The 60,948-nt window shown below is 43.4% G+C and overlaps 4 non-coding genes across 4 annotated transcripts; all 4 read right to left on the bottom strand.

Annotated features, from left to right (window-relative positions):
- Positions 1-10,383: 10,383 nt before the first annotated feature.
- Positions 10,384-10,456, bottom strand: trnav-cac (transfer RNA valine (anticodon CAC)). The gene has a single exon. It is a non-coding gene; the product is annotated as a tRNA-Val (tRNA).
- A 32,400-nt stretch (positions 10,457-42,856) lies between these two features.
- On the bottom strand, positions 42,857-42,929 carry trnav-cac (transfer RNA valine (anticodon CAC)). Its single transcript has one exon. It is a non-coding gene; the product is annotated as a tRNA-Val (tRNA).
- A 1,181-nt stretch (positions 42,930-44,110) lies between these two features.
- Positions 44,111-44,183, bottom strand: trnav-cac (transfer RNA valine (anticodon CAC)). The gene has a single exon. It is a non-coding gene; the product is annotated as a tRNA-Val (tRNA).
- A 2,192-nt stretch (positions 44,184-46,375) lies between these two features.
- Positions 46,376-46,448, bottom strand: trnav-aac (transfer RNA valine (anticodon AAC)). The gene has a single exon. It is a non-coding gene; the product is annotated as a tRNA-Val (tRNA).
- Positions 46,449-60,948: the final 14,500 nt, after the last annotated feature.

The raw sequence follows: 60,948 nt of genomic DNA on the forward strand, positions 1-60,948 counted from the left end.
GCCTGCGATCAGCTGCCTAAATTTAAGATCAAGAATTTACCTGCAATGTACATAATCAACACACACCCTAAAAATATGCCCGGAGAACATTGGCTGGCTATTTATCTAAGGGAGGACCACCGTGGAGAATTTTTTGATTCCTATGCAAACCCCCCGGATTTCAGACCTTTCCCTCGGAAGATCAATAACTTTCTGCTCAACAACTGTCAAGAAACCATTTACAGCGGTCGTCAAGTACAAAGTCTTCAGACCTTCACTTGTGGTCAACACTGTGTGTTTTTCTTATATCATAGATCTAAAGGAAGGTCATACCCCGATATTATGGCCTTGTACAGTGAGGATTTAGGCCAAAATGATAAAAAAGTGGCAGAGTTTGTCAGGACACTGTGGACCCCCCCTTATAACACAATGACTTACGACCCTAGCCAGCCATGTATACAGATGGGGTGTTCTTGTGAGGATTTTAAAAGATGTCATGCGTGTTAAGGTGAAAAAATAATGAAAACAGCCTTTGAATCATTAGTTTTGTTTTTATTCAACACAATTCTTATACAAAGCAGGGTTTATGGTATAAATAAATGAACAACATTTGAAAAAAAAAAAAATTGTTTGTCGGGTCATTATTTACAGGGGAGACAAATAAAAACATGAGATTAATAAGCTTCCCAACGATGGATAGATCCTGAGGATGGTCGCTCAGCACGGTCAGAGTAATGAGATATCGGAGTCAGATCAGGCTCCACCTCTTTACACAGACGGATTTTTTGTCGCGTTTCCTGGTTAGGAACTGTTGATTGGGGCATGTTCAGACAGGCCATCGCCTGTAGGAAAGCATTCCAGCCTACAGGTCGGCGACTATCGGGTACCTTATTAGTGCTAGTGACACTCTTCAACAAATCAAACATGTGTGAACCTTTGATCAGTTGTCCTTTAAACAAACAAATTCACCCTGTTCATTCCAAGCCGTTACCCGCGGTTTCTGAACCATTTTGTGCAGGATATATTCTGCATTTCTTTTGCTTCTGGCCGGCATGTTTCTCAAATCATCCGTTACAACATCTCCCTCTGAACTCTCAACAGGTTCGGTCACCGCAACATCTTTATCAACCGTACCCCCCGCATCAGCCCCAGAACCATTTTCTTGAGAGGCCATGGTTAAAGTTAAAATGTTTTGATCTTTTTCACCCTGTCTAACCAGACGGAGGTAGCGCTGTAACGTGTTGGTATACAACTGAGCTTTGGAATACTGATTTAAATCGGCCCTGGCCTGTATAGCTTTCATTTCAGAGTCCAGGTTGTTTTCGGCCGTTTGTCTAATGGGCTCTGGCCCGACAACATTTTTTCTCAGTTTCTCAAGCTGCTCCTGAGGGATCAAAAACATTTTCTGAGCATATTCCATTATTAACCCACTCTGGAAGCTAGAAGACTGGTTAGGAAAGGCACGGCTATGCTCAACAGCGGTCCTATAAAACCCCCGGTTTGATTAATCTTCTTTCTTTTTCTTTTAATAGAATACTTCTTATTAGCGATGATCTTGATAACCGCTTTTTGTTTTTTGAGTTTAGAATGTTGAGAAGTGGTTAGGGGTATATTACCGCGTAAGATGTTAAAAGCTATTTCACACAGGGTCTCGATCAAATCCGAGGGGGCCCCTGCCAGCACAGCTTTCCTATGGCGCGGGCTCCCCTCAAATAACATTTGCAAAAGTGGCAGATTTCTTTTAATCCGAACAGACATTCTTATGTATTTCCTTTACTTTAGCACATACACTGCCGGCCAATCGGGCGGGCACAAACCTGTTCTGAGGCGAAAGTCTTCTGGGGTTTGTGCTTTTAAGTCCGCAATCAAGTCCCCATAGGGTTTTTTGGTGGCATCCTCAAATGCCTCCAAAAAGAACTTGGTCTGGTTAGGGTACATTTGACGAGCCAAGACGGTGACCTGTAGTTTATCTCTGGGGTTTTTAAAAATAATTATATAATTGGCATTTAAATTAATAGTGCGGCTTTTTTTACCTTGAAAAAATAGATTTTGAACTAAATAAATAATACTTAAATTCCTATGATGAGTGTACTTTGTGAAAGCTTTTTCCACTTCACTGTTGTCACCGGCCTGCTCCATCAGGTCATCAAGGATCACTAGATTAGTTTGACCGGGCGGGAACAAGTCATCGTCACACAACGAGGCGGGGAGACCTTGCACAAATTTCAGATTATTTTTTTTCGAAGCCAAATCATCGTAGAGAGGTTGCCAGCAAGAGTAACACCACACTATGTTGTCAAGAGCTTGGGACACGGTTGTGTCCACATCTTCTATGATGTTCTTTATAAGATAGCTCTTCCCCGAATTGGAGGGACAGGCTATAATACAGGAGAAAGGGTGTTATCAAAACCACCGCTAATATCCATAAGGCAGAGTGGTATAATCAGTCTTCAACACTCTTTTATTGTACACCACCCTGAACCGTTTGTTTAGTGATCTATTTTCCAACGTGTACCCCTTTTTATTTCGATAGATCTGATTTCCGGCTGTAATAATCTCACGAGGAGGCGCGTCTTTCTTGTTACAAAACTTTCTACCAGGGTCGTCAGAGACTTGATGTTAATGAGCTTGTTGTTACAATGGTTCAGAGTGAAACCCTTAACTTTCATACAGGTCTTACCCGCAGCCGTTCTGTAGGCAAAAGTCTTAGGACCCCCTGAAACAAACTCCTGAGGATCTAGTTCGCTCGTTAACTCCCCAAGGTAGTCCCCGAGGGGAGGGACCCAATCCCCTGGCCTGGTGACAAAGATTACAGAGTCAGTATCATGATAGAGCGTGCGTTCCTGCAACTGATCCATTAAGTTGTACAGTTCAAGCCGGGCGTAAGCCGTGGTAAAAACCGCTATGAAAACATTAACGTTCCCCTGTTTGGTGGGGAAATCTTTAGGGGCCCTCCACTGGACCTGTGCCACGTGGTCATTTAAGAATTGAAAGTGTGATACTGCATGTTGTTTGGAAAACATAAATTCTATAAACTGTTCAGGGGTTTTAATCAAGGTTGTGTTTAGACGGTAATTTCTTTCCCCAAACTTACCCCACAGACTGTTTAAAATCAGTTTGGACATTTGTCTCTTGGCGGGGTTTACAGTTATGTTCCCCGGCTCTAGACGGATCCCTTCCTTTTCAAAATATTGCTGAATGTATCGCTCTTTGGCCGCGGAGTCAACACACCATGAGGGATAGCCCGATGCCTCCTGTTTCCCTTTCAGATGGGTCATAATGTAATCAGCAAAAAGAGTATCAGATTTTTCAGAAAAATGCCAAACCTCAAACACCTTACCGACTCTGTAACCTTTCTCCACCGCCTTGTCAAGCTCAATGCTACACCAGACACCCGTCATCTTCATCACTGTGCAGACAAGAGGTAGTTTGATTTTCAGTTTCCACACACGTTCTACACAGAGGGAACATCAATTTTCCCGAACACCTGTAAGGCAACACGGGTAAGAACAGCTCGCGAGGAGGGTACATGGTGACTTTGATCAATCCAAAGTAATGTCCGATTTCGAGAAAGTCACGATAAACAATGGTTGGACGCCCCACCGGGTACATTTTGGTCTTGTTGACATAAGGGTACAGACTGGTGAAATCATAGTAATCTACTCTCTCACCCTCCTTTACCTCATAATGTAAACAGAGGGCATTGGTACGACCCCCAAATAACGCATCCCGGGGCTCTAGACATTCAGGAAAGTCCAAGGTTTCCATAAACCGTTGTACCCCCGCATCCTGTTGCTTCAGGGTCGTCCACTCGTGTTCCCAAATCACCAGCACGTTCAAACCATAGGTGTTTTTTAAAGTTTCAATTCGTTCCTGGAAATCATAGTAGATATCACCGCAGAGTTTTTGTGTTTCGGGGTTAAAGGTGTTTGGGTCGAAGCACTGAGGACAGCCATGGTAAATACAACCAGCAAACTCATAAGCGGTACGCCGCCCGAACACGTCGCTAAAACCGTCTAAGTAGTAAGGCCCCATTTTGACTTCCCCTTGATTTAAAGCATGTCTGATGAATATGTTATCCCGGGCACTCAGGTATTCCAGCCACTGTATGGAGACAGTCGAAAAGTTCTTTTGTCTAGCACGATAGTTGTCAGAAGTGGTGACCGCTATAGTGTTTTTCTGCAAGAAATTGGACCGATACATTTTCATGCAGAGAGACACTATGGTCACACTTTGCAATGGGTCGAGACCCGATGTGTTGATAACCTCGGCGCAGAAACGCACACAGGCTTCTTTAAGGATCACCACATCATTTTAACAATAAGCGGCCATCTCTTCTCGGAAATCAAAAACACCTCACTTAACCGTATTGTACCATTTAAAGAATTCCTCCCTCTCATGAGACATCATAGTATCAACCCCATAATAAGAGGCGGGCGGGTAGGACCCTCGATAATTTTGAGTGTCCTTAGTATTAAAAAAATGGCAGAACCAACCTTTCTTCTGAGCCTCAAAACCCAGAGCCTTAGGCAAAGCGCTCAATTTCATGGGGAGGAAATTTAACGAGTCTATGTAACGTTAGTTGAAAGCTTCGTCGGTGAAACACATGATCTTGCTACCCTGAGCTATTATTTTTGGGGTCACCCCATTTTCCACCAGATACTTCATCAAAATGTAAGAATCATAACCCTTAGCATTGTGGGCAATAAATGTGTAATTGAGGTATTTTGGACCGCGATACCGCGTAAAGAAATCCCTGACACAACTCTCACCGCTAGCTGACCACTCACGATCCAACATGTCAATACAGTGTATATAATTAGCAACGTGGACCCCGTTTTCTTGCCGGCATTCAAAAGCAAAAAAGACATACCGGTTGTGCGGCGGCTCCTTTTTAACCGGCTGAATAAAGCACTGGTGTTCGGACCCCGGGGTTAAATCAGCATTACAGATCCTGCATCTCGGCTCCAGACATTTGTGTGGTTTAACCTCATGAAAACGGTACTGGAGGCAACACTGCGGGCAATATTTAGTTTGATCACAATAACTCAGTTTTTTAACCCCCTCAGCAGCGGCCCTCTGTACCTTATGCTCGGAAAAACAGAACGCTGAGAGACAAATCCTTAAGCAATCTTTACATCGGATGGTAGGGGCCAAACCCTTATGACATTGCGGATTGAAACAGACGTTACAGTAACCGTCACAGCGGTGCTTAAGCTTATCATTGAAGGCCTTATAACACCAATGACAAACATACGAACAACCCAAAAAAGCCGTCAAACTCTTTATTCCAAATTAATGTCTATCACCTAGGAAGAGAAACAGTGTCTGTGTATGGGTTTCAGGATGTGTCTGAAATTTAACAAATACTTCCTTTACCTCACAACGGTACCACACAACAATTTTTAAAGACAACAACTCCTCAAACTTGGTAATGTCTGAAAAGGCAACCATCTGTTGAGAGTTTAAGCCGGCCCTCTGATGAAGCATTAAAGCCTCTTGCAGAGCTTGGGGTTCAGGCATGTCGGGGGTGAGTAGTTTTATTAAACTGTAAGCAAAACAGAGCTTATTGTCCCCACTGGAACTCACCACTAATTGCCTGAGCTTGGTCCTAATTATGTCGTTCTTCAAGCATTTCGACAGTCTTCTAAGCGCCCCACCCTCAGGGTTACGAACCACATTCATTACCAGAGACAGGCTTTCATCAGCTAAGATGGCTGCGTTACTTTGCAATAACGCTTCGATTTTAGCCAGACATCTAAATTATCTCCACTCAGCATTGCAGATAGGTTGCTAAACAAAGCATCCCCTCTGAGTTCTAACTGTACAACATCTCGAGGTCTGACCCTTTCAGCAACCTGTTCAAGCATTTTCTGCAAGGCCTCATGTATGTTGACAAATATTTCTGCATAATTGTCACAATTTAAAAGTTCTGCAAAAGTAAAATGCTGAATCATTTCAAAATTGTTATAGGCCGGTCTATCTATAATCACGGGATCACTGGTACTCTTGGACACATCATCATTTTGAACAAAGCCGTCACCCCCTACATTCTCACAGAGCATGTCCACCACAGCCTTATCAGTCTCAGAACCCTCCACATTCCGAACACCCCCACTGCTGACATCTACAAAACCCCCTTTTTGAGGAGGCTCATTTAAAGCCTGTAAAAGTCCTTCAAAGATATCCAACCGGTTAATGTCAAGACCCTCCTCTATAGTGATGGCTGCTTCTGCCGCCATCCTGTGTTCTAATTGTCTCAAATCATTTATAATAGGGGCAGAATTTGGTCGGGGTAGCTCCTCCAAAGCCTCCACCATTTCAAACAAATCGGGGTGAACTAGGGGGTGAACCTCTATAAGCGCTACCGGTGGGAGGTGGTTATTTAGATCATTGACCATCTGTAACAGGTCGGGGTTCACCGGTAAGTCTGTTAATTCACATTCTATCGGTGGTAATTGGGGGTTATTTAAATCATTTATCATTTGTAATAGTTCCAGGTTCATTGGGACATCAGAGGAGTTCACAACAGGGCCGGGGATGTTCTCTCGGGAAGGTCTTTTTAGGGCCCTAGCTTGTTCATAATCCTTTAGTTTGTGAGTTCTTTTACCAAGTCAGGACATTTTTTAATTTATTTTTTATTTTTCCAACAACCCACAATAGTAAGGCGTTTTGTGTCTATTAAAACATTAAATACGGTACAATTCGTTAGTAAGGGTATTAATAAGGGTGTTTTGGCTCTCTATCACCAGGTTTTGCCCCAGTAACACAAGTCTTTGATTTTGTAACAAAGTATGTAGCAACTCATGCCGACCTTCAGGAAGTAGCTCCGGGGGCTGGTGGCCTGGCTCAGCTTCAAAGGATGGTCGCTCCGGTAAATCTCGGTCGAAGGAGGCAGGGAGCGAGCGTATACTCATGGACGGAGACCAAGAAGGCCTTTGCGGTGACACCCTGGCCAAGCGCGGGGTACTGTTCCGCGTTTCTGTAGCCAAGAAACGGGTCTGGGGGGACGATGTTGAAACCAGGCCGTCGTTGGGTGGTGTGTCAGCCCTGACTGACGGCGACCCCTGAGGTTGTTGGATGCCTGTATTTGTTCCGCCCGACAATGCGGCGGGCTAAATCTGGGGTGTTGAATTACCCCCAGAAGGCTGTGGCCTGAGTAGATGTTGGGGGGTCTCCAAGACCACCGTGGGGGATCCTCTCGGTGATCTCACCGGGGAAGATGTTTGATCCCACTTAGACGGGGTAATTGTCCTCAATAGCTCATCCACAGAATGACTATCCCAAGAGTCTTGGGAAGAATAAAAATATACATTACATTTACATCTTTAAACGGCGACAGAAATCAAACTTAAAACAACATGTCCAGGACATTCAAAACCTTTAGCTTTTTTAGACCTTTGAAAATAGCCTTAGACATTCACTACAACGCCTTATTATTTACAGACAATATATTTATTAGGACTTGATAATAAATGTAAAACAGAGAAGCCGCTGTAAATAAACTGTTTCTTAAATGTTTCTTTAAAAACTGTAATATTGTTAATAAAACACACACACACACAACAACATTTCATTTTTAAACGAACCTTCCAAGTGTAAACGCTTCCTGATCCCGGGACTTCCTGTTTCACAAACGTTTTCACGATCTGTTTAAATATTAAATACAATGAACACCTTCAAGCCTTTTCCTACAACCACTTTAAAACAGAAGTATAATAGCGGGAGATAAGCCAAACAACTTACTAAACCCTTTCAGACGGCTTTACTTCCTAACCAGACGGTACGGCAATCGGTCATTTCTAAACACGTTCCCCAGAAACAAGCCTAGACCTGTCCGGACTTCTAAAGATCTTTCCCAGAACCCCCCGCCCTACAGGAAACGGTCACCCATCGCTTAAATATTAGCCCTCAACGGGCAAACAAAGCCCTTTTAAAAACATTAAAGTTTGAAAGATCTTACTTACCTCCACAGAATAATCGTTTCTTATGTTTTTCGGCTGGTTTAGCTTTTTGCACCGCTGTGAAGGTAAGAGACATGTTTAACCTTTAACCACACCGCTTTATAAAAAGCTTTAACCTCTTACAGGCTGCAGATATATACTCACAGCTATCAGATACCGGGGCTGACGGCCTTTCAGATTCTTGAAAGGTTACGGTTCTCGAAGGTAAAACGAATCAAGCCCTCGATGTGGAAGGCCTTTCGTTGTCTCGAACCACGTTTCTTAATACTGTTAGACAGGATAATTTTTTAAAATTAACAAAACTGGACTCAAACATCTTACAGAAACGTTATACAAACAAACAGGGGTTTAGTTCTTACCCGGTCGGCAGACAGCCTGTCTAGGGACAACCACTTCTCTTGGTCGATCCTCGGAGACATTAATCACAGGCCTTTCGATAGTTTCTGTGTAATTAAAGAGACCGGCATTAATATATATTAAAACGTTTTCATAACTCTAATGAGCCGCTTCAAAACCACACACACCCATGCATAAGAACCCATGAGCGCAAACACAAAAATCTTACCGTCGTTGTTCCAGATGATCTCCTCAGCGTTGGGAATTAACTCCTGTTGACTGGCTGAAAAATAATTTTACAGAACTTAAAACAGATGTTATAGCCTTATTTACAATACATGCACACAACACGCTCTGAGTCAATGAAAATAATCTGAAGACTTGCCTAAAAACTCGTTTAAATCGAATCGCTGATGTTGTTTCCGGACATTGTTGATCTTTAGTCTTAAATCGAAAGGTCAGTATGAGTCTGTCGAGCTGAAGACCAGACCTTCATACTTATAATGATGGCCACATGCCGGATCTGCTTGTAAGGCATTGTTCTGGTCTGGCCTTTGTGCCACCCTGTTACCAATTAACATATCAAAACCAACCAATAAAATGACACTGCATCAAATTTCAAATAGAAACCAAGATGGAGACGATCTCTCTCCTCTCTACTCTAAACTTTTATTAGAACCTTTTGGTCTCTCAAAAAAACATTTTTAAGCATCAAGACCTATAGTCAACAACCACTAAGAATATTTCAGGCCTTTATAAGTGCTAAAAAACAACCTGAGCCTAGAAAATAACTATAAAGATCAAAAATAACTAGCGCTTTTACAGTGATTTTTTTTTTTATTTTTTATAGCGATGCTTTGTTTGGTATTAAACAAGTCACAAACTACTCAGAACAGCGTTTATCCCCGCAAAAGAGATATTTGGGTTTATTTTACAAAGCTTATAAATTATATAGGTTAAAAGTATTCTGAATGTTTTGATACCACACGCCATACCTATTGTTGTATGAGCACACCCCCGCCCCCCATGGTGTGAGTGATTTAGCCTTGAGTGTTGTGATCTATTTAGCATTGAGTGATCAGTTGTTTTCATTTTTTAAACGATTCCTTATCATCAGGGATTGAGACTGCTAAAATACCTTAAAAGCATATCCTTATCTTAAGTCTAACTCTTATGAGCTTTAAGACCCTAGGATGTATTTAAGTAAAACGACTGAACACATTATGTGAGAGATAAAATATAACCACAGCTTTTTTTTTTTTTTTTTACAAAAACAATTAACCTATACACACAAACACCCACACACACACCCTCTTTTTTAATTTAATTTTTAATTAAATTTGAGGAGAGAGACAGAGCCAGATACAGTGTGGATAACATAAGTACCCTATGCAAAACAGGCATTGTTAGGACCTGGGATCATAACAGACAACAGAACTTGTTGAATTTTATAAAATGATTGGGCGAGAGAGAGAGAAAGACAGACAGAGACAGTGTGAATATGATAAACGCACAATTCAAAACTGGCATTGTTAAGACCTGGGACCATTACAGACAACAGAACTTGTTGATCTTATAACGGTTTAGATTTACTAAACCATTAAATGTATATTTAAAAAAGACCCCCAACCACTACAGGAAGAGCCGACCCATTCACACTCTACAGTTGACCAACAAGAACAACAAGAACAACAGGTTATGGGCGGCCTTGTTGTTCAGGGTTTTATGGGTGTACACTTTCTGACGGATATGACGTAGGAATAATTAAGGAAATAACTCTACCTAAAATCACGCCCCCCAATTATGACGTAGGAATATTAATAAGCTTAGGGCATACGTCATAACAAAATAGGCCGCGCCCAAAAAACCCAACTATCTACTCATAAGAGTAACAGCAATGTCGCCGATCCTGCTACGGTCGTATTGTAACAGCAACAACATGTATCGATTTTAAAAGTGTCAGTTCCAGCGCCTCGCAAAGCTACCCTTCTGTGATCGTTTGTTCTCTAGGTCAGGCTTTCTTGACACTCCGAGGAAGAGAAAACGATGGCCGGCCGCGTTACAGGGACAGGTAACACGGCACTAGCACACGTGCACCGCGGGTTGTTTCCGCCCGGTTTCGAACCAGGGACCTTTCGCGTGTGAGGCGAACGTGATAGCCACTACACTACGGAAACCAACCTGTCCTGGCGTTTCGAATGGCTCCCATCGAAGCAGGCTGGTAAAACGTGCACAGGCGTTTCCCTTGGGCCAGCCTGTGAGATAAAGGTTTCTAATTTCACTGACCTATTTTGCAATGCTCAAGGGCACATCAGGACACTTTGGAAACTCTTTCAAAGGCAGGACGCCCTGCGCTCTGACAGTGCCTGCACTTAGCCCAACAAGGTGATGCTGAATGGCTTGTTCAAACGGCTGGTGGTCTTCCTTCACCAGCAGACTATCAGAGCTATACTGCGCCTTCAACTACATAAGAGTAACAGCAATGTCGCCGATCCTGCTACGGTCGTATTGTAACAGCAACAACATGTATCGATTTTAAAAGTGTCAGTTCCAGCGCCTCGCAAAGCTACCCTTCTTCGATCATTAGTTCTCAAGGTCAGGATTTCTTGCCACTCCGAGGAAGAGAAAACGCCGGCCGGCCTTGGGGCAGAGAGATGAGGACGGGTAACACGGCACTGGCATACGTGCACCGCGGGTTGTTTCCACCCAGTTTCGAACCGGGGACCTGTCGCGTGTGAGGCGAACGTGATAGCCACTACACTACGGAAACCGACCCGTCCTGGCGTTTCGAATGGCTCCCATCGAAGCAGGCTGGTAAAACGCGCACAGGCGTTTCCCGTGGGCCAGCCTGTGAGACAAAGGTTTCTATTTTCACTGACCTATTTTGCATTGCTCAAGGGCAAGAGGATCCAGAAAAACAGGTTACTGAAATGATGTTTGACGCCGTGGACTGGCCGTTCTTGAAAGAGGTCATAAACTGTATAAATGATGGTTTTGACATCTTGACCAAATGTTCGCAACTGGATTTGGTTAGAAGGAGAATATGCTGGATTATGGATTATATATCCCCCTTGAATGACGACGACGATGATAAAACAGACGACGTGTGGGGTTTTGGAGGGGGGTCTGACGGCTCAGGGGCTACTCTCTTCTAAGAGGGCGGTGTGTCATGACGTAGTGAAGAGATAGGATAAAAGGCGCAACAATTCATTCATGGTTTAAAATTAAAGAGAATGTCTTACCCGAAAGCTGCGGACGTCGACAGGCTCTACAGGCCTCTTCAAACCCGGGATCACCCCTGGTTCTATTCCCCAGATTTTGTATACACTCTGGAACCCTTTGACTGCGGTTACTCTCCAAGACCTCAGACCCCGGTCCCTCAGGACGAAACAACATGCGGTGCGATGGATGTCCAAATGAGTCTCGGGGATCCCCAGCCTCTGGAGCTCATGGAGGGCCTCGATTTTGCCGAACTGTCTACCGTCTGTGCGTCTCAGGAGGGGGTCAGTCCAATGGATGTAGAAACACCCCACAAACCACCAGGCGAACCAATGAGCATCGGACAGTCCCGGGGGCGTGATGAAGACGAAGGATTTATGCCCGGGGTATGTGACCAAGTAAGCAGAGTGGTTAAAAGCACCCTGGTGTATATTCTGAGTGCTCTCATCGACCGAGCTCTGAAAGAAGTCTGTCGGGGGTGTGAAGTGAATCACCCCAGTCAGTTGAGACACAGTTGTTTGTTTGAACCAGACCGTTACTATTTCCTGTTCTATTTCAACGTGTTTTACAGAAGACTGAACAAACCGTGGCTGAAACCGGCATTAATCAAGGCGCTGTCTTACTCCCACATACATGTCACTGCGGGACAAGTCCAGAAAATCATAGATGAGATTTTGCTGGAGCTGAAAAAGGAGCCGTTTATAATAGAGAAACTTGGGCAGCTGCTCAATGACCTGGATGAGCCGAGTAGAAAAACCGCTGGCAAGCTAAAAGCTTATTTCTTCCGTAAAGAAGTTAAAGCTGGGGACAGCGACGAAGAATTCGACATCTACGCCACTGATTCAGACTCTGACCTTAACTAAGGGACTTTGAACATGGGGAATGTTCTGGACTGCTTCTGCAACTGGTTCTGTCATCAACACTCTGCAGCTAACCTGAGAGCGCTATTACACCATGTGCTTGACAGAAAAGTAGCCAACGCGAGCCTTTTCTCTACAGATTTAACCATCGATGAGGATCAACTTTCAAACCTGGAAAAGTTAATGGCTGCTGTAACAAAGATCGGGGGGTACGAACACTGGGATGAAGCGCTCAAGGGGGCCAAGAATGATATTAGGCCATTTCATCAACATCTGTATGACCTTTTACTGAGCATGTTTAATACACCTCTGTTTAATTTTAAAATAGGTCATATTGTTGTTTATTTACATATGTAACTGAGGTGTGTGCCTACAAGATAAAGAAACAGGTATATTTGTTGATATAGATCAAGTAACCAATCATCTGATTTCTTTTTGTCTGGACCGTAGAAAAAATTGTTGTGTATGTTATACTTTTCTCAAATGTCTAAAAAGGGGTATCTGCTCTCCTGAAGTTGAATAAAAAACCTTGTATAAAAACTTTGCGCATAGTGTGGGTCTGTGTGGTTATTTGACAGAATGACTCGGCAAGCTCCCCAAATGCAGGAACTATACTACAACCCAGCCAAGATTGGGGGTTTGGCGGGTAAGAAGGGTTTTCAAAGAGGACTCGCTGAGGCCGGAGTGAAGGTTAATGATGTGGTTGTTTCAGAATGGTTACGGGAACAAGACGCCTATACCTTACATAAACCTCTCAGGATTAACTTTAAAAGAAACCGCGTATATGCAACTGACATAGACTCACAATGGCAAATGGATCTAGTCGATATGTCAAATTTATCAAAACATAACAATGGTCACAAATTGATGTTGATGTGTATCGATGTTTAATCAAAATATGCCTGGGCTCGAATTCTACATAATAAAACAGGTTGAGCGGTGACGAGGGTCTTTGAGGATATATTGTCCCAGGGTCGATGTCCTAAAAAACTGCAGACTGATTAAGGAAAAGAGTTTCTCAACAGAGAATTTCAGAATCTACTGAAGAGACACAAAATACATTATTTCACCACCGGAAATGAGCTTAGGGCATCGGTAGTGGAGAGGTTTAACCGCACCATAAAGACCAAAATGTGGAGATATTTTACAGCGGTCAACACGTTCAAGTATTTTGATAAAGTTCAGGATTTTATTGATGCTTACAACCAAGGGTATCACACCAGTATTAAAATGAAGTCTATAGATGTTGATCAAAGTAGTTCTTTTCAGGTCTATACAAAATTATACGGACCATTTATTAAGAAGGGAAAAACTACTTATAAGTTCAACATCGGTGATGTGGTTCGCGTTTCAAAGCTAAGGAGTACTTTTGCCAAAGGTTATGAACAAACATTTTCTGACGAATATTTTACAGTTACCGAACAGTTGGCTAGAGCCCCCCCCGTGTACCGGTTAAAAGACTATGACGGGGAGGATATAGAAGGAACGTTTTACGAAGCCGAGTTACAAAAAATTATTGTGGGTAAAGACAGTGTATACAGAGTTGAAAAGATATTAGCTGAAAAAACCCAGAACCGGAAAAAATATGTGTTGGTGAAATGGCTTGGATGGCCTGAAAAGTTCAATAGTTGGGTCCCGGAACAACAGGTTTGCGATATTCAATCCTTATAACAACATGCCCGCGGGTGTGTTGGGGGCATTACTCTCGATACTCAAGATGGAATCAGGAGGCTTCTACGTGACTCTACCCAGTAACGCCTCTCTCGATATATACCCTAAAAATGAAATATCCAGTTGCACGGTACAATTTGGAAAATCTATAGATCTAAGAGGGTCGTGGGAAGTGGGGTTGGCGGAAATACAGTATCCTTACACTTGGGCTGTTTTACAAGATAAGGATGCCACCTTCGCCATTTTTGATGATGTTAAAAAGAGTCAATGGACATTCACGATACAAGGAGGTTATTATGACAATGTGGATAAAATATTAGATGAGATGCATAAACAGTTCTCAGAAGGCACCCCCAACATCAAGCTATATTACAACCCTATTAAAAACAGAGTGTACAAGGTGTCAAAACCAGGTATTAGCATTCAAACCAGCGGCCAACTGGGGCGTATATTAGGGTTCTATTCTGACACAGAGAGCAGGTTCTCAGAAGTGGTGGGGCGGCTTTTACACTCTTTATGTGTATACGGATATCATAACCCACCAGAGGGTCGGGGATAGTTATGTCCCCCTTTTGAGAAATGTACTTATTAAAGGTAAAAGCAATGACATGGTCACAATTACTTATGACAAGCCACACTACGTACCAGTCTCAAAGACCCACTTTGACAACATCACGATCGAAGTCAAATCGGATCAGAATATCAACGTACCCTTCCGCTTCGGTAAAGTTAAGTTGTCAAACTACATTTTCGACCCCTGAAACAGTGTGTACATTATTAAAATGGCTACCTCGAGGGGTTATGTAGATCCTAGCGCCAATGTGGATTATTACAAGATGCAAGATGGAACGGCTTGCCCGGTTTTGTAGGAGCCCCCACAATGTATGGCGCCGGTCTAGGAGGACTCTTTCGTGGTCTCTTTAGAATGGCCGTACCCCTGCTTAAGAGAGGCTTTGCTATAGCCAGACCCCACTTGAAATCAGCGGCTAAAAATATTGTTAGTGACGTGTTCACCAATGTTATGAACCGGGCAGCTAGCCATGAGCATCAGGAGGGTTCGGGTCTCATGGTAATGGCGAGGAGGGGGGGTAAAAGAAGAAACAGCATGTGTCCACCAGGGCGACGATGATCCGTGGCTAACAAAAAACGAAGAATCTCTCATTCTCCAACATATCGTGGAAACACTCGGAGAAGGAAGCAGCACAAGAAAAAACCTGCAAAAAGAAAGTCTCAAAGAAAGAAAAATAGAGCCTCAGGATACATCTTTTAAACATGTCTTTTTTCCACAGTCTATCGGAAGTATGCGTCAAATCAGAACTGGATCTGTTTACAGTTCCATACACTCAAACGAGTATAGATAAGATCATATATGTAGAGATTCCCCCTCTATCTGCAATTTCAAACACGGCCCCTCTGGAGTTTTTTATAGCTGGCAATGGCGAGGATTATACTGATTTGAATAACACATTTATTTTAATGAACTGTAAAGTGACTGATTAGGATGGCGATGCAATCGAGAAGACGGCCATCGCTGGGGTCATCAATTACCCGGTGGCCACCATGTTTTCACAGGTGGATGTGACCCTAAGAGATCGGCTCATTAGTCAAAGCAGCAATACTTACCCCTATAGAGCCATGATGGAGTGTAAACTTAATTATAGTGAGGAGACCCTAAGCAAACAGTTCAGCCCCGGCCTTTTCTTCAAAGACATCTCGGAAGCTATGGACGACAAGGATCCAGAGGGACTCAATAAGGGTTTGCAAAAAAGAACTGCCTCTTCAACAGAAGGGAGGACCTTTGAGCTAATGGGGCATATCCATGCAGACATATTTTTCCAAGAAAAACTCATGCTCAACGGGGTAGACATAAAAATTAAAATGATCCGTAGTAAAAGTGCTTTTTGTCTGATGACCCCTGATACGGAAAAATATAAACTGACCATATTATCGGCCTCGCTGTTTGTGAAAAAAGTGTCCGTCTCCCCGGCGGTTAAACTAGGACACGCGCAGGCGTTAATGACGGCAAACGCCGAGTACCCGATCGAAAGAGTCTATATGAAAGTACACAGTATCCCCGCAGGGACACGGGTGATGAACCAGGAAAATCTGTTTCTAGGACAGCTCCCAAAACAGGTTATTATAGGTCTTGTGGATAATGATGCATTTACCGGGGTTTACAACAAGAACCCCTTTAACTTTAAACATTATAACGTGGAATTTATAGTATTGTACGTCGATGGTGTGCAGGTTCCATCCAGACCTTTTCAACCTGACTTTGAAAACGGCAATGCGGTTCGTGAATATTACAGTCTAGTACTGGCTAAGGGTCGCCATCTCAAGGATCAAACTCTGCTGATCGATCGCCGGGAATACTGCAGCGGTTACACCCTGTACGGTTTCAACCTGGCCCCTGACGAAGAGTGTGGACAACATTTTTCACTGATGAAGACGGTCAATATGCGTTTGGAGATGCGTTTCAAGCAGCCTCTACCACGCACTGTAAATATGGTCGTGTATGCTGTGTTTGACAACATTATTGAGGTGCATCAGAGGAGAAACGTTCTGTATGATTATTATTAAAATGAACACCAGAGAGCTCAACCACATCATGAATGCCCTGGCCGGCTCACGGAAACTGTTTCAAGGAGTCTACGCCTGCGATCAGCTGCCTAAATTTAAGATCAAGAATTTACCTGCAATGTACATAATCAACACACACCCTAAAAATATGCCCGGAGAACATTGGCTGGTTATTTATCTAAGGGAGGACCAACGTGGTGAATTTTTTGATTCCTATGGAAACCCCCCAGATTTCAGACCTTTCCCTCGGAAGATCAATAACTTTCTGCTCAACAACTGTCAAGAAACCATTTACAGCTGTCGTCAAGTACAAAGTCTTCAGACCTTCACTTGTGGTCAACACTGTGTGTTTTTCTTATATAATAGATCTAAAGGAAGGTCATACCCCGATATTATGGCCTTGTACAGTGAGGATTTAGGCCAAAATGATAAAAAAGTGGCAGAGTTTGTCAGGACACTGTGGACCCCCCCTTATAACACAATGACTTACGACCCTAGCCAGCCATGTATACAGATGGGGTGTTCTTGTGAGGATTTTAATAGATGTCATGCGTGTTAAGGTGAAAAAATAATGAAAACAGCCTTTTAATCATTAGTTTTGTTTTTATTCAACACAATTCTTATACAAAGCAGGGGTTATGTTATAAATAAATGTACAACATTTGAAAATAAAAAAAATAAAATAAAAAATTGTTTGTCGGGTCATTATTTACAGGGGAGACAAATAAAAACATGAGATTAATAAGCTTCCCAACGATGGATAGATCCTGAGGATGGTCGCTCAGCACGGTCAGAGTAATGAGATATCGGAGTCAGATCAGGCTCCACCTCTTTACACAGACGGATTTTTTGTCGCGTTTCCTGGTTAGGAACTGTGGATTGGGGCATGTTCAGACAGGCCATCGCCTGTAGGAAAGCATTCCAGCCTACAGGTCGGCGACTATCGGGTACCTTATTAGTGCTAGTGACACTCTTCAACAAATCAAACATGTGTGAACCTTTGATCAGTTGTCCTTTAAAAACAAATTCACCCTGTTCATTCCAAGCCGTTACCCGCGGTTTCTGAAGCATTTTGTGCAGGATATATTCTGCATGTCTTTTGCTTCTGGCCGGCATGTTTCTCAAAACATCCGTTACAACATCTCCCTCTGAACTCTCAACAGGTTCGGTCACCGCAACATCTTTATCAACCGTTCCCCCCGCATCAGCCCCAGAACCATTTTCTTGAGAGGCCATGGTTAAAGTTAAAATGTTTTGATCTTTTTCACCCTGTCTAACCAGACGGAGGTAGCGCTGTAACGTGTTGGTATACAACTGGGCTTTGGAATACTGATTTAAATCGGCCCTGGCCTGTATAGCTTTCATTTCAGAGTCCAGGTTGTTTTCGGCCGTTTGTCTAATGGGCTCTGGCCCGACAACATTTTTTCTCAGTTTCTCAAGCTGCTCCTGAGGGATCAAAAACATTTTCTGAGCATATTCCATTATTAACCCACTCTGGAAGCTAGAAGACTGGTTAGGAAAGGCACGGCTATGCTCAACAGCGGTCCTATAAAACCCCCGGTTTGATTAATCTTCTTTCTTTTTCTTTTAATAGAATACTTCTTATTAGCGATGATCTTGATAACCGCTTTTTGTTTTTTGAGTTTAGAATGTTGAGAAGGGGTTAGGGGTATATTACCGCGTAAGATGTTAAAAGCTATTTCACACAGGGTCTCGATCAAATCCGAGGGGGCCCCTGCCAGCACAGCTTTCCTATGGCGCGGGCTCCCCTCAAATAACATTTGCAAAAGCGGCAGATTTCTTTTAATCCGAACAGACATTCTTATTTATTTCCTTTTCTTTAGCACATACACTGCCGGCCAATCGGGCGGGCACAAACCTGTTCTGAGGCGAAAGTCTTCTGGGGTTTGTGCTTTTAAGTCCGCAATCAAGTACCCGTAGGGTTTTTTGGAGGCATCCTCAAATGCCTCCAAAAAGAACTTGGTCTGGTTAGGGTACATTTGACGAGCCAAGACGGTGACCTGTAGTTTATCTCTGGGGTATTTAAAAATAATTATATAATTGGCATTTAAATTAATAGTGCGGCTTTTTTTACCTTGAAAAAATAGATTTTGAACTAAATAAATAATACTTAAATTCCTATGATGAGTGTACTTTGTGAAAGCTTTTTCCACTTCACTGTTGTCACCGGCCTGCTCCATCAGGTCATCAAGGATCACTAGATTAGTTTGACCGGGCGGGAACAAGTCATCGTCACACAACGAGGCGGGGAGACCTTGCACAAATTTCAGATTTTTTTTCGAAGCCAAATCATCGTAGAGAGGTTGCCAGCAAGAGTAACGCCACACTATGTTGTCAAGAGCTTGGGACACGGTTGCGTCCACATCTTCTATGATGTTCTTTATAAGATAGCTCTTCCCCGAATTGGAGGGACCGGCTATAATACAGGAGAAAGGGTGTTGAAGTCTGTTATCAAAACCACCGCTAATATCCATAAGGCAGAGTGGTATAATCAGTCTTCAAGACTCTTTTATTGTACACCACCCTGAACCGTTTGTTTAGTGATCTATTTTCCAACGTGTACCCCTTTTTATTGCGATAGATCTGATTTCCGGCTGTAATAATCTCACGAGGAGGCGCGTCTTTCTCGGTTACAAAACTTTCTACCAGGGTCGTCAGAGACTTGATGTTAATGAGCTTGTTGTTACAATGTTTCAGAGTGAAACCCTTAACTTTCATACAGGTCTTACCCGCAGCCGTTCTGTATGCGTAAGTCTTAGGACCCCCTGAAACAAACTCCACTATGTGGTCCTGAGGATCTAGTTCGCTCGTTAACTCCCCAAGGTAGTCCCCGAGGGGAGGGACCCAATCCCCTGGCCTGGTGACAAAGATTACAGAGTCAGTATCATGATAGAGCGTGCGTTCCTGCAACTGATCCATTAAGTTGTACAGTTCAAGCCGGGCGTAAGCCGTGGTAAAAACCGCTATGAAAACATTAACGTTCCCCTGTTTGGTGGGGAAATCTTTAGGGGCCCTCCACTGGACCTGTGCCACGTGGTCATTTAAGAATTGAAAGTGTGATACTGCATGTTGTTTGGAAAACATAAATTCTATAAACTGTTCAGGGGTTTTAATCAAGGTTGTGTTTAGACGGTAATTTCTTTCCCCAAACTTACCCCACAGACTGTTTAAAATCAGTTTGGACATTTGTCTCTTGGCGGGGTTTACAGTTATGTTCCCCGGCTCTAGACGGATCCCTTCCTTTTCAAAATATTGCTGAACGTATCGCTCTTTGGCCGCGGAGTCAACACACCATGAGGGATAGCCCGATGCCTCCTGTTTCCCTTTCAGATGGGTCATAATGTAATCAGCAAAAAGAGTATCAGGTTTTTCAGAAAAATGCCAAACCTCATACACCTTACCGACTCTGTAACCTTTCTCCACCGCCTTGTCAAGCTCAATGCTACACCAGACACCCGTCAGCGCTCTCTCTTCATCACTGTGCAGACAAGAGGTAGTTTGATTTTCAGTTTCCACACACGTTCTACACAGAGGGAACATCAATTTTCCCGAACACCTGTAAGGCAACACGGGTAAGAACAGCTCGCGAGGAGGGTACATGGTGACTTTGATCAAACCAAAGTAATGTCCGATTTCGAGAAAGTCACGATAAACAATGGTTGGACGCCCCACCGGGTACATTTTGGTCTTGTTGACATAAGGGTACAGACTGGTGAAATCATAGTAATCTACTCTCTCACCCTCCTTTACCTCATAATGTAAACAGAGGGCGTTGGTACGACCCCCAAATAACGCATCCCGGGGCTCTAGACGTTCAGGAAAGTCCAAGGTTTCCATAAACCGTTGTACCCCCGCATCCTGTTGCTTCAGGGTCGTCCACTCGTGTTCCCAAATCACCAGCACGTTCAAACCATAGGTGTTTTTTAAAGTTTCAATTCGTTCCTGGAAATCATAGTACATATCACCGCAGAGTTTTTGTGTTACGGGGTTAAAGGTGTTTGGGTCGAAGCACTGAGGACAGCCATGGTAAATACAACCAGCAAACTCATAAGCGGTACGCCGCCCGGACACGTTGCTAAAACCGTCTAAGTAGTAAGGCCCCATTTTGACTTCCCCTTGATTTAAAGCATGTCTGATGAAGATGTTATCCCGGGCACTCAGGTATTCCAGCCACTGTATGGAGACAGTCGAAAAGTTCTTTTGTCTAGCACGATAGTTGTCAGAAGTGGTGACCGCTATAGTGTTTTTCTGCAAGAAATTGGACCGATACATTTTCATGCAGAGAGACGCTATGGTCACACTTTGCAAAGGGTCGAGACCCGATGTGTTGATAACCTCGGCGCAGAAACGCACACAGGCTTCTTTAAGGATCACCACATCATTTTTACAATAAGCGGCCATCTCTTCTCGGAAATCAAAAACACCTCCCTTAACCGTATTGTACCATTTAAAGAATTCCTCCCTCTCATGAGACATCATAGTATCAACCCCATAATAAGAGGCGGGCGGGTAGGACCCTCGATAATTTTGAGTGTCCTTAGTATTAAAAAAATGGCAGAACCAACCTTTCTTCTGAGCCTCAAAACCCAGAGCCTTAGGCAAAGCGCTCAATTTCATGGGGAGGAAATTTAACGAGTCTATGTAACGTTAGTTGAAAGCTTCGTCGGTGAAACACATGATCTTGCTACCCTGAGCTATTATTTTTGGGGTCACCCCATTTTCCACCAGATACTTCATCAAAATGTAAGAATCATAACCCTTAGCATTGTGGGCAATAAATGTGTAATTGAGGTATTTTGGACCGCGATACCGCGTAATGATTTCCCTGACACAACTCTCACCGCTAGCTGACCACTCACGATCCAACATGTCAATACAGTGTATATAATTAGCAACGTGGACCCCGTTTTCTTGCCGGCATTCAAAAGCAAAAAAGACATACCGGTTGTGCGGCGGCTCCTTTTTAACCGGCTGAATAAAGCACTGGTGTTCGGACCCCGGGGTTAAATCAGCATTACAGATCCTGCATCTCGGCTCCAGACATTTGTGTGGTTTAACCTCATGAAAACGGTACTGGAGGCAACACTGCGGGCAATATTTAGTTTGATCACAATAACTCAGTTTTTTAACCCCCTCAGCAGCGGCCCTCTGTACCTTATGCTCGGAAAAACAGAACGCAGAGAGACAAATCCTTAAGCAATCTTTTCATCGGATGGTAGGGGCCAAACCCTTACAACATTGGGGATTGAATCAGACGTTACAGTAACCGTCACAGCGGTGCTTAAGCTTATCATTGAAGGCCTTATAACAACAATGACAAACATACGAACAACCCAAAAAAGCCGTCAAACTCTTTATTCCAAAGTAATGACTATCACTTAGGAAGAGAAACAGTGTCTGTGTATGGGTTTCAGGATGTGTCTGAAATTTCACAAATACTTCCTTTACCTCACAATGGTACCACACAACAATTTTTAAAGACAACAACTCCTCAAACTTGGTGATGTCTGAAAAGGCAACCATCTGTTGAGAGTTTAAGCCGGCCCTCTGATGAAGCATTAAAGCCTCTTGCAGAGCTTGGGGTTCAGGCATGTCGGGGGTGAGTAATTTTATTAAACTGTAAGCAAAACAGAGCTTATTGTCCCCACTGGAACTCACCACTAATTGCCTGAGCTTGGTCCTAATTATGTCGTTCTTCAAGCATTTCGACAGACTTCTAAGCACCCCACCCTCAGGGTTACGAACCACATTCATTACCAGAGACAGACTTTCATCAGCTATGATGGCTGCGTTACTTTGCAATAATGCTTCGATTTTAGCCAGACGTCTAAATTATCTCCACTCAGCATTACAGATAGGTTGCTAAACAAATCATCCCCTCTGAGTTCTAACTGTACAACATCTCGAGGTCTGACCCTTTCAGCAACCTGTTCAAGCATTTTCTGCAAGGCCTCGTATATGTTGACAAATATTTCTGCATAATTGTCACAATTTAAAAGTTCTGCAAAATTAAAACGCTGAATCATTTCAAAATTGTTATAGGCCGGTCTATCTATAATCACGGGATCACTGGTACTCTTGGACACATCATCATTTTGAACAAAGCCTTCACCCCCTACATTCTCACAGAGCATGTCCTCCACAGCCTTATCAGTCCCAGAACCCTCCAAATTCCGAACACCCCCACTGCTGACATCTACAAAACCCCCTTTTTGAGGAGGCTCATTTAAAGCCTGTAAAAGTCCTTCAAAGATATCCAACCGGTTAATGTCAAGACCCTCCTCTATAGTGATGGCTGCTTCTGCCGCCATCCTGTGTTCTAATTGTCTCAAATCATTTATAATAGGGGCAGAATTTGGTCGGGGTAGCTCCTCCAAAGCCTCCACCATTTCAAACAAATCGGGGTGAACTAGGGGGTGAACCTCTATAAGCGCTACCGGTGGGAGGTGGTTATTTAGATCATTGACCATCTGTAACAGGTCGGGGTTCACCGGTAAGTCTGTTAATTCACATTCTATCGGTGGTAATTGGGGGTTATTTAAATCATTTATCATTTGTAATAGTTCCAGGTTCATTGGGACATCAGAGGAGTTCACAACAGGGCCGGGGATGTTCTCTCGGGAAGGTCTTTTTGGGGCCCTAGCTTGTTCATAATCCTTTAGTTTGTGAGTTCTTTTACCAAGTCAGGACATTTTTTAATTTATTTTTTATTTTTCCAACAACACACAATAGTAAGGCGTTTTGTGTCTATTAAAACATTAAATACGGTACAATTCGTTAGTAAGGGTATTAATAAGGGTGTTTTGGCTCTCTATCAGCAGGTTTTGCCCCACTAACACAAGTCTTTGATTTTGTAACAAAGTATGTAGCAACTCATGCCGACCTTCAGGAAGAAGCTCCGGGGGCTGGTGGCCTGGCTCAGCTTCAAAGGATGGTCGCTCCGGTAAATCTCGGTCGAAGGAGGTAAGGAGCGAGTGTATACTCATTGACGGAGACCAAGAAGGCCTTTGCGGTGACACCCTGGCCAAGCGCGGGGTACTGTTCCGCGTTTCTGTAGCCAAGAAACGGGTCTGGGGGGACGATGTTGAAACCAGGCCGTCGTTGGGTGGTGTGTCAGCCCTGACTGACGGCGACCCCTGAGGTTGTTGGATGCCTGTATTTGTTCCGCCCGACAATGCGGCGGGCTGAATCTGGGGTGTAGAATTACCCCCAGAAGGCTGTGGCCTGAGTAGATGTTGGGGGGTCTCCAAGACCACCGTGGGGGATCCTCTCGGTGATCTCACCGGGAAAGATGTTTGATCCCACTTAGACGGGGTAATTGTCCTCAATAGCTCATCCACAGAATGACTATCCCAAGAGTCTTGGGAAGAATAAAAATATACATTACATTTACATCTTTAAACGGCGACAGAAATCAAACTTAAAACAACATGTCCAGGACATTCAAAACCTTTAGCTTTTTTAGACCTTTGAAAATAGCCTTAGACATTCACTACAACGCCTTATTATTTACAGACAATATATTTATTAGGACTTGATAATAAATGTAAAACAGAGAAGCCGCTGTAAATAAACTGTTTCTTAAATGTTTCTTTAAAAACTGTAATATTGTTAATAAAACACACACACACACAACAACATTTCATTTTTAAACGAACCTTCCAAGTGTAAACGCTTCCTGATCCCGGGACTTCCTGTTTCACAAACGTTTTCACGATCTGTTTAAATATTAAATACAATGAACACCTTCAAGCCTTTTCCTACAACCACTTTAAAACAGAAGTATAATAGCGGGAGATAAGCCAAACAACTTACTAAACCCTTTCGGACGGCTTTACTTCCTAACCAGACGGTACGGCAATCGGTCATTTCTAAACACGTTCCCCAGAAACAAGCCTAGACCTGTCCGGACTTCTAAAGATCTTTCCCAGAACCCCCCGCCCTACAGGAAACGGTCACCCATCGCTTAAATATTAGCCCTCAACGGGCAAACAAAGCCCTTTTAAAAACATTAAAGTTTGAAAGATCTTACTTACCTCCACAGAATAATCGTTTCTTATGTTTTTCGGCTGGTTTAGCTTTTTGCACCGCTGTGAAGGTAAGAGACATGTTTAACCTTTAACCACACCGCTTTATAAAAAGCTTTAACCTCTTACAGGCTGCAGATATATACTCACAGCTATCAGATACCGGGGCTGACGGCCTTTCAGATTCTTGAAAGGTTACGGTTCTCGAAGGTAAAACGAAACAAGCCCTCGATGTGGAAGGCCTTTCGTTGTCTCGAACCACGTTTCTTAATACTGTTAGACAGGATAATTTTTTTAAATTAACAAAACTGGACTCAAACATCTTACAGAAACGTTATACAAACAAACAGGGGTTTAGTTCTTACCCGGTCGGCAGACAGCCTGTCTAGGGACAACCACTTCTCTTGGTCGATCCTCGGAGACATTAATCACAGGCCTTTCGATAGTTTCTGTGTAATTAAAGAGACCGGCATTAATATATATTAAAACGTTTTCATAACTCTAATGAGCCGCTTCAAAACCACACACACCCATGCATAAGAACCCATGAGCGCAAACACAAAAATCTTACCGTCGTTGTTCCAGATGATCTCCTCAGCGTTGGGAATTAACTCCTGTTGACTGGCTGAAAAATAATTTTACAGAACTTAAAACAGATGTTATAGCCTTATTTACAATACATGCACACAACACGCTCTGAGTCAATGAAAATAATCTGAAGACTTGCCTAAAAACTCGTTTAAATCGAATCGCTGATGTTGTTTCCAGACATTGTTGATCTTTAGTCTTAAATCGAAAGGTCAGTATGAGTCTGTCGAGCTGAAGACCAGACCTTCATACTTATAATGATGGCCACATGCCGGATCTGCTTGTAAGGCATTGTTCTGGTCTGGCCTTTGTGCCACCCTGTTACCAATTAACATATCAAAACCAACCAATAAAATGACACTGCATCAAATTTCAAATAGAAACCAAGATGGAGACGATCTCTCTCCTCTCTACTCTAAACTTTTATTAGAACCTTTTGGTCTCTCAAAAAAACATTTTTAAGCATCAAGACCTATAGTCAACAACCACTAAGAATATTTCAGGCCTTTATAAGCGCTAAAAAACAACCTGAGCCTAGAAAATAACTATAAAGATCAAAAATAACTAGCGCTTTTACAGTGATTTTTTTTTTTTTTTTTATAGCGATGCTTTGTTTGGTATTAAACAAGTCACAAACTACTCAGAACAGCGTTTATCCCCGCAAAAGAGATATTTGGGTTTATTTTACAAAGCTTATAAATTATATAGGTTAAAAGTATTCTGAATGTTTTGATACCACACGCCATACCTATTGTTGTCTGAGCACACCCCCGCCCCCCATGGTGTGAGTGATTTAGCCTTGAGTGTTGTGATCTATTTAGCATTGAGTGATCAGTTGTTTTCATTTTTTAAACGATTCCTTATCATCAGGGATTGAGACTGCTAAAATACCTTAAAAGCATATCCTTATCTTAAGTCTAACTCTTATGAGCTTTAAGACCCTAGAATGTATTTAAGTAAAACGACTGAACACATTATGTGAGAGATAAAACATAACCACAGCTTTTTTTTTTTTTTTTTTACAAAAACAATTAACCTATACACACAAACACCCACACACACACCCTCTTTTTTAATTTAATTTTTAATTAAATTTGAGGAGAGAGACAGAGCCAGATACAGTGTGGATAACATAAGTACCCTATGCAAAACAGGCATTGTTAGGACCTGGGATCATAACAGACAACAGAACTTGTTGAATTTTATAAAATGATTGGGCGAGAGAGAGAGAAAGACAGACAGAGACAGTGTGAATATGATAAACGCACAATTCAAAATTGGCATTGTTAAGACCTGGGACCATTACAGACAACAGAACTTGTTGATCTTATAACGGTTTAGATTTACTAAACCATTAAATGTATATTTAAAAAAGACCCCCAACCACTACAGGAAGAGCCGACCCATTCACACTCTACAGTTGACCAACAAGAACAACAAGAACAACAGGTTATGGGCGGCCTTGTTGTTCAGGGTTTTATGGGTGTACACTTTCTGACGGATATGACGTAGGAATAATTAAGGAAATAACTCTACCTAAAATCACGCCCCCCAATTATGACGTAGGAATATTAATAAGCTTAGGGCATACGTCATAACAAAATAGGCCGCGCCCAAAAAACCCAACTATCTACTCATAAGAGTAACAGCAATGTCGCCGATCCTGCTACGGTCGTATTGTAACAGCAACAACATGTATCGATTTTAAAAGTGTCAGTTCCAGCGCCTCGCAAAGCTACCCTTCTGTGATCGTTTGTTCTCTAGGTCAGGCTTTCTTGACACTCCGAGGAAGAGAAAACCCGTGGCCCGTGGGCCAGCCTGTGAGATAAAGGTTTCTATTTTCACTGACCTATTTTGCATTGCTCAAGGGCAAGAGGATCCAGAAAAACAGGTTACTGAAATGATGTTTGACGCCGTGGACTGGCCGTTCTTGAAAGAGGTCATAAACTGTATAAATGATGGATTTGACATCTTGACCAAATGTTCGCAACTGGATTTGGTTAGAAGGAGAATATGCTGGATTATGGATTATATATCCCCCTTGAATGACGACGACGATGATAAAACAGACGACGTGTGGGGTTTTGGAGGGGGGTCTGACGGCTCAGGGGCTACTCTCTTCTAAGAGGGCGGTGTGTCATGACGTAGTGAAGAGATAGGATAAAAGGCGCAACAATTCAATCATGGTTTAAAATTAAAGAGAATGTCTTACCCGAAAGCTGCGGACGTCGACAGGCTCTACAGGCCTCTTCAAACCCGGGATCACCCCTGGTTCTATTCCCCAGATTTTGTATACACTCTGGAACCCTTTGACTGCGGTTACTCTCCAAGACCTCAGACCCCGGTCCCTCAGGACGAAACAACATGCGGTGCGATGGATGTCCAAATGAGTCTCGGGGATCCCCAGCCTCTGGAGCTCATGGAGGGCCTCGATTTTGCCGAACTGTCTACCGTCTGTGCGTCTCAGGAGGGGGTCAGTCCAATGGATGTAGAAACACCCCACAAACCACCAGGCGAACCAATGAGCATCGGACAGTCCCGGGGGCGTGATGAAGATGAAGGATTTATGCCCGGGGTATGTGACCAAGTAAGCAGAGTGGTTAAAAGCACCCTGGTGTATATTCTGAGTGCTCTCATCGACCGAGCTCTGAAAGAAGTCTGTCGGGGGTGTGAAGTGAATCACCCCAGTCAGTTGAGACACAGTTGTTTGTTTGAACCAGACCGTTACTATTTCCTGTTCTATTTCAACGTGTTTTACAGAAGACTGAACAAACCGTGGCTGAAACCGGCACTAATCAAGGCGCTGTCTTACTCCCACATACATGTCACTGCGGGACAAGTCCAGAAAATCATAGATGAGATTTTGCTGGAGCTGAAAAAGGAGCCGTTTATAATAGAGAAACTTGGGCAGCTGCTCAATGACCTGGATGAGCCGAGTAGAAAAACCGCTGGCAAGCTAAAAGCTTATTTCTTCCGTAAAGAAGTTAAAGCTGGGGACAGCGACGAAGAATTCGACATCTACGCCACTGATTCAGACTCTGACCTGAACTAAGGGACTTTGAACATGGGGAATGTTCTGGACTGCTTCTGCAACTGGTTCTGTCATCAACACTCTGCAGCTAACCTGAGAGCGCTATTACACCATGTGCTTGACAGAAAAGTAGCCAACGCGAGCCTTTTCTCTACAGATTTAACCATCGATGAGGATCAACTTTCAAACCTGGAAAAGTTAATGGCTGCTGTAACAAAGATCGGGGGGTACGAACACTGGGATGAAGCGCTCAAGGGGGCCAAGAATGATATTAGGCCATTTCATCAACATCTGTATGACCTTTTACTGAGCAAGTTTAATACACCTCTGTTTAATTTTAAAATAGGTCATATTGTTGTTTTATTTACATATGTAACTGAGGTGTGTGCCTACAAGATAAAGAAACAGGTATATTTGTTGATATAGATCAAGTAACCAATCATCTGATTTCTTTTTGTCTGGACCGTAGAAAAAATTGTTGTGTATGTTATACTTTTCTCAAATGTCTAAAAAGGGGTATCTGCTCTCCTGAAGTTGAATAAAAAACCTTGTATAAAAACTTTGCGCATAGTGTGGGTCTGTGTGGTTATTTGACAGAATGACTCGGCAAGCTCCCCAAATGCAGGAACTATACTACAACCCAGCCAAGATTGGGGGTTTGGCGGGTAAGAAGGGTTTTCAAAGAGGACTCGCTGAGGCCGGAGTGAAGGTTAATGATGTGGTTGTTTCAGAATGGTTACGGGAACAAGACGCCTATACCTTACATAAACCTCTCAGGATTAACTTTAAAAGAAACCGCGTATATGCAACTGACATAGACTCACAATGGCAAATGGATCTAGTCGATATGTCAAATTTATCAAAACATAACAATGGTCACAAATTGATGTTGATGTGTATCGATGTTTAATCAAAATATGCCTGGGCTCGAATTCTACATAATAAAACAGGTTGAGCGGTGACGAGGGTCTTTGAGGATATATTGTCCCAGGGTCGATGTCCTAAAAAACTGCAGACTGATTAAGGAAAAAAGTTTCTCAACAGAGAATTTCAGAATCTACTGAAGAGACACAAAATACATCATTTCACCACCGGAAATGAGCTTAAAGCATCGGTAGTGGAGAGGTTTAACCGCACCATAAAGACCAAAATGTGGAGATATTTTACAGCGGTCAACACGTTCAAGTATATTGATAAAGTTCAGGATTTTATTGATGCTTACAACCAAGGGTATCACACCAGTATTAAAATGAAGTCTATAGATGTTGATCAAAGTAATTCTTTTCAGGTCTATACAAAATTATACGGACCATTTATTAAGAAGGGAAAAACTACTTATAAGTTCAACATCGGTGATGTGGTTCGCGTTTCAAAGCTAAGGAGTACTTTTGCCAAAGGTTATGAACAAACATTTTCTGACGAATATTTTACAGTTACCGAACAGTTGGCTAGAGCCCCCCCCGTGTACCGGTTAAAAGACTATGACGGGGAGGATATAGAAGGAACGTTTTACGAAGCCGAGTTACAAAAAATTATTGTGGGTAAAGACAGTGTATACAGAGTTGAAAAGATATTAGCTGAAAAAACCCAGAACCGGAAAAAATATGTGTTGGTGAAATGGCTTGGATGGCCTGAAAAGTTCAATAGTTGGGTCCCGGAACAACAGGTTTGCGATATTCAATCCTTATAACAACATGCCCGCGGGTGTGTTGGGGGCATTACTCTCGATACTCAAGATGGAATCAGGAGGCTTCTACGTGACTCTACCCAGTAACGCCTCTCTCGATATATACCCTAAAAATGAAATATCCAGTTACACGGTACAATTTGGAAAATCTATAGATCTAAGAGGGTCGTGGGAAGTGGGGTTGGCGGAAATACAGTATCCTTACACTTGGGCTGTTTTACAAGATAAGGATGCCACCTTCGCCATTTTTGATGATGTTAAAAAGAGTCAATGGACATTCACGATACAAGGAGGTTATTATGACAATGTAGATAAAATATTAGATGAGATGCATAAACAGTTCTCAGAAGGCACCCCCAACATCAAGCTATATTACAACCCTATTAACAACAGAGTGTACAAGGTGTCAAAACCAGGTATTAGCATTCAAACCAGCGGCCAACTGGGGCGTATATTAGGGTTCTATTCTGACACAGAGAGCAGGTTCTCAGAAGTGGTGGGGCGGCTTTTACACTCTTTATGTGTATACGGATATCATAACCCACCAGAGGGTCGGGGATAGTTATGTCCCCCTTTTGAGAAATGTACTTATTAAAGGTAAAAGCAATGACATGGTCACAATTACTTATGACAAGCCACACTACGTACCAGTCTCAAAGACCCACTTTGACAACATCACGATCGAAGTCAAATCGGATCAGAATATCAACGTACCCTTCCGCTTCGGTAAAGTTAAGTTGTCAAACTACATTTTCGACCCCTGAAACAGTGTGTACATTATTAAAATGGCTACCTCGAGGGGTTATGTAGATCCTAGCGCCAATGTGGATTATTACAAGATGGAAGATGGAACGGCTTGCCCGGTTTTGTAGGAGCCCCCACAATGTATGGCGCCGGTCTAGGAGGACTCTTTCGTGGTCTCTTTAGAATGGCCGTACCCCTGCTTAAGAGAGGCTTTGCTATAGCCAGACCCCACTTGAAATCAGCGGCTAAAAATATTGTTAGTGACGTGTTCACCAATGTTATGAACCGGGCAGCTAGCCATGAGCATCAGGAGGGTTCGGGTCTCATGGTAATGGCGAGGAGGGGGGGTAAAAGAAGAAACAGCATGTGTCCACCAGGGCGACGAAGATCCGTGGCTAACAAAAAACGAAGAATCTCTCATTCTCCAACATATCGTGGAAACACTCGGAGAAGGAAGCAGCACAAGAAAAAACCTGCAAAAAGAAAGTCTCAAAGAAAGAAAAATAGAGCCTCAGGATATATCTTTTAAACATGTCTTTTGTCCACAGTCTATTGGAAGAATGCGTCAAATCAGAACTGGATCTGTTTACAGTTCCATACACTCAAACGAGTATAGATAAGAGCATATATGTAGAGATTCCCCCTCTTTCTGCAATTTCAGACATGGCCCCTCTGGAGTTTTTTATAGCTGGCAATGGCGAGGATTATAATGATTTGAATAACACATTTATTTTAATGAACTGTAAAGTGACTAATGAGGATGGCGATGCAATCGAGAAGACGGCCAACGCTGGGGTCATCAATTACCCGGTGGCCACCATGTTTTCACAGGTGGATGTGACCCTGGGAGATCGGCTCATTAGTCAAAGCAGCAATACTTACCCCTATAGAGCCATGATGGAGTGTAAACTTAATTATAGTGAGGAGACCCTAAGCAAACAGTTCAGCCCCGGCCTTTTCTTCAAAGACAACCCGGAAGCTATGGACGACAAGGATCCAGAGGGACTCAATAAGGGTTTGCAAAAAAGAACGGCCTCTTCAACAGAAGGGAGGACCTTTGAGCTAATGGGGCATATCAATGCAGACATATTTTTCCAAGAAAAACTCATGCTCAACGGGGTAGACATTAAAATTAAAATGATCCGTAGTAAAAGTGCTTTTTATCTGATGACCCCTGATACTGAAAAATATAAACTGACCATATTATCGGCCTCGCTGTTTGTGAAAAAAGTGTCCGTCTCCCCGGCGGTTAAACTAGGACACGCGCAGGCGTTAAGTACCCGATCGAAAGAGTCTATATGACTGCAGGGACACGGGTGATGAACCAGGAAAATCTGTTTCTAGGACAGCTCCCAAAACAGGTTATTATTGGTCTCGTGGATAATGATGCATTTACCGGGGTTTACAACAAGAACCCCTTTAACTTTAAACATTATAACGCGGAATTTATAGCGTTGTACGTCGATGGTGTGCAGGTTCCATCCAGACCTTTTCAACCTGACTTTGAAAACGGCAATGCGGTTCGTGAATATTACAGTGTAGTACTGGCTACGGGTCGCCATCTCAAGGATCAAACTCTGCTGATCGATCGCCGGGAATACTGCAGCGGTTACACCCTGTACGGTTTCAACCTGACCCCTGACGAAGAGTGTGGACAACATTTTTCACTGATGAAGACGGGCAATATGCGTTTGGAGATGCGTTTCAAGCAGCCTCTACCACGCACTGTAAATATGGTCGTGTATGCTGTGTTTGACAACATTATTGAGGTGAATCAGAGGAGAAACGTTCTGTATGATTATTATTAAAATGAACACCAGAGAGCTCAACCACATCATGAATGCCCTGGCCGGCTCACGGAAACTGTTTCAAGGAGTCTACGCCTGCGATCAGCTACCTAAATTTAAGATCAAGAATTTACCTGCAATGTACATAATCAACACACACCCTAAAAATATGCCCGGAGAACATTGGCTGGCTATTTATCTAAGGTAGGACCACCGTGGTGAATTTTTTGATTCCTATGGAAACCCCCCGGATTTCAGACCTTTCCCTCGGAAGATCAATAACTTTCTGCTCAACAACTGTCAAGAAACCATTTACAGCGGTCGTCAAGTACAAAGTCTTCAGACCTTCACTTGTGGTCAGCACTGTGTGTTTTTCTTATATCATAGATCTAAAGGAAGGTCATACCCCGATATTATGGCCTTGTACAGTGAGGATTTAGGCCAAAATGATAAAAAAGTGGCAGAGTTTGTCAGTACACTGTGGACCCCCCTTATAACACAATGACTTACGACCCTAGCCAGCCATGTATACAGATGGGGTGTTCTTGTGAGGATTTTAAAAGATGTCATGCGTGTTAAGGTGAAAAAATAATGAAAACAGCCTTTGAATCATTAGTTTTGTTTTTATTCAACACAATTCTTATACAAAGCAGGGGTTATGGTATAAATAAATGTACAACATTTGAAAAAAAAAAAAAAAAAAAAAAAAAATTGTTTGTCGGGTCATTATTTACAGGGGAGACAAATAAAAACATGAGATTAATAAGCTTCCCAACGATGGATAGATCCTGAGGATGGTCGCTCAGCACGGTCAGAGTAATGAGATATCGGAGTCAGATCAGGCTCCACCTCTTTACACAGATGGATTTTTTATCGCGTTTCCTGGTTAGGAACTGTTGATTGGGGCATGTTCAGACAGGCCATCGCCTGTAGGAAAGCATTCCAGCCTACAGGTCGGCGACTATCGGGTACCTTATTAGTGCTAGTGACACTCTTCAACAAATCAAACGTGTGAACCTTTGATCAGTTGTCCCTTAAAAACAAATTCACCCTGTTCATTCCAAGCCGTTACCCGCGGTTTCTGAACCATTTTGTGCAGGATATATTGTGCATGTCTTTTGCTTCTGGCCGGCATGTTTCTCAAAACATCCGTTACAACATCTCCCTCTGAACTCTCAACAGGTTCGGTCACCGCAACATCTTTATCAACCGAACCCCCCGCATCAGCCCCAGAACCATTTTCTTGAGAGGCCATGGTTAAAGTTAAAATGTATTGATCTTTTTCACCCTGTCTAACCAGACGGAGGTAGCGCTGTAACATGTTGGTATACAACTGGGCTTTGGAATACTGATTTAAATCGGCCCTGGCCTGTATAGCTTTCATTTCAGAGTCCAGGTTGTTTTCGGCCATTTGTCTAATGGGCTCTGGCCCGACAACATTTTTTCTCAGTTTCTCAAGCTGCTCCTTAGGGATCAAAAACATTTTCTGAGCATATTCCATTATTAACCCACTCTGGAAGCTAGAAGACTGGTTAGGAAAGGCACGGCTATGCTCAACAGCGGTCCTATAAAACCCCCGGTTTGATTAATCTTCTTTCTTTTTCTTTTAATAGAATACTTCTTATTAGCGATGATCTTGATAACCGCTTTTTGTTTTTTGAGTTTAGATTGTTGAGAAGGGGTTAGGGGTATATTACCGCGTAAGATGTTAAAAGCTATTTCACACAGGGTCTCGATCAAATCCGAGGGGGCCCCTGCCAGCACAGCTTTCCTATGGCGCGGGCTCCCCTCAAATAACATTTGCAAAAGTGGCAGATTTCTTTTAATCCGAACAGACATTCTTATTTATTTCCTTTTCTTTAGCACATACACTGCCGGCCAATCGGGCGGGCACAAACCTGTTCTGAGGCGAAAGTCTTCTGGGGTTTGTGCTTTTAAGTCCGCAATCAAGTACCCGTAGGGTTTTTTGGTGGCATCCTCAAATGCCTCCAAAAAGAACTTGGTCTGGTTAGGGTACATTTGACGAGCCAAGACGGTGACCTGTAGTTTATCTCTGGGGTTTTTAAAAAGAGTTATATAATTGGCATATAAATTAATAGTGCGGCTTTTTTTACCTTGAAAAAATAGATTTTGAACTAAATAAATAATACTTAAATTCCTATGATGAGTGTACTTTGTGAAAGCTTTTTCCACTTCACTGTTGTCACCGGCCTGCTCCATCAGGTCATCAAGGATCACTAGATTAGTTTGACCGGGCGGGAACAAGTCATCGTCACACAACGAGGCGGGGAGACCTTGCACAAATTACAGATTATTTTTTTTCGAAGCCAAATCATCGTAGAGAGGTTGCCAGCAAGAGTAACACCACACTATGTTGTCAAGAGCTTGGGACACGGTTGCGTCCACATCTTCTATGATGTTCTTTATAAGATAGCTCTTCCCCGAATTGGAGGGACCGGCTATAATACAGGAGAAAGGGTGTTGAAGTCTGTTATCAAAACCACCACTAATATCCATAAGGCAGAGTGGTATAATCAGTCTTCAAGACTCTTTTATTGTACACCACCCTGAACCGTTTGTTTAGTGATCTATTTTCCAACGTGTACCCCTTTTTATTGCGATAGATATGATTTCCGGCTGTAATAATCTCACGAGGAGGCGCGTCTTTCTCGGTTACAAAACTTTCTACCAGGGTCGTCAGAGACTTGATGTTAATGAGCTTGTTGTTACAATGGTTCAGAGTGAAACCCTTAACTTTCATACAGGTCTTACCCGCAGCCGTTCTGTATGCGTCTTAGGACCCCCTGAAACAAACTCCACTATGTGGTCCTGAGGATCTAGTTCGCTCGTTAACTCCCCAAGGTAGTCCCCGAGGGGAGGGACCCAATCCCCTGGCCTGGTGACAAAGATTACAGAGTCAGTATCATGATAGAGCGTGCGTTCCTGCAACTGATCCATTAAGTTGTACAATTCAAGCCGGGCGTAAGCCGTGGTAAAAACCGCTATGAAAACATTAACGTTCCCCTGTTTGGTGGGGAAATCTTTAGGGGCCCTCCACTGGACCTGTGCCACGTGGTCATTTAAGAATTGAAAGTGTGATACTGCATGTTGTTTGGAAAACGTAAATTCTATAAACTGTTCAGGGGTTTTAATCAAGGTTGTGTTTAGACGGTAATTTCTTTCCCCAAACTTACCCCACAGACTGTTTAAAATCAGTTTGGACATTTGTCTCTTGGCGGGGTTTACAGTTATGTTCCCCGGCTCTAGACGGATCCCTTCCTTTTCAAAATATTGCTGAACGTATCGCTCTTTGGCCGCGGAGTCAACACACCATGAGGGATAGCCCGATGCCTCCTGTTTCCCTTTCAGATGGGTCATAATGTAATCAGCAAAAAGAGTATCAGATTTTTCAGAAAAATGCCAAACCTCATACACCTTACCGACTCTGTAACCTTTCTACACCGCCTTGTCAAGCTCAATGCTACACCAGACACCCGTCAGCGCTCTATCTTCATCACTGTGCAGACAAGAGGTAGTTTGATTTTCAGTTTCCACACACGTTCTACACAGAGGGAACATCAATTTTCCCGAACACCTGTAAGGCAACACGGGTAAGAACAGCTCGCGAGGAGGGTACATGGTGACTTTGATCAAACCAAAGTAATGTCCAATTTCGAGAAAGTCACGATAAACAATGGTTGGACGCCCCACCGGGTACATTTTGGTCTTGTTGACATAAGGGTACAGACTGGTGAAATCATAGTAATCTACTCTCTCACCCTCCTTTACCTCATAATGTAAACAGAGGGCGTTGGTTCGACCCCCAAATAACGCATCCCGGGGCTCTAGACGTTCAGGAAAGTCCAAGGTTTCCATAAACCGTTGTACCCCCGCTTCCTGTTGCTTCAGGGTCGTCCACTCGTGTTTCCAAATCACCAGCACGTTCAAACCATAGGTGTTTTTTAAAGTATCAATTCGTTCCTGGAAATCATAGTACATATCACCGCAGAGTTTTTGTGTTACGGGGTTAAAGGTGTTTGGGTCGAAGCACTGAGGACAGCCATGGTAAATACAACCTGCAAACTCATAAGCGGTACGCCGCCCGAACACGTCGCTAAAACCGTCTAAGTAGTAAGGCCCCATTTTGACTTCCCCTTGATTTAAAGCATGTCTGATGAAGATGTTATCCCGGGCACTCAGGTATTCCAGCCACTGTATGGAGACAGTCGAAAAGTTCTTTTGTCTAGCACGATAGTTGTCAGAAGTGGTGACCGCTATAGTGTTTTTCTGCAAGAAATTGGACCGATACATTTTCATGCAGAGAGACGTTATGGTCACACTTTGCAAAGGGTCGAGACCCGATGTGTTGATAACCTCGGCGCGGAAACGCACACAGGCTTCTTTAAGGATCACCACATCATTTTTACAATAAGCGGCCATCTCTTCTCGGAAATCAAAAACACCTCCCTTAACCGTATTGTACCATTTAAAGAATTCCTCCCTCTCATGAGACATCATAGTATCAACCCCATAATAAGAGGCGGGCGGGTAGGACCCTCGATAATTTTGAGTGTCCTTAGTATTAAAAAAATGGCAGAACCAACCTTTCTTCTGAGCCTCAAAACCCAGAGCCTTAGGCAAAGCGCTCAATTTCATGGGGAGGAAATTTAACGAGTCTATGTAACGTTAGTTGAAAGCTTCGTCGGTGAAACACATGATCTTGCTACCCTGAGCTATTATTTTTGGGGTCACCCCATTTTCCACCAGATACTTCATCAAAATGTAAGAATCATAACCCTTAGCATTGTGGGCAACAAATGTTTAATTGAGGTATTTTGGACCGCGATACCGCGTAAAGAAATCCCTGACACAACTCTCACCGCTAGCTGACCACTCACGATCCAACATGTCAATACAGTGTATATAATTAGCAACGTGGACCCCGTTTTCTTGCCGGCATTCAAAATCAAAAAAGACATACCGGTTGTGCGGCGGCTCCTTTTTAACCGGCTGAATAAAGCACTGGTGTTCGGACCCCGGGGTTAAATCAGCATTACAGATCCTGCATCTCGGCTCCAGACATTTGTGTGGTTTAACCTCATGAAAACGGTACTGGAGGCAACACTGCGGGCAATATTTAGTTTGATGACAATAACTCAGTTTTTTAACCCCCTCAGCAGCGGCCCTCTGTACCTTATGCTCGGAAAAACAGAACGCTGAGAGACAAATCCTTAAGCAATCTTTACATCGGATGGTAGGGGCCAAACCCTTACGACATTGCGGATTGAAACAGACGTTACAGTAACCGTCACAGCGGTGCTTAAGCTTATCATTGAAGGCCTTATAACACCAATGACAAACATACGAACAACCCAAAAAAGCCGTCAAACTCTTTATTCCAAAGTAATGACTATCACTTAGGAAGAGAAACAGTGTCTGTGTATGGGTTTCAGGATGTATCTGAAATTTCACAAATACTTCCTTTACCTCACAACGGTACCACACAACAATTTTTAAAGACAACAACTCCTCAAACTTGGTGATGTCTGAAAAGGCAACCATCTGTTGAGAGTTTAAGCCGGCCCTCTGATGAAGCATTAAAGCCTCTTGCAGAGCTTGGGGTTCAGGCATGTCGGGGGTGAGTAGTTTTATTAAACTGTAAGCAAAACAGAGCTTATTGTCCCCACTGGAACTCACCACTAATTGCCTGAGCTTGGTCCTAATTATGTCGTTCTTCAAGCATTTCGACAGTCTTCTAAGCGCCCCACCCTCAGGGTTACGAACCACATTCATTACCAGAGACAGACTTTCATCAGCTAAGATGGCTGCGTTACTTTGCAATAACGCTTCGATTTTAGCCAGACATCTAAATTATCTCCACTCAGCATTACAGATAGGTTGCTAAACAAATCATCCCCTCTGATTTCTAACTGTACAACATCTCGAGGTCTGACACTTTCAGCAACCTGTTCAAGCATTTTCTGCAAGGCCTCGTGTATGTTGACAAATATTTCTGCATAATTGTCACAATTTAAAAGTTCTGCAAAATTAAAACGCTGAATCATTTCAAAATTGTTATAGGCCGGTCTATCTATAATCACGGGATCACTGGTACTCTTGGACACATCATCATTTTGAACAAAGCCTTCACCCCCTACATTCTCACAGAGCATGTCCTCCACAGCCTTATCAGTCTCAGAACCCTCCACATTCCGAACACCCCCACTGCTGACATCTACAAAACCCCCTTTTTGAGGAGGCTCATTTAAAGCCTGTAAAAGTCCTTCAAAGATATCCAACCGGTTAATGTCAAGACCCTCCTCTATAGTGATGGCTGCTTCTGCCGCCATCCTGTGTTCTAATTGTCTCAAATCATTTATAATAGGGGCAGAATTTGGTCGGGGTAGCTCCTCCAAAGCCTCCACCATTTCAAACAAATCGGGGTGAACTAGGGGGTGAGCCTCTATAAGCGCTACCGGTGGGAGGTGGTTATTTAGATCATTGACCATCTGTAACAGGTCGGGGTTCACCGGTAAGTGTGTTAATTCACATTCTATCGGTGGTAATTGGGGGTTATTTAAATCATTTATCATTTGTAATAGTTCCAGGTTCATTGGGACATCAGAGGAGTTCACAACAGGGCCGGGGATGTTCTCTCGGGAAGGTCTTTTTGGGGCCCTAGCTTGTTCATAATCCTTTAGTTTGTGAGTTCTTTTACCAAGTCAGGACATTTTTTAATTTATTTTTTATTTTTCCAACAACCCACAATAGTAAGGCGTTTTGTGTCTATTAAAACATTAAATACTGTACAATTCGTTAGTAAGGGTATTAATAAGGGTGTTTTGGCTCTCTATCACCAGGTTTTGCCCCACTAACACAAGTCTTTGATTTTGTAACAAAGTATGTAGCAACTCATGCCGACCTTCAGGAAGTAGCTCCGGGGGCTGGTGGCCTGGCTCAGCTTCAAAGGATGGTCGCTCCGGTAAATCTCGGTCGAAGGAGGCAGGGAGCGAGCGTATACTCATGGACGGAGACCAAGAAGGCCTTTGCGGTGACACCCTGGCCAAGCGCGGGGAACTGTTCCGCGTTTCTGTAGCCAAGAAATGGGTCTGGGGGAACGATGTTGAAACCAGGCCGTCGTTGGGTGGTGTGTCAGCCCTGACTGACGGCGACCCATGAGGTTGTTGGATGCCTGTATTTGTTCCGCCCGACAATGCGGCGGGCTGAATCTGGGGTGTTGAATTACCCCCAGAAGGCTGTGGCCTGAGTAGATGTTGGGGGGTCTCCAAGACCACCGTGGGGGATCCTCTCGGTGATCTCACCGGGGAAGATGTTTGATCCCACTTAGACGGGGTAATTGTTCTCAATAGCTCATCCACAGAATGACTATCCCAATAGTCTTGGGAAGAATAAAAATATACATTACATTTACATCTTTAAACGGCGACAGAAATCAAACTTAAAACAACATGTCCAGGACATTCAAAACCTTTAGCTTTTTTAGACCTTTGAAAATAGCCTTAGACATTCACTACAACGCAATATTATTTACAGACAATATATTTATTAGGACTTGATAATAAATGTAAAACAGAGAAGCCGCTGTAAATAAACTGTTTCTTAAATGTTTCTTTAAAAACTGTAATATTGTTAATAAAACACACACACACACAACAACATTTCATTTTTAAACGAACCTTCCAAGTGTAAACGATTCCTGATCCCGGGACTTCCTGTTTCACAAACGTTTTCACGATCTGTTTAAATATTAAATACAATGAACACCTTCAAGCCTTTTCCTACAACCACTTTAAAACAGAAGTATAATAGCGGGAGATAAGTCAAACAACTTACTAAACCCTTTCGGACGGCTTTACTTCCTAACCAGACGGTACGGCAATCGGTCATTTCTAAACACATTCCCCAGAAACAAGCCTAGACCTGTCCGGACTTCTAAAGATCTTTCCCAGAACCCCCCGCCCTACAGGAAACGGTCACCCATCGCTTAAATATTAGCCCTCAACGGGCAAACAAAGCCCTTTTAAAAACATTAAAGTTTGAAAGATCTTACTTACCTCCACAGAATAATCGTTTCTTATTTTTTTCGGCTGGTTTAGCTTTTTGCACCGCTGTGAAGGTAAGAGACATGTTTAACCTTTAACCACACCGCTTTATAAAAAGCTTTATCCTCTTACAGGCTGCAGACATATACTCACAGCTATCAGATACCGGGGCTGACGGCCTTTCAGATTCTTGAAAGGTTACGGTTCTCGAAGGTAAAACGAAACAAGCCCTCGATGTGGAAGGCCTTTCGTTGTCTCGAACCACGTTTCTTAATACTGTTAGACAGGATAATTTTTTAAAATTAACAAAACTGGACTCAAACATCTTACAGAAACGTTATACAAACAAACAGGGGTTTAGTTCTTACCCGGTCGGCAGACAGTCTGTCTAGGGACAACCACTTCTCTTGGTCGATCCTCGGAGACATTAATCACAGGCCTTTCGATAGTTTCTGTGTAATTAAAGAGACCGGCATTAATATATATTAAAACGTTTTCATAACTCTAATGAGCCGCTTCAAAACCACACACACCCATACATAAGAACCCATGAGCGCAAACACAAAAATCTTACCGTCGTTGTTCCAGATGATCTCCTCAGCGTTGGGAATTAACTCCTGTTGACTGGCTGAAAAATAATTTTACAGAACTTAAAACAGATGTTATAGCCTTATTTACAATACATGCACACAACACGCTCTGAGTCAATGAAAATAATCTGAAGACTTGCCTAAAAACTCATTTAAATCGAAGTCGCTGATGTTGTTTCCGGACATTGTTGATCTTTAGTCTTAAATCGAAAGGTCAGTAAGAGTCTGTCGAGCTGAAGACCAGACCTTCATACTTATACTGATGGCCACATGCCGGATCTGCGTGTAAGGCATTGTTCTGGTCTGGCCTTTGTGCATCAAGACCTATAGTCAACAAACCACTAAGAATATTTCAGGCCTTTATAAGCGCTAAAAAACAACCTGAGCCAAGAAAATAACTATAAAGATCTAAAATAACTAGCGCTTTTACAGTGTTTTTTTTTTTTTTTTTTATAGCGATGCTTTGTTTGGTATTAAACAAGTCACAAACTACTCAGAACAGCGTTTATCCCCGCAAAAGAGATATTTGGATTTATTTTACAAAGCTTATAAATTATATAGGTTAAAAGTATTCTGAATGTTTTGATACCACATGCCATACGTACTGTTGTCTGAGCCCACCCCCGCCACCCATGGTGTGAGTGATTTAGCCTTGAGTGTTGTGATCTATTTAGCATTGAGTGATCAGTTGTTTTTATTTTTTAAACGATTCCTTATCATCAGGGATTGAGACTGCTAAAATACCTTAAAAGCATATCCTTATCTTAAGTCTAACTCTTATGAGCTTTAAGACCCTAGAATGTATTTAAGTAAAACGACTGAACACATTATGTGAGAGATAAAATATAACCACAGCTTTTTTTTTTTTTTTTTACAAAAACAATTAACCTATACACACAAACACCCACACACACACCCTCTTTTTTAATTTTATTTTTAATTAAATTTGAGGGGAGAGACAGAGCCAGATACAGTGTGGATAACATAAGTACCCTATGCAAAACAGGCATTGTTAGGACCTGGGATCATAACAGACAATAGAACTTGTTGATCTTATAAAATGATTGGGCGAGAGAGAGAGAGAGACAGACAGAGACAGTGTGAATATGATAAACGCACTATTCAAAACTGGCATTGTTAAGACCTGGGACCATTACAGACAACAGAACTTGTTGATCTTATAACGGTTTAGATTTACTAAACCATTACATGTATATTTAAAAAAGACCCCCAAACACTACAGGAAGAGCCGACCCATTCACACTCTACAGTTGACCAACAAGAACAACAAGAACAACAGGTTATGGGCGGCCTTGTTGTTCAGGGTTTTATGGGTGTACACTTTCTGACGGATATGACGTAGGAATAATTAAGGAAATAACTCTACCTAAAATCACGCCCCCCAATTATGACGTAGGAATATTAATAAGCTTAGGGCATACGTCATAAGAAAATAGGCCGCGCCCATAAAACCCTACTATCTACTCATAAGAGTAACAGCAATGTCGCCGATCCTGCTACGGTCGTATTGTAACAGCAACAACATGTATCGATTTTAAAAGTGTCAGTTCCAGCGCCTCGCAAAGCTACCCTTCTGTGATCGTTTGTTCTCAAGGTCAGGATTTCTTGACACTCCGAGGAAGAGAAAACGATGGCCGGCCGCGTTACAGGGACAGATAACAAAGCACTAGCACGCGTGCACCGCGGGTTGTTTCCGCCCGGTTTCGAACCAGGGACCTTTCGCGTGTGAGGCGAACGTGATAGCCACTACACTACGGAAACCGACCTGTCGTGGTGTTTCGAATGGCTCCCATCGAAGCCGGCTGGTAAAACGCGCACAGGCGTTTCCCGTGGGCCAGCCTGTGAGATAAAGGCTTCTATTTTCACTGACCTATTTTGCATTGCTCAAGGACACATCAGGACACTTTGGAAACTCTTTCAAAGGAAGAACGCCCTGAGCTATGACAAGACTTACACTTACCCCAACAAGGTGATGCTCACTGGCTTGTTCAAACAGCTGCTGCTCGTCTTGTGCCACCATCAGACAATCACAGAGCTATTGTGCCTTCTACACCTTACGGTAGCTTTACTTTAACAATAATAATGACGGCGACCTCGACGACAAAAAGAAAAACAAGAACAACAACAACAACAAGAACAATAACATCATCATCAGATTTTTATTAAAAGTGGCTACACCAGCGTTTACAATTTCAACCTGTCGACGGACGGACGCTCTGAGTGCACCGATTTCGGGATACTTCGGAAACTCTTTCAAAGGCAGGACGCCCTGCGATCAGACAGTGCGTGCACTTAGCCCAACAAGGTGATGCTGAATGGCTTGTTCAAACGGCTGGTGGTCTTCCTTCACCACCAGACTATCAGAGCTATTGTGCCTTCTACACCTTACGGTAGCAACAAATCTAACTACTGCTTTACTTTAACAATGATAATGACGGCGACCACGACGACAACAAGAACAACAACAACAACAACAACAACAACAACATCATCATCATCATCATCATCAGATTTTAATTAAAAGTGGCTACACCAGCGTTTACAATTTCATCCTGTCGACGGACGGACGCTCTGAGTGCACCGATTTCGGGATACTTCGGAAACTCTTTCAAAGGCAGGACGCCCTGCGATCAGACAGTGCCTGCACTTAGCCCAACAAGGTGATGCTGAATGGCTTGTTCAAACGGCTGGTGGTCTTCCGTCACCACCAGACTATCAGAGCTATTTTGCGCCTTCAACTACATAAGAGTAACAGCAATGTCGCCGATCCTGCTACGGTCGTATTGTAACAGCAACAACATGTATCGATTTTAAAAGTGTCAGTTCCAGCGCCTCGCAAAGCTACCCTTCTTACATCGTTTGTTCTCAAGGTCAGGATTTCTTGCCACTCCGAGGAAGAGAAAACGACAGCCACCCTTGGGGCAGAGAGATGGGGGACGGGTTGTTTCCGCCCGGTTTCGAACCGGGGACCTTTCGCGTGTGAGGCAAACGTGATAGCCACTACACTACGGAAACCGACCCGTCCTGGTGTTTCGAATAACTCCTATCGAAGCCGGCTGGTAAAACGCACACAGGCGTTTCCCGTGGGCCAGCCTGTGAGATAAAGGTTTCTATTTTCACTGACCTATTTTGCATTGCTCAAGGGCACATCAGGACACTTTGGAAACTCTTTCAAAGGAAGAACGCCCTGAGCTATGACAAGACTTACACTTACCCCAACAAGGTGATGCTCAATGGCTTGTTCAAACAGCTGCTGCTTGTCTTGTGCCACCATCAGACAATCACAGAGCTATTGTGCCTTCTACACCTTACGGTAGCTTTACTTTAACAATAATAATGACGGCGACCACGACGACAACAAGAACAACAACAACAACAACAATAACATCATCATCAGATTTTAATTAAAAGTGACTACACCAGCATTTACAATTTCAACCTGTCGATTGACGGACGCTCTGAGTGCACCAATTTCGGGCACTCCAATGAAGAAAAGCCACCTACCGCCTCCGGGGAACCACGAGGGCAAGCAGGACGAAAAGGGCCGGCCCACAGCAGGCTGTTTCCGCCCGGTTTCAAACCGGGGACCTTTCGTGCGTTAGGCGAACATGATAACCGCTACACTTCGGAAACTGACACCGTCACCTCTTGCTTAGAACGGTTACCGTTGGAGACTGCTGGTAAAACCGACCCGTCCTGGCGTTTCGAATGGCTCCCATCGAAGCCGGCTGGTAAAACGCGCACAGGGGTTTCCCGTGGGCCAGCCTGTGAGATAAAGGTTTCTATTTTCACTGACCTATTTTGCATTGCTCAAGGGCACATCAGGACACTTTGGAAACTCTTTCAAAGGAAGAACGCCCTGAGCTATGACAAGACTTACACTTACCCCAACAAGGTGATGCTCAATGGCTTGTTCAAACAGCTGCTGCTCGTCTTGTGCCACCATCAGACAATCACTGAGCTATTGTACCTTCTACACCTGACGGTAGCAACAAATCTAACTACTGCTTTACTTTAACAATAATAATGACGGCGACCACGACGACAACAAGAAAAACAAGAACAACAACAACAACAAGAACAAGAACAACAACATCATCATCATATTTTAATTAAAAGTGGCTACACCAGCGTTTACAATTTCAACCTGTCGACGGACGGACGCTCTGAGTGCACCGATTTCGGGACACTTAGGAAACTCTATCAAAGGCAGGTCGCCCTGCGCTCTGACAGTGCCTGCACTTAGCCCAACAAGGTGATGCTGAATGGCTTGTTCAAACGGCTGGAGGTCCTCCGTCACCACCAGACTATCAGAGCTATACTGCGCCTTCGACTACATAAGAGTAACAGCAATGTCGCTGATCCTGCTACGGTCGTATTGTAACAGCTACAACATGTATCGATTTTAAAAGTGTGAGTTCCAGCGCCTCGCAAAGCTACCCTTCTGCGACCGTTTGTTCTCAAGGTCAGGATTTCTTGCCACTCCGAGGAAGAGAAAACGACGGCCGGCCTTGGGGCAGAGAGATGGCGACGGGTAACATGGCACTGGCACGAGTGCACCGCAGGTTGATTCCGCCCGGTTTCGAACCGGGGACTTTTCGCGTGTGAGGCAAACGTGATAGCCACTACACTACGGAAAACGACCCGTCCTGGCGTTTCGAATGGCTCCCATCGAAGCAGGCTGATAAAACACGCACAGGCGTTTCCCGTGGGCCAGCCTGTGAGATAAAGGTTTCTATTTTCACTGACCTATTTTGCATTGCTAAAGGGCACATCAGGACACTTTGGAAACTCTTTCAAAGGCAGGACGCCCTGCGCTCTGACAGTGCCTGCACTTAGCCCAACAAGGTGATGCTGAATGGCTTGTTCAAACGTCTGGTGGTCTTCCTTCACCACCAGACTATCAGAGCTATTGTGCCTTCTACACCTTACGGTAGCAACAAATCTAACTACTGCTTTACTTTAACAATAATAATGACGGCGACTACGACGACAACAAGAACAACAAGAACAACAACAACAACATCATCATCATCATCATCAGATTTTAATTAAAAGTGGCTACACCAGCGTTTACAATTTCAACCTGTCGACGGACGGACGCTCTGAGAGCACCGATTTCGGGCACTCCAATGAAGAAAAGCCACCCACCGCCTGCAGGGAACCACGAGGGCAAGCAGGACGAAAAGGGCCGGCCCAAAGCAGGCTGTTTCCGCCCGGTTTCGAACCGGGGACCTTTCGCGCGTTAGGCAAATGTGATAACCGCTACACTACAGAAACTGACAACGCCGCCTCTTGCTTCAAACGGTTACCGTTGGAACCTGCTGGTAAAACGGGCTCAGGCGTTTCAGGTCGGCTAGACTGTGAGATGGCGTCTGAAGTGCCGCGAAAGGATGCCATTTTCACAGACCTGTTTGGCATTGCTAAAGGGCACATCAGGACACTTCGGAAACTCTTTCAAAGGCAGGACGCCCTGCGCTCTGACAGTGCCTGCACTTAACCCAACAAGGTGATGCTGAATGGCTTGTTCAAACGGCTGGTGGTCTTCCGTCACCACCAGACTATGAGAGCTATACTGCGCCTTCAACTACATAAGAGTAGATAGTAGGGTTTTTTGGGCGCGGCCTATTTTGTTATGACGTATGCCCTAAGCTTATTAATATTCCTACGTCATAATTGGGGGGCGTGATTTTAGGTAGAGTTATTTCCTTAATTATTCCTACGTCATATCCGTCAGAAAGTGTGCACCCATAAAACCCTGAACAACAAGGCCACCCATAAATACCCCCACCCCTCTGAAGGCAACGCCCCGAAACTCTCCTCTCTATTTAAGAACCCGCGCTTCTTTTAGGCAATACCTCTTTAATTCTCAGCTTCTGAAACATCCCGCTTCTTCAACATGTCCAGCGACATCAACATGAAACCCCGCAAGAAACAATCCCGGGCAAGGGTTCCTGTACTCACCAATTTGAAGATTGAACGCTCCTGGGTGTTGTTCTGGGGGGCTCGACGGGGTTACCGCTTTAAAAGGGATCCCAGCTATGTTGGAGTGGAGCTTCTTGCTTTGGGAGAGAAGGAGGGTACGTTGGAACCTTTTGAGACGGTAATTGAATACTCTTATGAGGACTGGTTGAAGGTGATGGCCTGGAGAGATCTGGGGCTTGTGGATAAGACTCTAGAAGGCTTGCAAGAGGGTCCAAGAGAATGCGAAATGGAGTCTCCGACTCAGGGTTTTGAAAGGTGTGAATGGGAAAGCTTGCAGAACTACGACAGACGACGTGTGGGGTTTTGGAGGGGGGTCTGACGGCTCAGGGGCTACTCTCTTCTAAGAGGGCGGTGTGTCGTGACGTAGTGAAGAGATAGGATAAAAGGTGCAACAATTCATTCATGGTTTAAAATTAAAGAGAATGTCTTACCCGAAAGCTGCGGACGTCGACAGGCTCTACAGGCCTCTTCAAACCCGGGATCACCCCTGGTTCTATTCCCCAGATTTTGTATACACTCTGGAACCCTTTGACTGTGGTTACTCTCCAAGACCTCAGACCCCGGTCCCTCAGGACGAAACAACATGCGGTGCGATGGATGTCCAAATGAGTCTCGGGGATCCCCAGCCTCTGGAGCTCATGGAGGGCCTCGATTTTGCCGAACTGTCTACCGTCTGTGCGTCTCAGGAGGGGGTCAGTCCAATGGATGGAGAAACACCCCACAAACCACCAGGCGACCCAATGAGCATCGGACTGTCCCGGGGGCGTGATGAAGACGCAGGATTTATGCCCGGGGTATGTGACCAAGTAAGCAGAGTGGTTAAAAGCACCCTGGTGTATATTCTGAGTGCTCTCATCGACCGAGCTCTGAAAGAAGTCTGTCGGGGGTGTGAAGTGAATCACCCCAGTCAGTTGAGACACAGTTGTTTGTTTGAACCAGACCGTTACTATTTCCTGTTCTATTTCAACGTGTTTTACAGAAGACTGAACAAACCGTGGCTGAAACCGGCACTAATCAAGGCGCTCTCTTACTCCCACATACATGTCACTGTGGGACAAGTCCAGAAAATCATAGATGAGATTTTGCTGGAGCTGAAAAAGGAGCCGTTTATAATAGAGAAACTTGGGCAGCTGCTCAATGACCTGGATGAGCCGAGTAGAAAAACCGCTGGCAAGCTAAAAGCTTATTTCTTCCGTAAAGAAGTTAAAGCTGGGGGCAGCGACGAAGAATTCGACATCTACGCCACTGATTCAGACTCTGACCTGAACTAAGGGACTTTGAACATGGGGAATGTTCTGGACTGCTTCTGCAACTGGTTCTGTCATCAACACTCTGCAGCTAACCTGAGAGCGCTATTACACCATGTGCTTGACAGAAAAGTAGCCAACGCGAGCCTTTTCTCTACAGATTTAACCATCGATGAGGATCAACTTTCAAACCTGGAAAAGTGAATGGCTGCTGTAACAAAGACCGGGGGGTACGAACACTGGGATGAAGGGCTCAAGGGGGCCAAGAATGATATTAGGCCATTTCATCAACATCTGTATGACCTTTTACTGAGCCTGTTTAATACACCTCTGTTTAATTTTAAAATAGGTCATAATGTTGTTTTATTTACATATGTAACTGAGGTGTGTGCCTACAAGATAAAGAAACAGGTATATTTGTTGATATAGATCAAGTAACCAATCATCTGATTTCATTTTGTCTGGACCGTAGAAAAAATTGTTGTGTATGTTATACTTTTCTCAAATGTCTTAAAAGGGGTATCTGCTCTCCTGAAGTTGAATAAAAAACCTTGTATAAAAACTTTGCGCATAGTGTGGGTCTGTGTGGTTATTTGACAGAATGACTCGGCAAGCTCCCCAAATGCAGGAACTATACTACAACCCAGCCAAGATTGGGGGTTTGGCGGGTAAGAAGGGTTTTCAAAGAGGACTCGCTGAGGCCGGAGTGAAGGTTAATGATGTGGTTGTTTCAGAATGGTTACGGGAACAAGACGCCTATACCTTACATAAACCTCTCAGGATTAACTTTAAAAGAAACCGCGTATATGCAACTGACATAGACTCACAATGGCAAATGGATCTAGTCGATATGTCAAATTTATCAAAACATAACAATGGTCACAAATTGATGTTGATGTGTATCGATGTGTTATCAAAATATGCCTGGGCTCGCATTCTACATAATAAAACAGGTCGGGCGGTGACAAGGGCCTTTGAGGATATATTGTCCCAGGGTCGATGTCCTAAAAAACTGCAGACTGATAAAGGAAAAGAGTTTCTCAACAGAGAATTTCAGAATCTACTGAAGAGACACAAAATACATCATTTCACCACCGGTAATGAGCTTAGGGCATCGGTAGTGGAGAGGTTTAACCGCACCATAAAGACCAAAATGTGGAGATATTTTACAGCGGTCAACACGTTCAAGTATTTTGATAAAGTTCAGGATTTTATCGATGCTTACAACCAAGGGTATCACACCAGTATTAAAATGAAGCCTATAGATGTTGATCAAAGTAATTCTTTTAAGGTCTATAAAAAATTATACGGACCATTTATTAAGAAGGGAAAAACTACTTATAAGTTCAACATCGGTGATGTGGTTCGCGTTTCAAAGCTAAGGAGTACTTTTGCCAAAGGTTATGAAGAAACATTTTCTGACGAATATTTTACAGTTACCGAACAGTTGGCTAGAGACCCACCCGTGTACCGGTTAAAAGACTATGACGGGGAGGATATAGAAGGAACGTTTTACGAAGCCGAGTTACAAAAAATTATTGTGGGTAAAGACAGTGTATACAGAGTTGAAAAGATATTAGCTGAAAAAACCCAGAACCGGAAAAAATATGTGTTGATGAAATGGCTTGGATGGCCTGAAAAGTTCAATAGTTGGGTCCCGGAACAACAGGTTTGCGATATTCAATCCTTATAACAACTTGCCCGCGGGTGTGTTGTGGGCATTACTTTCGATACTCAAGATGGAATCAGGAGGCTTCTACGTGACTCTACCCAGTAACGCCTCTCTCGATATATACCCTAAAAATGAAATATCCAGTTACACGGTACAATTTGGAAAATCTATAGATCTAAGGGGGTCGTGGGAAGTGGGGTTGGCGGAAATACAGTATCCTTACACTTGGGCTGTATTACAAGATAAGGATGCCACCTTCGCCATTTTTGATGATGTTAAAAAGAGTCAATGGACATTCACGATACAAGGAGGTTATTATGACAATGTGGATAAAATATTAGATGAGATGCATAAACAGTTCTCAGAAGGCACCCCCAACATCAAGCTATATTACAACCCTATTAAAAACAGAGTGTACAAGGTGTCAAAACCAGGTATTAGCATTCAAACCAGCGGCCAACTGGGGCGTATATTTGGGATCTATTCTGACACAGAGAGCAGGTTCTCAGAAGTGGTGGGGCGGCTTTTACACTCTTTATGTGTATACGGATATCATAACCCACCAGAGGATCGGGGATAGTTATGTCCCCCTTTTGAGAAATGTACTTATTAAAGGTAAAAGCAATGACATGGTCACAATTACTTATGACAAGCCACACTACGTACCAGTCTCAAAGACCCAATTTGACAACATCACGATCGAAGTAAAATCGGATCAGAATATCAACGTACCCTTCCGCTTCAGTAAAGTTATTGTCAAACTACATTTTCGACCCCTGAAACAGTTTGTACATTATTAAAATGGCTACCTCGAGGGGTTATGTAGATCCTAGCGCCTATGTGGATTATTACAAGATGCAAGCCGGGAACGGCTTGCCCGGTTTTGTAGGAGCCCCCACAATGTATGGCGCCGGTCTAGGAGGACTCTTTCATGGTCTCTTTAGAATGGCCGTACCCCTGCTTAAGAGAGGCTTTGCTATAGCCAGACCCCACTTGAAATCAGCGGCTAAAAATATTGTTAGTGACGTGTTCACCAATGTTATGAACCGGGCAGCTAGCCATGAGCATCAGGAGGGTTCGGGTCTCATGGTAATGGCGAGGAGGGGGGGTAAAAGAAGAAACAGCATGTGTCCACCAGGGCGACGAAGATCCGTGGCTAACAAAAAACGAAGAATCTCTCATTCTCCAACATATCGTGGAAACACTCGGAGAAGGAAGCAGCACAAGAAAAAACCTGCAAAAAGAAAGTCTCAAAGAAAGAAAAATAGAGCCTCAGGATACATCTTTTAAACATGTCTTTTGTCCACAGTCTATCGGAAGAATGCGTCAAATCAGAACTGGATCTGTTTACAGTTCCATACACTCAAACGAGTATAGATAAGATCATATATGTAGAGATTCCCCCTCTTTCTGCAATTTCAGACACGGCCCCTCTGGAGTTTTTTATAGCTGGCAATGGCGAGGATTATATTGATTTGAATAACACATTTATTTTAATGAACTGTAAAGTGACTGATTAGGATGGCGATGCAGTCGAGAAGACGGCCAACGCTGGGGTCATCAATTTTCACAGGTGGATGTGACCCTGGGAGATCGGCTCATTAGTCAAAGCAGCAATACTTACCCCTATAGAGCCATGATGGAGTGTATCCTTAATTATAATGAGGAGACCCTAAGCAAACAGTTCAGCCTTTCGTCAAAGACATCCCGGAAGCTATGGACGACAAGGATCCAGAGGGACTCAATAAGGGTTTGCAAAAAAGAACGGCCTCTTCAACAGAAGGGAGGACCTTTGAGCTAATGGGGCATATCCATGCAGACATATTTTTCCAAGAAAAACTCATGCTCAACGGGGTAGACATTAAAATTAAAATGATCCGTAGTAAAAGTGCTTTTTGTCTGATGACCCCTGATACTGAACAATATAAACTGACCATATTATCGGCCTCGCTGTTTGTGAAAAAAGTGTCCGTCTCCCCGGCGGTTAAACTAGGATACGCGCAGGCGTTAATGACGGCAAACGCCAAGTACCCGATCGAAAGAGTCTATATGAAAGTCCACAGTATCCCCGCAGTGACACGGGTGATGAACCAGGAAAATCTGTTTCTAGGACAGCTCCCAAAACAGGTTATTATAGGTCTCGTGGATAATGATGCATTTACCGGGGTTTACAACAAGAACCCCTTTAACTTTAAACATTATAACGCGGAATTTATAGCGTTGTACGTCGATGGTGTGCAGGTTCCATCCAGACCTTTTCAACCTGACTTTGAAAACGGCAATGCGGTTCGTGAATATTACAGTCTAGTACTGGCTACGGGTCGCCATCTCAAGGATCAAACTCTGCTGATCGATCGCCGGGAATACTGCAGCGGTTACACCCTGTACGGTTTCAACCTGACCCCTGACGAAGAGTGTGGACAACATATTTCACTGATGATGACGGGCAATATGCGTTTGGAGATGCGTTTCAAGCAGCCTCTACCACACACTGTAAATATGGTCGTGTATGCTGTGTTTGACAACATTATTGAGGTGAATCAGAGGAGAAACGTTCCGTATGATTATTATTAAAATGAACACCAGAGAGCTCAACCACATCATGAATGCCCTGGCCGGCTCACGGAAACTGTTTCAAGGAGTCTACGCCTGCGATCAGCTGCCTAAATTTAAGATCAAGAATTTACCTGCAATGTACATAATCAACACACACCCTAAAAATATGCCCGGAGAACATTGGCTGGCTATTTATCTAAGGGAGGACCACCGTGGTGAATTTTTTGATTCCTATGCAAACCCCCCGGATTTCAGACCTTTCCCTCGGAAGATCAATAACTTTCTGCTCAACAACTGTCAAGAAACCATTTACAGCGGTCGTCAAGTACAAAGTCTTCAGACCTTCACTTGTGGTCAGCACTGTGTGTTTTTCTTATATCATAGATCTAAAGGAAGGTCATACCCCGATATTATGGCCTTGTACAGTGAGGATTTAGGCCAAAATGATAAAAAAGTGGCAGAGTTTGTCAGGACACTGTGGACCCCCCCTTATAACACAATGACTTACAACCCTAGCCAGCCATGTATACAGATGGGGTGTTCTTGTGAGGATTTTAAAAGATGTCATGCATGTTAAGGTGAAAAAATAATGAAAACAGCCTTTGAATCATTAGTTTTGTTTTTATTCAACACAATTCTTATACAAAGCAGAGGTTATGTTATAAATAAATGTACAACATTTGAAAATAAAAAAAATAAAAAATAAAATTGTTTGTCGGGTCATTATTTACAGGGGAGACAAATAAAAACATGAGATTAATAAGCTTCCCAACGATGGATAGATCCTGAGGATGGTCGCTCAGCACGGTCAGAGTAATGAGATATCGGAGTCAGATCAGGCTCCACCTCTTTACACAGACAGATTTTTTGTCGCGTTACCTGGTTAGGAACTGTGGATTGGGGCATGTTCAGACAGGCCATCGCCTGTAGGAAAGCATTCCAGCCTACAGGTCGGCGACTATCGGGTACCTTATTAGTGCTAGTGACACTCTTCAACAAATCAAACATGTGTGAACCTTTGATCAGTTGTCCTTTAAAAACAAATTCACCCTGTTCATTCCAAGCCGTTACCCGCGGTTTCTGAACCATTTTGTGCAGGATATATTGTGCATGTCTTTTGCTTCTGGCCGGCATGTTTCTCAAAACATCCGTTACAACATCTCCCTCTGAACTCTCAACAGGTTCGGTCACCGCAACATCTTTATCAACCGTACCCCCCGCATCAGCCCCAGAACCATTTTCTTGAGAGGCCATGGTTAAAGTTAAAATGTTTTGATCTTTTTCACCCTGTCTAACCAGACGGAGGTAGCGCTGTAACGTGTTGGTATACAACTGGGCTTTGGAATACTGATTTAAATCGGCCCTGGCCTGTATAGCTTTCATTTCAGAGTCCAGGTTGTTTTCGGCCGTTTGTCTAATGGGCTCTGGCCCGACAACATTTTTTCTCAGTTTCTCAAGCTGCTCCTGAGGGATCAAGAACATTTTCTGAGCATATTCCATTATTAACCCACTCTGGAAGCTAGAAGACTGGTTAGGAAAGGCACGGATTGGCTCAACAGCGGTCCTATAAAACCCCCGGTTTGATTAATCTTCTTTCTTTTTCTTTTAATAGAATACTTCTTATTAGCGATGATCTTGATAACCACTTTTTGTTTTTTGAGTTTAGAATGTTGAGAAGGGGTTAGGGGTATATAACCGCGTAAGATGTTAAAAGCTATTTCACACAGGGTCTCGATCAAATCCGAGGGGGCCCCTGCCAGCACAGCTTTCCTATGGCGCGGGCTCCCCTCAAATAACATTTGCAAAAGCGGCAGATTTCTTTTAATCCGAACAGACATTCTTATTTATTTCCTTTTCTTTAGCACATACACTGCCGGCGAATCGGGCGGGCACAAACCTGTTCTGAGGCGAAAGTCTTCTGGGGTTTGTGCTTTTAAGTCCGCAATCAAGTACCCGTAGGGTTTTTTGGTGGCATCCTCAAATGCCTCCAAAAAGAACTTGGTCTGGTTAGGGTACATTTGACGAGCCAAGACGGTGACCTGTAGTTTATCTCTGGGGTTTTTAAAAAGAATTATATAATTGGCATTTAAATTAATAGTGCGGCTTTTTTTACCTTGAAAAAATAGATTTTGAACTAAATAAATAATACTTAAATTCCTATGATGAGTGTACTTTGTGAAAGCTTTTTCCACTTCACTGTTGTCACCGGCCTGCTCCATCAGGTCATCAAGGATCACTAGATTAGTTTGACCGGGCGGGAACAAGTCATCGTCACACAACGAGGCGGGGAGACCTTGCACAAATTTCAGATTATTTTTTTTCGAAGCCAAATCATCGTAGAGAGGTTGCCAGCAAGTGAAACACCACACTATGTTGTCAAGAGCTTGGGACACGGTTGCGTCCACATCTTCTATGATGTTCTTTATAAGATAGCTCTTCCCCGAATTGGAGGGACCGGCTATAATACAGGAGAAAGGGTGTTGAAGTTTGTTTTCAAAACCACCGCTAATATCCATAAGGCAGAGTGGTATAATCAGTCTTCAACACTCTTTTATTGTACACCACCCTGAACCGTTTGTTTAGTGATCTATTTTCCAACGTGTACCCCTTTTTATTGCGATAGATCTGATTTCCGGCTGTAATAATCTCACGAGGAGGCGCGTCTTTCTCGGTTACAAAACTTTCTACCAGGGTCGTCAGAGACTTGATGTTAATGAGCTTGTTGTTACAATGGTTCAGAGTGAAACCCTTAACTTTCATACAGGTCTTACCCGCAGCCGTTCTGTATGCGTAAGTCTTAGGACCCCCTGAAACAAACTCCACTATGTGGTCCTGAGGATCTAGTTCGCTCGTTAACTCCCCAAGGTAGTCCCCGAGGGGAGGGACCCAATCCCCTGGCCTGGTGACAAAGATTACAGAGTCAGTATCATGATAGAGCGTGCGTTCCTGCAACTGATCCATTAAGTTGTACAGTTCAAGCCGGGCGTAAGCCGTGGTAAAAACCGCTATGAAAACATTAACGTTCCCCTGTTTGGTGGGGAAATCTTTAGGGGCCCTCCACTGGACCTGTGCCACATGGTCATTTAAGAATTGAAAGTGTGATACTGCATGTTGTTTGGAAAACATAAATTCTATAAACTGTTCAGGGGTTTTAATCAAGGTTGTGTTTAGACGGTAATTTCTTTCCCCAAACTTACCCCACAGACTGTTTAAAATCAGTTTGGACATTTGTCTCTTGGCGGGGTTTACAGTTATGTTCCCCAGCTCTAGACGGATCCCTTCCTTTTCAAAATATTGCTAAACGTATCGCTCTTTGGCCGCGGAGACAACACACCATGAGGGATAGCCCGATGCCTCCTGTTTCCCTTTCAGATGGGTCATAATGTAATCAGCAAAAAGAGTATCAGATTTTTCAGAAAAATGCCAAACCTCATACACCTTACCGACTCTGTAACCTTTCTCCACCGCCTTGTCAAGCTCAATGCTACACCAGACACCCGTCAGCGCTCTCTCTTCATCACTGTGCAGACAAGAGGTAGTTTTATTTTCAGTTTCCACACACGTTCTACACAGAGGGAACATCAATTTTCCCGAACACCTGTAAGGCAACACGGGTAAGAACAGCTCGCGAGGAGGGTACATGGTGACTTTGATCAAACCAAAGTAATGTCCGATTTCGAGAAAGTCACGATAAACAATGGTTGGACGCCCCACCGGGTACATTTTGGTCTTGTTGACATAAGGGTACAGACTGGTGAAATCATAGTAATCTACTCTCTCACCCTCCTTTACCTCATAATGTAAACAGAGGGCGTTGGTACGACCCCCAAATAACGCATCCCGGGGCTCAAGACGTTCAGGAAAGTCCAAGGTTTCCATAAACCGTTGTACCCCCGCATCCTGTTGCTTCAGGGTCGTCCACTCGTGTTCCCAAATCACCAGCACGTTCAAACCATAGGTGTTTTTTAAAGTTTCAATTCGTTCCTGGAAATCATAGTACATATCACTGCAGAGTTTTTGTGTTACGGGGTTAAAGGTGTTTGGGTCGAAGCACTGAGGACAGCCATGCTAAATACAACCTGCAAACTCATAAGCGGTACGCCGCCCGGACACGTCGCTAAAACCGTCTAAGTAGTAAGGCCCCATTTTGACTTCCCCTTGATTTAAAGCATGTCTGATGAAGATGTTATCCCGGGCACTCAGGTATTCCAGCCACTGTATGGAGACAGTCGAAAAGTTCTTTTGTCTAGCACGATAGTTGTCAGAAGTGGTGACCGCTATAGTGTTTTTCTGCAAGAAATTGGACCGATACATTTTCATGCAGAGAGACGCTATGGTCACACTTTGCAAAGGGTCGAGACCCGATGTGTTGATAACCTCGGCGCGGAAACGCACACAGGCTTCTTTAAGGATCACCACATCATTTTTACAATAAGCAGCCATCTCTTCTCGGTCATCAAAAACACCTCCCTTAACCGTATTGTACCATTTAAAGAATTCCTCCCTCTCATGAGACATCATAGTATCAACCCCATAATAAGTGGCGGGCAGGTAGGACCCTCGATAATTTTGAGTGTCCATAGTATTAAAAAAATGGCAGAACCAACCTTTCTTCTGAGCCTCAAAACCCAGAGCCTTAGGCAAAGCGCTCAATTTCATGGGGATGAAATTTAACAAGTCTATGTAACGTTAGTTGAAAGCTTCGTCGGTGAAACACATGATCTTGCTACCCTGAGCTATTATTTTTGGGGTCACCCCATTTTCCACCAGATACTTCATCAAAATGTAAGAATCATAACCCTTAGCATTGTGGGCAATAAATGTGTAATTGAGGTATTTTGGACCGCGATACCGCGTAAAGAAATCCCTGACACAACTCTCACCGCTAGCTGACCACTCACGATCCAACATGTCAATACAGAGTATATAATTAGCAACGTGGACCCCGTTTTCTTGCCTGCATTCAAAAGCAAAAAAGACATAACGGTTGTGCGGCGGCTCCTTTTTAACCGGCTGAATAAAGCACTGGTGTTCGGACCCCGGGGTTAAATCAGCATTACAGATCCTGCATCTCGGCTCCAGACATTTGTGTGGTTTAACCTCATGAAAACGGTACTGGAGGCAACACTGCGGGCAATATTTAGTTTGATCACAATAACTCAGTTTTTTAACCCCCTCAGTAGCGGCCCTCTGTACCTTATGCTCGGAAAAACAGAACGCTGAGAGACAAATCCTTAAGCAATCTTTACATCGGATGGTAGGGGCCAAACCCTTACGACATTGCGGATTGAAACAGACGTTACAGTAACCGTCACATCGGTGCTTAAGCTTATCATTGAAGGCCTTATAACACCAATGACAAACATACGAACAACCCAAAAAAGCCGTCAAACTCTTTATTCCAAAGTAATGACTATCACTTAGGAAGAGAAACAGTGTCTGTGTATGGGTTTCAGGATGTGTCTGAAATTTCACAAATACTTCCTTTACCTCACAACGGTACCACACAACAATTTTTAAAGACAACAACTCCTCAAACTTGGTGATGTCTGAAAAGGCAACCATCTGTTGAGAGTTTAAGCCGGCCCTCTGATGAAGCATTAAAGCTTCTTGCAGAGCTTGGGGTTCAGGCATGTCGGGGGTGAGTAGTTTTATTAAACTGTAAGCAAAACAGAGCTTATTGTCCCCACTGGAACTCACCACTAATTGCCTGAGCTTGGTCCTAATTATGTCGTTCTTCAAGCATTTCGACAGTCTTCTAAGCGCCCCACCCTCAGGGTTACGAACCACATTCATTACCAGAGACAGACTTTCATCAGCTATGATGGCTGCGTTACTTTGCAATAACGCTTCGATTTTAGCCAGACGTCTAAATTATCTCCACTCAGCATTACAGATAGGTTGCTAAACAAATCATCCCCTCTGAGTTCTAACTGTACAACATCTCGAGGTCTGACCCTTTCAGCAACCTGTTCAAGCATTTTCTGCAAGGCCTCGTGTATGTTGACAAATATTTCTGCATAATTGTCACAATTTAAAAGTTCTGCAAAATTAAAACGTTGAATCATTTCAAAATTGTTATAGGCCGGTCTATCTATAATCACGGGATCACTGGTACTCTTGGACACATCATCATTTTGAACAAAGCCTTCACCCCCTACATTCTCACAGAGCATGACCTCCACAGCCTTATCAGTCTCAGAACACTCCACATTCCGAACACCCCCACTGCTGACATCTACAAAACCCCCTTTTTGAGGAGGCTCATTTAAAGCCTGTAAAAGTCCTTCAAAGATATCCAACCGGTTAATGTCAAGACCCTCCTCTATAGTGATGGCTGCTTCTGCCGCCATCCTGTGTTCTAATTGTCTCAAATCATTTATAATAGGGGCAGAATTTGGTCGGGGTAGCTCCTCCAAAGCCTCCACCATTTCAAACAAATCGGGGTGAACTAGGGGGTGAACCTCTATAAGCGCTACCGGTGGGAGGTGGTTATTTAGATCATTGACCATCTGTAACAGGTCGGGGTTCACCGGTAAGTCTGTTAATTCACATTCTATCGGTGGTAATTGGGGGTTATTTAAATCATTTATCATTTGTAATAGTTCCAGGTTCATTGGGACATCAGAGGAGTTCACAACAGGGCCGGGGATGTTCTCTCGGGAAGGTCTTTTTGGGGCCCTAGCTTGTTCATAATCCTTTAGTTTGTGAGTTCTTTTACCAAGTCAGGACATTTTTTAATTTATTTTTTATTTTTCCAACAACCCACAATAGTAAGGCGTTTTGTGTCTATTAAAACATTAAATACAGTACAATTCGTTAGTAAGGGTATTAATAAGGGTGTTTTGGCTCTCTATCACCAGGTTTTGCCCCACTAACACAAGTCTTTGATTTTGTAACAAAGTATGTAGCAACTCATGCCGACCTTCAGGATGTAGCTCCGGGGGCTGGTGGCCTGGCTCAGCTTCAAAGGATGGTCGCTCCGGTAAATCTCGGTCGAAGGAGGCAGGGAGCGAGCGTATACTCATGGACGGAGACCAAGAAGGCCTTTGCGGTGACACCCTGGCCAAGCGCGGGGTACTGTTCCGCGTTTCTGTAGCCAAGAAACGGGTCTGGGGGGACGATGTTGAAACCAGGCCGTCGTTGGGTGGTGTGTCAGCCCTGACTGACGGCGACCCCTGAGGTTGTTGGATGCCTGTATTTGTTCCGCCTGACAATGCGGCAGGCTGAATCTGGGGTGTTGAATTACTCCCAGAAGGCTGTGGCCTGAGTAGATGTTGGGGGGTCTCCAAGACCACCGTGGGGGATCCTCTCGGTGATCTCACCGGGGAAGATGTTTGATCCCACTTAGACGGGGTAATTGTCCTCAATAGCTCATTCACAGAATGACTATCCCAAGAGTCTTGGGAAGAATAAAAATATACATTACATTTACATCTTTAAACGGCGACAGAAATCAAACTTAAAACAACATGTCCAGGACATTCAAAACCTTTAGCTTTTTTAGACCTTTGAAAATAGCCTTAGACATTCACTACAACGCCTTATTATTTACAGACAATATATTTATTAGGACTTGATAATAAATGTAAAACAGAGAAGCCGCTGTAAATAAACTGTTTCTTAAATGTTTCTTTAAAAACTGTAATATTGTTAATAAAACACACACACACACAACAACATTTCATTTTTAAACGAACCTTCCAAGTGTAAACGCTTCCTGATCCCGGGACTTCCTGTTTCACAAACGTTTTCACGATCTGTTTAAATATTAAATACAATGAACACCTTCAAGACTTTTCCTACAACCACTTTAAAACAGAAGTATAATAGCGGGATATAAGCCAAACAACTTACTAAACCCTTTCGGACGGCTTTACTTCCTAACCAGACGGTACAGCAATCGGTCATTTCTAAACACGTTCCCCAGAAACAAGCCTAGACCTGTCCGGACTTCTAAAGATCTTTCCCAGAACCCCCCGCCCTACAGGAAACGGTCACCCATCGCTTAAATATTAGCCCTCAACGGGCAAACAAAGCTCTTTTAAAAACATTAAAGTTTGAAAGATCTTACTTACCTCCACAGAATAATCGTTTCTTATGTTTTTCGGCTGGTTTAGCTTTTTGCACCGCTGTGAAGGTAAGAGACATGTTTAACCTTTAACCACACCGCTTTATAAAAAGCTTTAACCTCTTACAGGCTGCAGATATATACTCACAGCTATCAGATACCGGGGCTGACGGCCTTTCAGATTCTTGAAAGGTTACGGTTCTCGAAGGTAAAACGAAACAAGCCCTCGATGTGGAAGGCCTTTCGTTG

The sequence above is a fragment of the Amia ocellicauda genome (assembly GCF_036373705.1).
Source record: "Amia ocellicauda isolate fAmiCal2 chromosome 11 unlocalized genomic scaffold, fAmiCal2.hap1 SUPER_11_unloc_3, whole genome shotgun sequence".
Lineage (NCBI taxonomy): Eukaryota > Metazoa > Chordata > Actinopteri > Amiiformes > Amiidae > Amia > Amia ocellicauda.